Here is a 60948-nt window from a genome sequence, read left to right on the forward strand (position 1 = left end):
TCATTTTTCAAAGTTCCACATGAAAAAAAAAAACACATTTCTCAAAATACATAAAATCAGACATCAATACTTGTAGCCTCAGTGCACACAGATGACTAAGTGACCACCTCTCAGGTAATTTGATGTGTTTTGGAGGAGGGTATAATCGCTAATGACTTACTCCTTAGTGTTAACTGTAGAGTACAGCTGAGGAAACACACAGTCTTAGACTGGGGGCTTAGCGACATGCTCAGTTTGCCCACAGCTATCTCGGGACACAAGGAAGACGCACATCCAACTGTCTGCCTCGGTTCAGGCGATCTTTTCTAGGGAGTTGGAAGATGCGATGGCTCAGAAGAAAAACGTTGTAATGTAGGGGAAAAGGAGTGTTCTGAGACTAAGTCATTGCTTTTCACAGTGGATTTGGGGAGATTAGGGCAAGAAATAAGCACGCCTGCAATGTTGTCAAGAGTCCCACTTTTATAAGAACTTAGTTTTCCATTAAAACACCACATTAAAAACACTGCTTGTCTCCGAGTAGACACCAACAGGTGTTGCAAGTTAAGTGGGCTTTGGGGTTGTGCTCTGAAAATCTGACACATTCTTAATTACTAGTTAAATCTTCTAAGTCATTTTTTTTCTTTGCTGACTCTGAAAATGCAAGGTCTGAGAGGAGGAACAGGCGGCACCCCCCGCGTGGCTGGGAGACAGGAAAAAAAAGGGAGGACACATGGCAAGACAGCCAGCCTGCCTGCTAGGCACCGCCCGCCTCTCCTCCCGCACCGCTGCAAGGCCTGCCAAGCACATCCGTCCGCCCCACGCACACACGTGGCGGGGGCCGAAAGCTTTAGATTACACCACTGCCTCACACCCTGGGAACCGTCTCGGGAGCTGCAAAACACGCTCCGAAGCAACTTTCGAAAAGGCACATCTATATTTACCAATGTGTTCCACATGATTAAACTGTGAAATTCATCTCCAGTTTGGCAATACCTTAGAGAGATGTTGTGAGGTTTAGAAAGAAAATGCCTGTGAAGTGCCGGAAAGTCCCACGGAAGGAACACACTCCACCCACCCAAGGTGCTGGGACCATCCTTGATGCGGTATTGGCTCAACAGCAAGGAAAAGAGCGCGAGGCGTGATGTCACAATGTTGTCACGCAACATCATTCCCAGTGAGAGGAAGAAAAGTCTGTTTCAAATGCCTCTTTCCCCCTCCTCCCCAGCCTGTGAAAGCATATGGTAATCCAAAACTAGTTCACAGTGAACTTCAGCTCTGCCACTGCTGTAAACGAAGTTTCTTCTCAGGCACATGTCAGTGCTAAAAGTTTGAGGCTCATAAATACCAAATTTACATAAAATCCATATAACTTTTTTTTTTCAAAACCCTTTCTTGGTTGATGTAGGCTGATTGGCTGGGATACAGAGTTCAATTCCTTACTCCTGTGAGCACAGCACATCTCCAGCCTCACTAATTGGAGAAACCATGATTTGGAATGAGCCGCAAATGACAGTCCTGGAGCCCTCTCGGGCTGGAAATGCCACTTGTCAGAAGGAAAGAAAGAAAATAAATTAGAAAGCTGGCCAAGAGATCTTTGAACTATTAAGCTTCATACAATGGCTCATCGTTGATGAGAAATGCATAACCATAGGAGATAGGCAAGGAATCTTTGTGGGTGCATGAGTACCTGAAAACACCCCCAAAACAACCTGCTGATAAAGCAAGCCTGAGTGTTTAGCTGCCTGCTAGAATGAGGAATCCTAGGGATGTCTCAGAAGGTAGGCTAAACATCTGCTTTTAGTCAAATCTGCTATGTGAACGACTGATTTTCTTATGTTCAAGAAAATTTGAGATGTGCAAAGTGTCGGTAAATATACAGAAGAAACAATTTTTTAAAAGTAGAAAGTATTAACCTGATTAACCTGGAAGTAATAAAATTCACAATAGAGGACAGAAACAAAGTGGAAAGGCTAGAGAAATAGGAACAGAGATGTGGAAGGGAGAAGAGATAGCAATCTCTAAATATTCTTTATTGTATAATTCCTATTCTCAGAATAATGACATTGAAACCAACCAAGACTTGGATGAAACCGAAAGTGGAACAGAAACAAAAGCAAAGGAACCCACTGTGTAAGAAAGAATAACATAGCTCTATTGAATGGGGACAGGCAAGTTAAGAACCAACTTAAACTACTTTGCAAAACAGAAAAATTTTACCTATATATTAACTCTAAATACAAAAATTATACTAACTAGTATACTATTCTGAAAACATTGCATTATAGAAGTAAAAATGGGTGTATTCTGGATAGTGAAAAGCAGGCATCTCTCTCTTCACTGGAGAAATGACTGACAGATAACAAAATGAAGCAGACTGAAATGAATCCCATTGTGTTGAATTGGGATTGGGAGTTTGGGTACGAAATCGTGGTTCTTACTATTCCAAGAGACAAAGTTTAGACAGAGACCACAAGTATACATTCAAATATCAGCTTGCTCTGCCCACTGCAAACGCCTAGAAGCAATACAACTCAGGGGTCACAAATTCACCTTATGTCTAGATTTGCTTTCCAAAGATATCTATAAAAGAATAAGGACTCTTTAGAGAAACAGCTGGACACAGGAATGAGGTTAAAAAAAAAAAACAACACAAAAAAAAACTTCAAAATGTTCAAAATCACACAGGGTCCAGCTTGAAGAAGTAAGCTAAATCTGGGATGTACACATCAAAACCATGATAGCAACAGATGATCATCTACAGAGTGAAGTATCTGTTACCCCATTACAAAACACTTACATAGCTGAGTAAATAAATAAGGGAGACGAGGTAACTCATAAGGAATAATAAACACAGAGAATGCAGAAGCAACATAGAAGGAGTGTGCAATAATAAATAATTAATTAGCATGGAAACAATGATGGAAACAGAAACACCATTAAGCAATCACCTCAGTAATAATTGTTGCAAGCAAGAAGCAGTCAATGGATGCTAAATTGGTGAACAGAAGGTATGCGTAAAACAAACCAAATGTTGATAGTCTTGAAGCATCTTCCTGCAAGACACTTGCTAACTGTGGAAGGGTAAATAGCAACTTAACAATAGAAAAATCTGCTGGACATCAGCAGACCAAAGTGACCAAAGCAAATACTGCATTTCATGAACCTCTTCATATCATTTCAACGGAATCCCTGCCAAAACTTGATAGCGTTTACCCTAAGATATTTTCTGCGGTTGTGGCAACAAAGTACCCTCTGCTCTTACTCTCTGTAGGTGCTTAAGTAGGTAACTGCTTGTCTTCTCAATATGACTCTCACATCTTTCATTTTAATCAACAGTCTTAAGAAGTTGCACATCTGTTACTTTATCCTTTATAGGGATTAGAAGAGTCATATGGATACTAACAGGCACTCAGATTTAAGTGCACATCTTCTGATGTGGACCGCTGCTTTCCTCACAACTCCTGTCATCGCAGCAAGCCCCTGTGCCCACATGGAAACCTGAATGAAGCTCCTGGTTCCCAGCTTTGCCCTGGCTCAGCTACAGCAGTTGCAGACATCTCGGGAGTGAAACAAGAAAAGGAAGATCTCTTCCTATTGTTCCCTCCCTCTCTGTAACTATTAAAAAAAAACCCAAAAAAACAAAAAACAAAACAAAACAAAAAGGAGACCTGAGTTTTAAACCATACTGTTCATCTCATCCCTCTCCTGACATAATGGCTAAGTCAGATAAAAAAAAAAAATAGTAATTAGCCTTGCTCACTAAACAGCACACATACAATCCTTCAAACCATTCAACCAACCACTCCTAACACCATGAAGATTAATTCTATCAGAACAACCAAGAAAGTGTTCCTTTGGATGTAATCCTTGCCCTTCTGGAAACACGCCAAGTGAGACTCAGTGCTGACAAGAATAATTTGGAGAAGCAGATTCTTTGGGCTCAAGTTCAAGAGGCCACTCTGGAATACAGTGTGTGTCTGGCCTGGAGGTCTGCAGGGGTTCTGAATCACAGGCCCCCCAGACAAGACATGGAGCAGCCTTCCACGAAGGAGTCAGTGCTTGGCTCTCCCACTGCTCTCTGTGGCACACACATCCTCACTCCATCCCTTCCAGACACGGGGCATGGGACGCAGGGCAGACAGCACTGGCTAAGATCAAATGACCCAATATGTGGCAGGCAGCAGCAGTCATCACAACCACATCTGCGTAAAGAAGACAGGCCTTGATCAACAAAGACCAAGCAGTCAGACATCAACCAATTCCTTGTACTGGGCAGGCAAACAAAAATTGATTTTAACCTAGCAAGCCATCTTTGTTTGGCTTCATTGGAACAGTAAAAGGAGGAGGAGGTACAAGAAGCTAATGAAACATACAAGGTGTGTCAGAGCTGTTGTCTCAGCTACTTCTGTGTAGACAAAGATGTACGCCTCACAGTCAGACTCATCCATCAGGGCTGGCATGGTAACGCAGCAGCTTAAACCATCACCTGCAGTGCGGGCATTCCATGTGGACATCAGCGTGAGTCCCAGCTGCTCCACTTCTGATGCAGCTCCTTGCTAAGGCACCTGGGAAACCAGGAAGAGATGGCCCAGGTGCTTGGAGACCTTGCACCCATATGGGAGACTCAGAGGAGGATCCTGGATCCTGGCAGCCATTTAGGGATTGAACAGGTAGATGGAAACTCTCCCTATATCCTTCCTTGGCTCTCTGTAATTCTGCCATTCAGATGAATAAAATGATCTAAAAAGGGGGGATACAAAAAACAAAAAAAGACTCACTCACTGACAAAGAGTGCTGCTGTGGAAAAACCAGAAAATAAGAATCTACACCAGCCTTTGGCATCCAGCTCATTTCTTTTATCTATCTGCATTTTTTAAATGCTAGAGAAAGAGATTTTCCATCCACTGGGATTCACTCCCTAGACAGCTACAGTGGCTGGAAATGGGCAAGGCTAAAGCCGGGAGCTTCTTCTGGGTCTGCCAGGGTACCACTTCCTACACCGACCAAAGGGATGACCGAATGAGGGAGCCCAAGGTCCTCCTTTCGAGACTGGCTGCATTCTTGGCCAAGTGCATGCCCTCTCTTGAATTTCTCTAAACCTTGCTTCCGTTCTTACACTCTATCTATGTCTCTAAATTCATGGACTACAAAAGAAGAAATCTAAGAAAAGGATCTATTGCCAAAAAAACACCATGTCTTATCCAGTGACCTGATGCTGTAGGACAGAGCTCATGTGGCTTAGCACACAGTTTTTCCAACTGATTCTCCTTACAGGAAGATGTATTTAGGATTAAACAACTCCAGGTGGTCTCTGATGATGGTTAAAAAAAAAAATGAGGCCCTAGACACAAATGTTAGCCAATGTGACTGCAGGATTCTCTGCCAGTTTTCTAAAGTGGAAAAGTCATTGAGAAGAAGGATGGAAAGCACCAGGTGAGAGGCAAAAGCACAAGGGAATCCACCCTGCAGTCACCCTCCTCACTGACTCGGGATGCAGTCAGCAAGAGCACCTGGGCACGTTAAGTCCTACTCGGCTTTGTGGTCGCAATCAGTAAAATGAGATGTCTTCCATTACAGAAGCTGTTTTTTGTATCAGTCTAACAAGACTGGACTCTATGGGATAATATCCTCCAAAATACAGCAGCTTAAAGCAACTCACATCATTCTCTTCTAATGTGGCTGAGAAAGCAGCAGCAGATGACACAGGCACTTCGACTCCTGCTGTCCTTGTAAGAAACCTAGATGGAGTTCCGGACTCCATGGTTTGGGCCCAGCCCTGCCAGGGCTGTTGTTGCCATGTGGGGGGTGGGGCACCTGATGGAAAAGCTCTCTTTCTGTCTCCCTTCCTCTGTGTCACCTTACCCTAAAATAAACAACCAGCAAAATCTCAAAAGCCAACAAAGTGGCTCCTATTCCTCAACTGCATCCACAGCCCTAACGACTCCGTCCCCCATTTCTACACAGTCACTGATGCAGCCTTTGATTTTCTTGGCTCACTTTTCCCCACGATACGCGCAAATGAGCAGACGTGCAGTAGTGTGATTTAGAGCTTCCATAGCTTAGCTCCTAAATTAAGGAACTTTCACTGTGTTTTTAATAATCCAGTCTCACACTCCTGGAATTACCGGCAAAGTTAAAAATCATCCCTCCCTTGCGTCCCCACAAATCTCAGTTCTCTCCCCTAAACTGTGCGCATGTAAATTCTACTGATGCTCATGGAGGTAGTGCGCGTGCCTAGTGGAAACCATCTCTAAATCACACTTTCATCTTTAGCTCCACAGCTCTGGCGCCTGTTCAAATGATACATGTGCCTCGAACACGCACTGTATGTTGGCTGCTTCCTATCTAGATATTAAAATTTATTCATATATTTTTAGCGGCTATTACAACATTTTCGCCAACAAATTTTCTCAGTACTGTTCCACGTGTGTTGAGTTTTTACTGAGTGCTAGATGTGCCCATAAACATGCCTGATTTATTATAATGCAATTAGAATGTAAATGTTATTCCTGACCAGGTTATATTTGTTTTTAAAAATGGAAAATTTCTGTTGTTTTCCACCTGGCTAAACATATGTAGTCAAGAGAAAATATTATGCAAACAAAATAGCAATAAGTAACCTGGTAGTTTGTTTCACTGTTAAATTATGGTCATCTTTACATAATTAAAAAATTAATGTTTGCATATGTAAAAATCCAGTTACATGCAATCATTGTCTATTTATACACTAACTTTTAGGGAAAAAAGTCATTGGCTAAACAACTGAACATTATTTTAACATTGAATGATGTGCTCTGAAAACACAATAAATGTAGCATTAGCCATCTCTGAAGGGGACCCCAACACTTTAATCTTCACATTCCTTTACTTTTCTATTTTCCCACCATGTTCTCCCCAAAAAGTGAAAGCAAAAATAATACTGAATTACGTAAATTATAGCAAAGCGAAATCCACATGCTCGTAGGTGGCAGGATGAATAGTTACTTTCCTCTGCACCCGATCTTACTCTGCAGCCACATGACTGCAGATGAGGGCAACTGCACATTGAGTATTATTCAAAATGGGTAGCAGGCTGAGATGCCCCCTCCCACATCAGAGTACCAGGGTCCCAGTCCTGATGCTAGCTCCCGACTCCAGATTCCTGTTATTGCATGCACCCTAGGAGGCATCAGCTGACAGCTCCATGGTTGGGTCATTGTCACTCACATGGGAGACCTGGGCTGAGTTCCCAGATTCAATAACTGCTTGAGTTTGGCCCAACTGTGTCCATTCCTTGCCTTAGACAGTGGAGCAATGGATGAGAATTTTCTCTCTTTCTCTATCTCAGCCTCTTAAATTATACTTTTTCAAAATGTAATTCAAGATTGAAATTTGAAACTGTAAGTATTGTCAAGTCCGACATCCTTGCTCAGAACCTCTCTCACTCCTCCACCTTTTTTGTACCTGAAAGAGGGGCAGCCTGACACTTTCTGTCCTCAAGTAGGTTTTGTCAGTTCTTTTGAATACAGCCTACAGTGTGCTTGGCCTTGGCCACAGCCTCCAGGCATCCAACTGACCTAATCCAGAAGCTTCAGATTGTATGGAACATGCCCACCATACCAGGCCACTCACCTAGCCCCCATCTTCCCTCTTACGCAGCGATAATGTGCATGTAACTTCCCTCCAGCTCCAAGACTTCTCCAAAATGGCTGCATGTTGAGAAGCCAGGACTAATGTTTTCTTCACCAGGAATCTGGCTGTTTCTATCACCCTCAACTCCTGCCTGTAATGTTTAGCCCATGCTTAAAATCTGAAGTAAGGGAGGGCCAGTGTGGGCAGGTTAAGCCATGGTTGGCTCCCATCTTGGAGTGTCCAGCTGCTCTGCTATCAATCCAGCTCCTTGTTGATGCACCTGGGAAAGCACCAACAGATGACCCAAGTGACTAGGTGCCTGCCATCCATGTGGGAAAAATCAGATGAAGATCCACGCAAGGGCCAAATGGATGCAGCCCTGATGTGGCCATTTGGGGAGTGGCCCAATGGACAGAAGCTCGTGCCCTCTCTCTCTCCTTATCTATCTATATCTATCTTTTTTGTTTTCATTTCCCCAGAGTTAACTGCAGTGTCACTTTTTAATTTTGCCTAGTGTTCTAACTAGCAACCACTGATCGAATCCCAAAACTCTGAAAACTATTCAATCTCTCAATTTTTATTCACATTATAACACACCAGCACATTTTTAAAAGAAATTTATGCCAGAGCCATCAGAACTGCTCCAGGTTGTAATTGTTACTAACTGAACCTCAGCCAGACACCAGCATCATTAGCCTACAGGCTGGAGACGCAGCTTTGCTTTGTCTTAGATCCCTTCTTTCACGGACACTACACCTGCAAATTATTTGACTCTCTTGTCTTTGGGAAAGGCCTACTAGAGGCCTCCAGAGCAGACAAATTAAGTGGTAATTTTTTTTTTCTTAACTTTTCAGGTCTTAAAACATCTTTAATCTAGTGTGGCAGGGTTCAAATATTGACTTAGACTTTTTTTTTTTAATCAACTGAGCATAAGGATCTATTGTCTTCAGGCTTTCAGTGTGCTGCTAAGTCAGTAAGATTCCTCGACCCTCACAGGTAACCTATGGTTCCCTCTGGAAACACGCAGACTTTTCTTTTGCCCCCTGGTTTTCTGAAGCTTTGAGGTGTCCACAATTCATATTTGGATCAAGTATTTCCCCTCAATCCTTAAGCTCCAAGAAATGCTATTGAGTGGTTCTGTTTTTTATTGCTTTTTGTCTTTTCCCATGACACAATTTTTTAACTTGTGGAATTTTGCTTATTTTGATACCAGATATTAGACCAACCTTCTTAAATGCCATTTTTTATCTGTCTTATTGCTCTGATTTCTAAGATGGCCTGAACTTTTTGCCAACTCATTTGTGGGGAGGCTTGATTTCCAGTGTATTTTTGAATTTCCAGAAACTCCTTTATCTTCTTTCAATGTTTCCTGCTTGCTTTTGTATCATGGATATGTTCCTTTTATCTGAGATTACCAATATTTCCTTCCTCTTTTATTCCTGCTTACTTGTTTTGGATTCTGCCTGAGACAGGGCCTCCCTAGCCTGAACTGAGCAGCAGATAGCTGACTGGACGGTGCGTTTGAGAACAGCCTTTGTCAGCAGGTGAGGCAAGCAGGGTAGGGTCTGTTAGGAAGTTGAACTGTGATGGAATGCAATAACCAGTCCCACTGGGAGCTCTGTGACTAGGACAGGCCTTTCGTGTCGTTCCCAATGAAGTCAACAGCACCAAGTCTTTGTGTCACCCATTTTCACCCCACAACTCAACCATGCTTTGAATATGAGCCTTTCCAGCAAGGGTTTCCACCAGAGGCATGGAGTGTCTTTTAGCCTCTTGGCTGTGAGCCCTGAAGGGGCAACAATGTCCTTCAAGTGCAAGCCTCGGAAGGGCCAAACAGCATCCCAGTGCAGTCTTCACCACCCGAGTCAAAGCTGTCCTCTGTTAGCAGCCAATGGGCAGCTTTGAATATTGAAAGTAAGCTACTGAAAAGCCCTGGAGTACCAACTGCCTGAGCTCTGCTGCGATCTGGGCCACAAGGCAGATCGCTACCCCGAGATTCCCAGTCATGTTTTCTTCTAAGTGTGTAGATCTCATTAGAAAGCCATCTTCTGAGTACAGGAGACTGGCATCTTTCTGGGAGTCCCTTAGGGAAAGAGCCATGAAGGAGGGGGTCTTGGCAGAGGGCCCCCAATAAATGCTGGACCACTGTCGGCTAAATCCAGTGCAGTGAGGATTCGCTTTATTTTGTTTTCGTTCATCCACTAAGCAAACTAGATTCCCAACATTCTGTTGTAGGGGGAAGGAAGCTGCTGCGCAGTGCTGCTCAGGATTTACTGAACCGTCTTCTGGAGGATTTCAGCCAATTTTCCTATTTTTAGCCCCATTGTCAATCTCACACCCAGAGAGAGGTACATGGAAAAGTCCGTTCCTGAGCCTCCAGGATATTCTGCACTGCGAAAGCCTGTCGGTTTTTTCCAGGGTCAGCAAAGAATCTGGCTTTCTAGCTCTGCTGAGTCAGCACCATTCATTCATCTGCCTTCCAGCTTCCAAAATTTGCTATTTCTTCCTCTTCCTTTCTTACTGTTCTTGTGGGTGGCTGCCTTTTAAAAATACCCCTTCACTGTCATTCCAGGCAGCAAAAGCATCTGCATCTATTGAACTTTGACTTACGTATTCTTACTCTACCAAAAAAAAGTGTCTCTCCCACTCCTAGCTCTTGCTACATAGTGGTCTATTTCGCCTGCAATCATGAGCAGGTAGTCACTTTTATTAGTCTTTGCATATCCTTCAAGAGTTTCTTCATTTAAAGAAAATATGACTACATATATATATTCTTATTTTCCGTTGCTTTTAACACAAATATAGCTTACTATAAGCCTACTCTACACTTGGTACTTTTCATCTAATATTGCTTGCATCTTTTTCAACATTCGTACAGTATTTTGACAAGCACACAGCATTCCTTTAATCAGCTTCCTCCTGACAGACATTTCACTTTTTTCCCCCAATTATTGTCATAATACATTTGTAATGAGGCTTGTGGCACAGCACGTTAAGCTGCTGCTTGCATGGCCCATGCTTTATATCAGAGTGCTGGTCTGAGTTTCAGTATCTCTGATTCAGCAATCTGCTAGTGCACCATGAGAAAATAGCAGAGGATGGCCCAAGTACTTGCTCGCTGCCACACATATGGGAGACATGGATCCTAGCCAAGCCCAGGTTATGGTACCCATTTGGGGAGTGAACCAGAAGATGAAAGATATCTTTTGCAGTCTTTCTGCCCTTCAAATATATAAATCTTTAAAAGAAAAAACTCTGTAAAGAATGGTTAAACATGAAGAGTTTTGTGCATAGCAGTATACTCATAGTCTAAATTGCTAGTGGCATGCTAAATCAAGTAGTTATGCATTTATAATGTTGATCTGACCAATTATCCTCCGTGGGGAATGGACCAATTTGTAATCCCAATAGCATATGGGAGGTTTCCTCCCTACTTCCTAATGTTTAGCAGAGTGAACTGCAGAACTAATAGAAAATGTGAAAGTGCCACCTCGGTGTACTCTTTGAGTTTCCCTTCATGTGAATGAGACTTTCTGTGCATTAGCCGTACCTGAGCTGCATTCTATCACAAGGTAGACTTGGTCCATTTCTGCATGTACGGGTTTATATCCTGTGTGCGGAGGCAGAACTTCAGAGGTGTCAACACAGCATTGTCAAGGCTAATCGACAATTGCAATGTATCAAGAATACGTCTTGTTGCTTCCTACATACCAACTGTTGGTATTTGTTAAGGCCAATGACCCAAAGATGTTATCTAGAGCAAGGCATATTTCACACAGAACACATGTCTGAGACAGAAGGCCCGCTCACACCACATTCTAAGTTCATCAGTCTAGTCTAAGTTGAGGAAATATGCTTGGAACAATGGCTCTTCCGTCTCTGGGATATGTTAAAACCAACTGTGTATTTTGGGAAGAATACTGGACTTAGAATCACAAGGCAAAGAACATTACGTAAGCCAAGCAATGCAATCCACTTCCACGTCCTCGTCTGAAAACTGGAGGCAGTAATATGCGCCCCACAGTGTTTGCAAACCCTGTTCACCACGGAGACCCATTATGCAAATTACTCATAATCAATAAAATCAGGATGGGGGTAGTTATGAGTCAGTAAGAATATAGATAGAATACAGAAAACCACAGTACTCTGTTTAATAGAATATCTGAACCATAAAAATAATTAAGAAATATTAAGAGATAGATGAGTATAAACAAATCAGATAGTTTTGATGTAAGGAAAAAGAATTTATAATCTGGAAACACAAAATAAAACGTCTTCACAACTTGAAGCAAGGCAAAACTTTAGATCTACCCATGTTAGGATTACAGACTTTACTCACTTTGTGATTATAAATGTAAGTTTGCTTGCAAAAGTCCTTGAAAAAGGAGTTAAAAGTTTCTACTGAAGAAAAAAAAAAGACAACCACACATTCACAGGATCTTCAAAAATTTTGTAGAAAATGTATTTCAAAAAAAAAAAACCTATGTATATATTTTCAAATAAAACAATGTCAAAATAAACTTATCTGATAATACTATTTTGCATAAACTTTTTGAATCACCCTTGTATTATGGTATAAAAATATTTCATAAAACTGTAAGTCTTTAAATCCCAGATAAAAGCCAGTAGAGGAAGTAATAAAACATATTAAAGTAGCAAAATTTGGGAAGATTGTGCTTATGAAAACTTGTCGTTCCGGCTTTCTGAAAGTAATCCTACAGATATTTTAAATAAAAATTACTGTCAAGGACTAAATTTATATTTTCATTCTAATCATTCTACAAAAAAAAGACTTGTAAATACTGGCAAATCAAAAAATTCTCCTATTTTATTTTCTTATTTAGTGATTAGATAAAGTATAAAAATACACATGAGAAATACAATTATACGGAGAAGCATTTTTTTTTTCCAAATAGATGTGTACCCTTTAACAGATAAAAACTCTTAACAGCAAGTAACTGTAGAATGCCAATCTGAGCTCAGAGCTGTTTTAGTTGCAGCAATGGGTCCCCCTGGTGGAAATTGAAAATGTATTTTGTCCTATTTTGCTGTCTTCCCAAATCACTCCCCTAATTTGAGCTGTTGGTTTAAGTATCATTCCTCTTTGCAGAATTCCATAGTAAAACGTTTCTGAGAAACTGACCGACAAAACGAGGGCCTAAGAAGTCTATGGACTGACTACCATCTCCTGCACCTGTGGATTTGTACTCAGTAATATACAGGGTTGCAGACATCAGAAGCCCTCCTCCAACATGATCATCCTCCCAAAGCAACAAAAAAGGGTGGATGCTAGAGATCAATAAATCCATGCATCACTGCTAGGTCACGTGACATGAGACCTGAACAAATGATGTAAGAGATGTATGCTCACTTCAATCATGAATGACCCAGCAGAAACGGCATGAAACTGGGACCACGTGTTTTCAGTCAAACCTGTTTGTCCATCAGAAACATACTTAGCTCAAAAACTAATGTTTGAGCAGTGTCACCCTGGAGCACACGCTCAAATTGAATAACTGTCTTTCTAGCTGTTTCTCACCCCACAAAGTTCTTGGACAGTCCAGAGCACTAGATACCACACTCGCAAATTGTTTGGACCCACAGGATTCCTTGGCAATCATTTCTTTGCCCTCTGTATCCTACCATGCTCAACATTTCTTTGTGGCTCCTGACAGTTTGCCTAACATCAGTCCACATCCTCCCACTTCCTGGAGGTCCAGGAAGCCCTGAGCAATGAATATACTCGTCGTTAATGCCCTACTCAATGCCTAGGGTCCTGAGCCACGTTTTAAGTCGCTGAGACAAACATCACAGCAATCTTGATTTCCTTCAAGTTCCTATTCCTGAGTAGGTCATTGTATGTATTTTGGAAGTCAGTGTAATGGGTTATTATGTCATGGAACCAACAGAGTATGTGGATTAATATGCATTTGAGAAAACCTCGTGGGCAAGCCAGAGTCCAAGTCAAGATTTTTACCTCTAGGGCCCTCACTCATGGTTTACCTCAACCTAGATTCGTGATTATAGGAGGGGTCTTCAAAAAGCTCATGGAAAACATAGATTATGAAAAAAAAAACCCCAAGGCAGTTTCAAAACATCAAAATAAACTTTGGATTCCATTTCTCTGTGACTGCTTTGAAGCCCCCTGGATGTGGGCAGTGAGGTAGCAAGCAGGGAGGAGTCCCAGCACCTGTACTGCGGCTTCACATGGTGTGTGCAAACCCCACGTGTCTCGATGCACACCGCTGCTGCCAGTATGTCAACGCCAAGAACCGCAGTCTGCTGGAAATATCGGATAGGCTGGATGCCAGGGGCCCAACTAATCTGTAGGTCATTGTAACAACATTAGAATGAAATCATTACGGTCAACACACCTGTTCCTGTTGTGCACCTGGCTCCATTTCCAAGACTCCCCAAGGGGCATAGAGATGGGTAGTACTCAAGTCCTGCCCCAGCTAGTCAGTTAAGCTGTGGCCCAGACAGTATGCCCTGTGCCTCCTGATAGCAGGGAAGGGCAGCTCAGATCTTCCAAGGCTCTTAAGTCTTGAGACTGCCTGCACTCTGTCACGCACTTTTCCCTTGCCTGTACGTAAACCTTGCTTCTCCTCTTCCCTGCACTCATGCCTCCTGCTTGAATTCTTTCTTAACACAGGGACCCTCACATAAAAGCAGATTAACTAGTCTGTTGCTAATACTAACGCTGGTCAAAGGCTTAGAACCTTCCCTCCCCTGCACCATTAAGGTTCCTTTAAGTCCCCTCCTGTCCTTCCACCAGAATCTCCTTAGTGAACTCAGCACTTCCCTCATTTCCATGGGGGCGTTAATGCGAGAGCCAAACAGATCAAAGGCAACAACTAGGGGGGTGATGAGTTTTGTCTCAGGTCCCTGCTGCACCTGATCATAGCTAATCTGCAAACTCCTACATCTGATGCCAAATAACTGAATGGTTTATCTCTTCTTCCTTCTGAAAGTAAACAGCCCCCTGAAAAAACAAAACAAACAAACAAAAACCAGTCTGCAGAACACTCAACAGAAACACCTGCTGAGACCTGTCTGAGAAGTGTCTGGACGAGCTTTTAGTCAGGTCTACTCTCTTCCCACACCACTCACCCCAACCCAGGATATTCAACCTGGGTGATGTATACATGGGATCTGCTTGAACTTAGCCCTCCGGAGGAACCCCGAGCAATCCTGTGTTCTTTACCTATCCTGCACTTCTTACCTATTTCCAGGACTGTCCCTAACATCCGTCAGCAGTCTCTCTTGAGTAGCCTCTTTGCAGACATAACACAACATGTCCCTGAAGGTGCCTAGGACCAGTCATGTCCTAAAGGGCATGATAATCTTCAGCTTCTGACAGATTCACCCTGCACACCTATCTGATCACTCTGGAACACTCTCCAAGATTATTAAGAATTACTGGGTTTCTGCTTCCTGGGCCCAGGTCACTCACATTTGGCCCTAAATAAAACTTTACCTTGATCTTCTCGCAGGGCCTGTTTTATTTCTGTTGACAAATCCCTTTGGCTTGTTTCTAATTTAATGATGTAGCTGGCAAATTTTTACCACAAATTCTTGCAAAAAAAAATTAGAAATCATATAAAAATTACAAATAAAATAGAAACTAAGAATTCTGTTTTGCCTTCCTATTTTTTTTTCACATAAATTAACCCTTTGGAAGTGAAGATGCTGCTAGGAATCAGGATTCATTTTTTAAAACCAATTTTTTTAACAGCCTCATGACCTTTATAAACTAGATTAAAATGATGATAGTTAAGCATGTTTTGGTGAACTGTTGATTTTTAATGATTTATCCAGGACCCCTAAGGCTATGAAGCAGAACTCTTGCCTAACTCTGCTGCTCATGAATGTGCCAAAGATCCTAGGCAACACTCAGAAATCACCCCCAAACATGATGCTAGCTCCCTGGGTTGCACAAGTGTCAAAAATTCTCAGGATCCAATGGCAGGATTCAAGATGTGTGGATCTAAAGGCCAGTAATTCCAACTGCAGAAAAAAAAATTACAAAAAATAATTCTATTATTTTTAATACAATTTTGGAATGTATGGAACATTTTTACAAATAGGATCTCAAATTTTTTTTTCCCCAAACCAAATTAAGGAATTGAAAAACATGTTTAATCTTCTGGCTGTTTTTTTTTTTTTCTTTCAATTTTCGCCACAGTAGTAAAGCTAACTAGAATTGAATAAAGTTTACTTTCACAAAGAAAATTCTGGAATCCAAGGTTTTCCTTCTCCCTTCTCCCTCTTGGAAGCAACTGCCAATTTTGAAAAGTGGCCCACTGTCTCTTAGGGCTTAGATTAGTAACAATTATTTCCCAGCAAGACTTTTGGCTGAAAAAAATTACCCAGGAAGGTTCAGTTTTGGCCAGCTACACAACTGAATTGAACACTTTGTCTTCATCAAAAAACGGGGAAAAAAAAAAGAAAGAAAAATGTAGATATTGACTAATGTATGGTCACTTCCTGTTTGGCAGGGACTTTGTGAACTTTCAAGACAATCAAAATGCATATTTTCTAATAAAAGATCACCTCACAGTAGGTAAACCCCAAACCTTTAGCCTGCTGTTCCATTGAAAGAGGTCCTCAATGGCAGGAAGTATGATTTGGAAATATTCTCATCACTGCACATTCAGCTGATGTCTACCAAATGACTTCCCACTAAAGAGCCATCCGTCAGGAGCAGGCTTTCATCAATAAGTCACTAAAATGGATGTTCTGCGTCGGTACATGTTCCCTCGCTGTCAGGCTTACACGGACCTTTCGGGAGACCCTGGGGACAGGCCATCTGTGGCAATGCCACACGGAGAAAATGATCGTTCTTTTCAGAGAACACAGTGGTGTGTTGGGCAAATGCTACAAGCATATTAAAACCTAGAAATGTCGGACTCCGGGGATTCTATTAAGTATCCCTGATTTCTTTGATTACAGGAAAATAAAAAAACCTATTTTAAAAGATTTTTAATTATGTATAAAATAGAGGTAACCCTGCTGATCTTTGATTCTAAAATGTCAGTAACCTTCCCAAAATCATCAGATTTTTTTTTTAAGTTTACATAGTCTTACAATAGCACAAGCCATATACATTTTTAAAGTTATAATGAAAAAAACAATTTGGACTTGGGAAGATGATTTTTAGATATTACTGTTAATAATTACACCTAATATTTAGAGTACACCACACAGAAGTAACTTTACATTAAGTATCTCAGATAAATGAAAGACTTGGTTTTACTAGCTGTGTATTTGGTAATTTCTTGTAATATTTAGGATACACTTTCCAGTGACTGATCTATCTATTGAATGCACTAAAATCAGAAAGAAAACACACACACACACGCAAAAAAAAATCATCTGTTTTCAATCGAAAACCTATTCCACTTAAACGGAAACCCTTTAGTTATTTCGCTAAGATTTCCATGCTTCAACAAAGCTTCCAACCATATTTCATTCTGAAGTTGCCTGCTCACCACTCAGTCTGAACGGTTCGCACCTGTACTAGTCAAATGATCTAAGCTGGCCTCCTCTCTGACCAGTGTCCTCTACTGGGACCTACAGGAGCCTTAACAGGCCTGGCTCTGTCCTGACTGCTCCAGATGGACTGTATCTGTTCTTCTGTCTTTAAGCCATTCAAGCAGTAAGCTTAAAAGATTTATTTTTATTTCATATTTTGTAGTTCTGAAAATAGAATCCATCACACTCTAAGAAAAAACCATAAAACCATTGTATAGAGACTCACAGCCCCTAGGGTTAGGGGTTATGAGTGAATTCCAGAGTACGAAATCTTGACATCAAATTCAGTCTGTCCACTGCCTTGAACACACTATTTTCAAACCCTTTAAATATTGATCTTTTGGTGTGCAATTCAACAATATCCATACCAGAAGTTCCTGTTTTAAATTAAAATGAATTAACTTCTCTCTAAAATCGTAGTGGTTACTCTTCCTAGAGATGAGATGATGATCTAGTCTGGTTTCTGTAAGACAGATCTGATTTATATCTGCTAACTTAGTGTAAAAGGCAACTCCCCACCTCCACCATGGGGACCAGTCCAGTGGCACAGTGGGTTAAGCCTCCACCAGTGGTCCCAACATCCCATATGGAGGCCAGTTCGAGTCCCTGCTGTTCCACTTCCAATCCAGCTCTCTGGTTATGGCCTTGGAATTCAGAAGTCCTTGAACTATTGTCCCCAGGCTACTGGTCTAAACTAGGGAGCTACTAAGACAGACTAAGAAAAATATGTTTCTCTTTGGCCTGCTGAAAACAAGAGGAGGGTTGTAAGCCAGGCAGCAGCAGAGCATTCAGCTGGCTTGTTCCTGCAGCCACAAGACTGTGTCCTTCACTCCAGTGATGACACTTGCTTCCGGTCTCTCGGTTTTTATCAGCACTCCCCAAATCAGAATCTACTCCCCAACAACACCAGCAGCATCGCCTCCTCAAACATCTGAGGTCACTGCTGCACCCAATCTCCCTTCCAAGCTTTTAACTGTCAGGAACCACGGTCACTCCCAGAACCCCCTTTCTGCATCGTGGGTTCATCAGCGCCAGCTCATCCGACTCCTTTTCCTTACACTGCATATGTGCTCTGTCTGTTGTCCGGGTCTTGAATAATACTATCACTATTCAGAAAGGAATGGGATGCAGAGGGGCGAGTTCTGCTTCTACTCTTTAGAATGTCTTTATGTATCATGTAATCCACAATTACAGAATAATATTAAACTTTTTTTTTTCTTTTCACATCAAACAAGTTAAACACATACCAACCCCTGATACTAATATGCCCTCATCCCCTGCCTGGTTTCATGGCACACAGCTCCTCAAACCTGTGCAGCTGAGAACAACTGCTCCTGAACAACTAGATAGGTGGGGAAGGGCTCCTGGTTGCCCTGGGAACCACCACAGGATTAGAATGTAAGTTCTGTCCCCTTTTCCCATCTCCAAGGGGTGAGGAACTCAAGTTTAAGTGTATCGCCAGTTGCCAAAGATAAAATCAAGCCTGTTCAATGATATCTTCACAAAATGTAAAGGACTTTGTCCAGAAGCATAGTTATGCCTGAAGAGTAATGTGCCCGGTTAGCCCACGAAGTGCCACAATTCTTCTCGTGTGGCCTTTGGAATGTCCTTTATGACAAACCAGCAAAGGTGCCACCCTGAGTTCTGAGAGGCAGGCAGCAAATTCACAAACCAGTGAAAGAGTACTGGGAAGGTCTAAATTACTGCCACAGCTGAGCATCATGGGTCACAACCTGAGGCTTGCAGTTCATGCAGGAGTTGAGGTCAGATTCGTGGGAGGAACCTTTCATCTATGGAATCTGTCAGAATTAAACTGATTTACAGAACATTTTGTTGGTGTACACTGGACAGTCTGGCGTCAGTGTTGTGAAAAAGACAGGAAAAGCTGACATGGTGGTGCAGCAAGCTTATTCCTCCAGCCTGCGGTACCAGCACCCAATCCGGGTACTGGTTTGTTACCTGGCTGCTCCACTTCCAACCGATTTCTCTGCTTATGGCCTGGTAAGGCAGCAGAGGGTGGCCTGAGTCCTTGAGACCCTGCAACCATGTTGGAGACCCAGAGGAGGCTCCTGGCTCCCAGCTTTGGATCAGCTCAGCTCTGACCATTGCAGAAATTTAAGGAGTGAACCAGAGTATGGAAGACCTCTCTCTCCTTTTTATGTAACAATCTGCCTTTCAAATAAAAGGCATAATTTTTTTTAAAAGAAGGATCAAGTGATTTTCTCTTCTGCATTATCACACATTAATGGAAGTACTTTCAACTTTCTCCTTGTAGTATCTATCCACCCAGCAGACTGTAATGTGGGAGATTCTAATAGGTTCACGGCTTCCTTACAAAGCCACTTGAGGCAGGCATGAGGTGGGCGGCTGAGGCTCCAGTGAAGACACCTGCATCTCACACCAGCTTCATCCTGGGCTCCAGCTTCTAACTCCAGGAGAAACCAGGATGGTGCAGACATCTGAGTCCCTGACATGCATGCAGCGCATGAGGACCGAGGTCCCGGCTCCTGGATTTGGCTTTGACGCAGCTCTGGCTGCTGTGAGGGGATTAGGAGTGAACCAAGGAGATGGGAGCTGTACCTCTGCCTCACAAATACACATGCTTAAAAAGAGAAGAAAACAGCAAGCTCTACTGGTGTGTAACAAAGGTGAAACAAAAGAGCTTAGTCAACAATTCTCTAGTTATCAAAGCTTAGCTTGACACCCAAACAGCAATGCACTCGTGATAAATATGATGACATATACGGCTAACACCGACCTCCTTCTGGCAAAAATAACCAATCCTTCAGAGTACCCCCTCCTAGCCAGTTCCATCAGTTTGTCGACTCAACAATTCCTAACACTGGTATAGCTGGGAGTATTTTACATCATACTGTAAGGCAGAGCTTCCACAGACATGAAGAGCCAAGGCAGGTGTTCTCCGTAACCTACAGTAAAACTGTCATCCCAAGGAAACGGTACTCATGTTAGCAACTGATATCTCCCTTAAAAGCAACAAATTGTTGTTGGAAAAAGGACACAACTGGCCAAGATTCAGTTTACTTTTCAGCTGCTTTGTTCTTCATTTTCCTGGAGATCACCATATTTCATGATCAAGACACAGAAGGTAATTCACCAGGAAAAGTGATAAAAAAATTTTTTTGAATGTCAAAGCATATTTGTTGCCTTAAATACTGCTTAGACTACAAACACTTCATATTCAACATTACATTTTATTCCAGGGGAACAATTGCTCTCTGGGAACTCTGAAATGTCACTGTTGTTACTGTTACTTTATTCCTTACTAATTTTTTTTCTCAAACGTCTTGTGGATAACTCTTAATATTCTAAGTACCGGGCTGGCACTGTGGCATATTATGCCAAGTCTCCGCCTGTAGCACCGGCATGCCATAGGGTGCCAGTTGGTGTCCCAGATGTTTCAGTTCTGATCCAGTTCCCTACTTATGGCCTAAGAAAGCAGTGGAGGATAGCCCAAGCCCTTGGGACCCTGGAACCACATGGGAGACCTGGAGAAAGCTCCTGGCTCGTGACTTTGATTTGGCCCAGTTACAGACATAATGGTCATCTGGGGATTGAAGCAGCAGGTAAAAGATCCCCTCTTTCTGTCTCTCCTTCTCTCTCTGTAAATCTGCCTTTCAAATAAGAAGAACCTTTAAAATAAAATATTCTAGGAATCTACAACATTAAAATTGCCTCAAATTTTATTAAATTTAAAACAGGTCCAAATAAAGATCATTTGGTCAACTCAATTCTCTTCCTGACAAAGCCCACACCACTAGAAACTGGGTTGTTATTTAAGAATCAATGTGTTCCATTTTTCTCAGATTTCCCAAAAATCATTTGTGTCCCCCCAATCTACATTTCTATAAATCAGAGATGTCCACCACCACCTAGGAGGTGTGTCTGTTTCCTGATGAATCACAGAATGTTCCTTTATATAGGCAAAACACCGTCTTCAATTATTTCTGCAATTTAATGGTTTTCTATTTTCATCACCGTGATGTCTGAGTGATAACTGTCATAATCAAGATTCCAAAAGTTAAGTCTTTAATTCTATCAAGAAGTGAAATGATCTCAGTTGTATCCACTCAATTGGTTTAAGACGGAACTCTTCAGATTCACCTGTCCTACCAGGAAGAGCCAGCAGAGGAATGAAGGGGCATGATGTGTGAGAATACACAGGTCTACATTCACACCGCTTCTTCCAAACTGAAAGATGTGAATCATACAAAAATAAATTAGACCCATAGAGGCATCTTGTACAGAAACATAAATTATCCAAACTGATTAAATCTTAGTGAAAAAAGGAACCACTCTATTGACAGTTGTATTTCAATTTTTGTTTCATTATCCAGTAAAAGCGAGAGAAAAGATTTTTAAAATCGGGGCATTAGCAGACATTAGACATTAAAAATAGGACAGAAAATTAACCAAGTTTTAAAATACTAACAAAATAAACACTTTGTTAATAGAAGGCTGAAAACTGTGTTCACAAAATAAGTGACTGATACCAAATTTAAAAATCTCAAAGAATAGGTACCACATGATTTGATCTTCCAAAACTTTTTATGAAAGCTATATTGTAAACACAAAGCTAAACTATTTGCATATCAACAATGTTCATATAACAAAATTCAACAGCAATAAAACACACAGGTATATAAAACTGCTTATTCTTGGGACCTTTTGGGGAAAAAAGGTGGGGAAAGAAAAACAAGTTTTTAAAAAGTGGCTCCAGGCACAGATATAGTATTTAAGATGGTGACTGCAACATTTTCAAGTGTTTATCCTTATCATTCTTTAAATGTCACCCGTCATAATAGCAATGAACTCCTCTTGGTTTACTGTGGTAAGAAAGAAAACACAACAGTCAGAAAAACAATATTTTTTCAGAGATGACAATTACCACTGCACATTACTCAAAACTTTTTGCACTTTACAAAATTCATAATAATTCAAGACATGGTTATTTTATTTCACTCTAGGAAATTAAACATGCTTTTTAAATGGAACTTCTTCAATACAAATGCTGATAAAGCAGGACAGCCATTAAAATAACATATTAATATAATAAAATATTATGCTACCAAAAAGTCAATCATCACCATACTTTTCTATGCAATAGCTAAATCACTTTTTTGATATTTACTAGTTTACTTAGCACATTTTCCCTTAATAATTAAACCTGAACCACACATATAAATTAAATGAGTTCTAAAGAACAAAATCAGAAAAAAAAAGTCAAGATTCTGTTTTCTGAACTTTTATGTATCTATTTGAAGATTTATTGTATTCCTATGAAAAGCAGAGTTATAAAAAGAGAGAGAGAGAGAGACAAAGACAGAGAGAGCTCCTCCATCCATTGGTTCACTCCCTAAATGGCCACAACAGGCAGGTCAGATCAAAGCCACAATCCAGGAGCTTCATCTCTGTCTCCCAGGTGAGTGCAGGGGCCCAAGCTTTTGGCGCATGCTCTGCTGCTGTCCCACCCACATCAGCAAGGAGCTGGATCAGAAGTAGATCAGCCAGGACTCTGACTGGCACCCATTCAGGAAGTCAGTAGCTTAACTTGCTATACCACAACTCATAGGCCCCACTGAATTTTTATATATTTAAAAGCCCATTAAAAAAAAGAAAGAAAAAAGAAAAGCCCAAGTCACCATAGCTCAAAAATGTCAATAGAAATGACAAATTAAAAATATACAGAGTTGATTTTAATGATCAAAAAGCAACTATAAGACACAGACAGAAATGCAGGAAATAATTACTAGTAAAGACTATTTGTAACTTTATCAAAATCAAACACAAAATTAATCAAGAACCTCTCATTTATAAAGCATAATGTTTAAGATAAAAAAATTAAAATGAACAGAAAATTGAGTTTACTAAGTATAATTTCTAAAAATCAATGCACACATTTGTTAGAAGCCATTGGGAAAGAACGTTTCCACTTGTGAAACCTTGAGTTTATGGGACCCCAGAATGAACACTTCTTATCAAAGCACAAAATCTGCAAGAGAAAACTGAGAATGATACCCAGCTTTAATACACAGCACTGCCCAAAACAATTTTGTATCTCATTTCCTCCATCTGCGAACACTCCACTGTGAGAGAAGGTTTTGAGCTGTTTTTAACTCCTACAGACCGTAGATGGTGATATAAAAACATTCCATTGACACAAACATTTTTATGTACTTTAGTAAGTTAAATATGTGAAAAAGACACCAGGTTCCTATTCTGGAATATATTTAAACTGATGTGAGAAAGAGACTAGATGAGATCACAAAAGTATTTCTCTTTAGGTATAACAACATGATAGCTATGAAAGATAATGTTCTTAATAGACAAATATTAAAATATCAGGGTGTCAAGTTCTTTATATACGGAACTCATTTCCAGATAGTTTGGAAAAAAAAATACTGTATAGAAAAAGTAAATACAATAATACGTTCACCAAGCCTGGGCAGAGGTGATACAGCGTTTACTGTTAAGAGGCTTGAAGATATCAATACTGAAGATTTAAAATGAATTTTTAAATGTTGAAGAGACAAAAACATGTTTGTCAGGAATGAAAAGAATATTCTAGTCCCAGAAACTACATAGAAAATCAGTTACAGTGATTATCAGATTTTATAAGAAACAGAGAAGAAATACTATCTAAACAAAAACGTGATCCTATTATTTTTAAAATAAAAAACAATATACATGTGGAGAAATAAAATCCATCACAATGTGAAGATATATTACTGATGAGAAAACCTCAAGTTAGAAATAATCATGATGGGAGCGCTATAATAAAAACAACACAGGACTTGGAATGGAGACGGGGAAAGCTGAGGCAGATGAATACCATCAGAGGCACAGCTTAGAAAGCACACACGGCGTGCCTAGCGAAAAGAAGCTCTAAGTTAGGAAGAATGAGCTGTGCACAGCTGAGAGAGAACCATAAATCCATGCCATCAACATCAAACATGTACAAGACATTCCTACAGAAGTGGTAAGAACAGAATACATAAACCTTTAACACTCTCTAACTCCTTCTAAGGCTCTTACCGACTGGGAGCAGTGCCTCTGCAGTTAAGTAAATGCCACTGAATACTTCTTGAAAAGTAGGATCTTCAACTATATAAAACTTAACACCAGCCGGGAGCAATGGCTTGATGGCTAAATCCTCACCTTGCAAGCACCAGGATCCCATATAGGCACTAGTTCATATCCTGTCTGATCCATTTCCCTTCCAGCTCCCTGGCCCAAAGAATTGGGATTCTGTACCCTCACAGGAAACCTGGAAAAAGCTCCCAGTTCCTGGCTTTGGATTGGTTCAGCTCCGGCCATTGTGGCCATCTGGGGAGTGAACCAGTGGATGGAAGATCTTTCTCTGTCTCTCGTCTTCTCTGTAGATCTCATCTGCCTAGCAGAAGCGTCAAGACCAAAAGAAGACAAGAAGAAAAAGAACAGAATGTGGAGCCGTGGCTAGGTTGCCTCTTGGGAGCCCTGTGTCACACCACGGCACCTGGCTTTGGCTTCCTCTGCTTGTGATCCACTTTCCTGCTAACATACTCCCTGGGAAACAGCAGCTGCTTGGGTGCCAGACACCCAGGGGAGAGAGCCAGATGATTTCTAGGCCCAAGGCTTTGTCTTGGCCAAACCCTAGCTACTATGGACATTTGGAGAATAAACCTGTTAATGAAGGATCTTCTTTTTGTCCTTCAGATAAAATGAAAAATACGAGAAAAAACATTTTAATAATACAATGGATGATTATATCAATTAAAAAAATATAACAACCTTATAATAACTTAACAATTTGGTCATTTTGATAGTGAGAACATCATAATTAAGATATTTAAAATCTGAAAAGTACTTACATTTTGTTACATAAAAACCTAGAACTTTTTCTTAATCAGAAAAATCCTAGTACTTGAATTTCAAATTAAGCTACATATAGAAGTTCTAAAACCACAAAACACTTAATCTTTGGTTTTGGTTTTTACACAAAACCTTAAAGTTTTATAGTATTTCAAAAGTATTTGAAACTATTGCATGATTTCATATCTACAAGCATAAGTTAAATTCAAAAAAGTAGGGATTAAGGAAATTAAAACTACTTACCTAACTACTATCAGAGAGCCTTTCAGATAGTTAAAAGAGAATAGTTGATGCCTTTGAACATTTGGCTTCACATATTTAAAAGCCTAATAAATCTGGCATGATGCATAGTTTAAAACTAGGACTTGATAAGACCCTTAGGTGTCAAATCAATATGACATTTGCTTTTTTCTCCTTTACCTTCCTAAAAAAAATGTGTCATTATTCCATCATTTCACAGGGTAGGTCTTACTACAGGTAGCTGGCAAAAACTGTAGAGAATCAAGTCAATTAAGTACCCTAGAGACCTTCTGGTTTGGAAGGTGGAAAAACAAGGTTTAGCACTGCCAAGTATCAGTGGAATTTGCTACTATCGCCTTACTTCAACAGTGAAAAATTTTTAAAACACATAAACATAGATGCCCAGTTAACTACTGTACAGTCTAGTCCTCCATAGCTCTCTATTTAAGTCTGTTCTTGGGGGCAGGAGTTTGGCACAGGGGTTCAGATGCTTCTGGGGTCGCTCATGACCCTGCCAGAGTGCTCAGATGGTACTCCAGCTCCTTCCGTTGCACTGCAGCTGTCAGCCAGGGCGCAGCCTGCCAGGCAGCAAGTTATGGTTCTCATACTCGAACCCCAAAAGTCACTGTGAGAAAGCTGGATTGAGACCCTGGCTTTAGCCTCGTCTATGTACACATTTGGGGATTGAACCAAGAGGATAGATCTCTGTGCGTGTCTCCCTTTTTGTCTTTAAAATAAAACAGGAATAAAAAAAAATGTTCTCATCACTGTGGAGATCTAAGTCCAAGTTATGGCCCATTCGTGCATTACTCTGTGATAAACTCAGCAGATTACTAATTTCTCAAAGGTTTTGTTTCCTCAGGCATTATTCACCAATGTATTCTATGCTTGTAGAGGTATAATACTGTACCAACTTTATAAAAGCTATTATGAAAATTAAGATAATTCACAATTCTAAACACAGGTCTAAAAGATAATTACTATGAAATCATTTATTTACATTTAAAAATCACTCTTAAGATGGCTCATTTAGTCTCTTTTTGAAAAAAAAACTGGATTGTGCTGGTGGAGACACAATTATTTATTATCACTACAGCTTTACCTTTATGGTGCTAGTATTATTCAATACATGTAACAAAATACGTTCATTGCTGTTAGAAACTACACAGTGAAAAAATTCACAAAAATAGAATTACTCAAGTCCTTGGAAGAAGCAGGAGAGTATGACCTTTGGCAGTTTAACATACCAAAAAAATAGTTTGTATCTCTAAACCAAACATGATTTGCAGCCCAAAGAATCCACATAAAGTGTGAAAGTTTACAGTTTGCCCCTCTATATATTATGAATCTCCAAAGAAATTCTCATAATCATGCAATCACAGACCATTAGGGGAGGATTTGGGGGTAAAACATGGTATATAAAAAGCATCTGTGACAAAGAGCAACACTTTAGTAGACACAAGGAGGCAACTAGAACATTCCAGAAGAGAAGAAAGGTATGACCAAAGGCACAGCAGCAAAACATGTTTTCTAGATACTCAAGAGTACTCTGTCCAAGAGTGCGCCTACAGAGAGGGCGCGATAAAGCAGAAAAGTCGAAGACCACAGTGGGAAATAAAGGTGCTTAATGTGGAACGCAGGATCAAAGGCCCTGAACTTCATGCCAGAGGCCAAGAATCATTTTGTGTTAGAACATCGAGTCTGTACGGTAGGTCTGATCTGACCTCATCAACAGCCTGCAGAGGAAAGAGACTGGGGGCACACAGGCCTACAGCACAGCCAGGGAGGAAAGGAGAGATTGCAAGGTGAGGCAGGAAGCACCTCTGTCAATCTCCTCATAGAGCCGACTGAGCACACAGGACACCACACCCAACAGGCAGGGAGGGAAAAAATAAGGGCAGGTAACAGGGCCTGAGGCAGGAAGGCAGCAGCGAACAAAACAAAACAAATTGTCAACATCTGAGCAGTAAAAAAAACAGCTTAGAAATGCATGCAGGTTAAGGAGAAAGCTCCAAAGTCTGAAGCTTTATGGAGCAGCTGAAACCGCAGAGCTTTCTTGTTCCGAGAACAATGAAGTCCTGCCTGCATTGTGGATGCTCGTGCAGTTGGCGTTGTCATCCCGCCTCACTCTAAATCAAGTGTGTGGAGTATTCCTGCCAGCAGCCCATTATAGGACAGTCATCACACGAATAACCAGTGATAGCATGCAAAAGGTCCTGAACGTCATCAGGTCTTAGGAAAAACGTATTAGAGGCATAGCATCATGACACTGCAAAACTGTGTTTTACCCAAAACTTACTTTCTCCATCACCATCTTTATCAAATTCCTCTATCATGGCTCGAAGTTCTTCATCACTCATGTTTTCACCCAGTTCTCTGGCAACACGACGCAAATTTCTCAAGCTGATTTTTCCTGAATCATCATCATCAAATAGTTTAAATGCCTTCAGGATTTCTTCATGTGGATCTCTTTCCAATATCCAGTCTGTCACTACAGTTAAAAAATATATTTTAAGCCTGCATAATCACAAAGACATTCAACTGTGAAGTCAACTAAATATGAGATGACAGTTAAAGCAGTAAATGTATCAACATTTAATCTGACAATAAAATGTCAAGCTAGATCCTCAACTGCAAATAAATCTGATAATGAAAAAGCCAAACTGATATTATATTCTTTAACCTTTTTATTGTCAGCAATCTGTCTTACAAGAGCAGGCAAAATTATACCATATGGATCCAAAATGAAAGGAACCATACTCACACCTTACTCACTTGAGGCCCACTGACATCAAGAGTAGTACTAAGCTCCACTGACATCAAGCAAACCAACCTACTAGTTGTAAAGTAGTTGCAGAGAGATAATCAGAAGGAACTGAATACAATCGCTGGCTAAACTTGCTGCTAATACGAATTCTGCAATTTAGCCAAATTTAAAAACAGCAAAACTTGAAGAATTCACAAAACATGACCATCACTGACTGACACAGGCACAATCTCAGGGAAGACAGGAGCATACCCCATGATGAGGAGAACCTGCTTCACTGTTTCACGATTTGTCTATTTATTTAGAAGGTGGAGCGCAATAAAGAGGGAAGTCAAAAAGAGAACAAAATCTTCCATCCATTGGTTCTCTCTCCAAGACTACAACGGCCAGTTTGGTTCAGGTCAAAGCCAGGAGCCTAAAACTCCACCTGGCTCTCCCACAGGGCTGGCAGGTGCCTTGGAACTCGGGCTGCAATTTGCTGCCTCCCAGCAGCATTATCAGGAACCTGAATCCAGAAGCAGATCGGCTGAGACTCAAGCGGTCCTCCAAAACGGGACAGGGTGCCCCAAGTGGCAGCTTAACTCACCACACCACAACACTGGTCATAAGGGCCTCTTGATTTTCCCACATGTGAAAAGTAGTTAAAAGAACTGAATCAGATTATATTCCAACATACACACACACACACACACACACACACACACACACACACACACACACCCATGAGCAGAGGAAGCCTAACTCCCATCCCCCTTTTGGATAAGAGAAAACCATGCACAACTTAAACTTAACTTTGGAGCTCAATAGTATTAGTATATTTTGATAGTATATTTTAACATATATTAAAAAAAACCATTTGTAACAATTTAGTAAGCTTAAATATCTTTATATTACCACTCTTCAATCCATAACCACAATAATACATACTGAAATAAAAAATTCATAGTATAAAGTTTTGTATACTACTAAATAAAATTCTGAAAAAAAATCTAAACATCTCAAATAATTCTACAAGATATTCGACTCACTACAAGAAAGGGTGTTTCAAAATAACTTAATCCTGTTTAATCTACAGACTCATTAAAAAGCTGCAATGGCTAAAAAATGTCAAGCATGGGAAAGTTAAATCTAATGAATCCAAAATAAAAATTTTAAAAAATTGCAACCCAAGTCCCCAACAGGCTTTTTGTTGTTTTGCTGCTGTTTCATCTGTATTTGATTGAACAAGTACCTTCTTATTCAAGCTAATGTTATATCATTTACACATATGTTCCACGGGCTTCCCCCCACCCCTTATTCACCCATTAATTTTATACCAAAAGGTTTCCAAGTAATTAATTGAAGTTTATTACTATAAGTATGCAAATGCAGCTCATAAATATTCAGTTAAGAAGGAACTGGCATACATACAGCCATAACACCAAAATAAAATACCACACTTCTCCATGGCTCATACTCAACTTATTTTGAACTTAATCCCAACAAAATACAGGACAAGGAGAAAAAAGTGTTAAAAAAATTTCTCTACCAATTAAATAATTTGCATGACAGGTGAACCCAAAAAGCAGCTTGCTGAAAGTATTAATGCACTTACAGAAGCAACACGGAGATCTGGGGAACAGATGGGGCTCCAAGATGTATAAATTCTTATCCCATTATTGCCTTAACTGTGGTGGTTACTTCAGATTCACGGTTCTACATAATCATTAAACAACACTTTTCCTCAGAATGCCGCCTGCCTCAGCACTGACAAACAACCCTCACTTGCAGACTGTTAACACATTACCCAGTAAATAATAGTGACTCTGGATTTAAAGATAAGATTTTTTTCTATAAAATAAGATGATGGTCACACTGGCAATCAAGGCAGGTTCATCTGTTTCATAAAATTCCAAATATCTGCCCACGTAACACCATTTTCAAATGACTTAAATATACTCCCAGAAATGTACTTCAATCAAATATAAAATCACTTCAGGAAACAGCAAATTCAAAAATACCACATTAAAATGAAACAAATAATTAAAAGTGATGCTAAAAATGAGGACAGCTCTATTTCTCAGAGCTTTTGGAGTCTTTATGCAAACATGCTACAGTTCTTCAACTCAGCAGGCCAGACTCCCTCCTCCTTCCACTGTGACTGCCGTACCTGGTGCTCCCCCACCTGCAGGTCCACCCCAAAAGAGTTAACAGTGTTACTAACTACTGGTTACTATCCCAGAGCTGACCCCAATTCATGAAGCCCATAAACGTCCTCAGCCACCCTTCAGGACGGACAGTGGTGGCATTGACCCTCAAGTCCAACAGCTTTCTTTTCATTCTCAGCATGAAAAGTCTGGTATTTTCTATCTGCAGCATCTTTTCCCTCCAACCCAACGTTCAATACTCTGATCCATCAACCTTCTTAAAAACATCAAAAGTCATTCCTTCATGGCCATCAATGGACCTTTCTAGTGCACGTTTTTTGGCACCAAGATTTGGGGGGCCCAATCCCACCTCCCCAGTCATTTCTTTAGCCTTGTGCCCCAAAGGCGACCTGACTTCCCAAGCAGATTGTACATGTCTGGTACCCCTCTTTAATTCCTGCAATGCCATGTCTCCACTTCTCCTGCAATCTTCTCCTTGGAATGAGACCCTAGTCATATCCCAAAGGCCTAAATTAAATTCCTTTCATAAAGTTCTGACCCCCTCTACCAGGAAGTGATTAACTTTCCTTTCTCATACAAGTGCAGAACCCATCATCAAGTAAATGAACAGCAATACAACGATCTATTTTAAATAAATAGTTACACAGTAAGTAGTACACGGTTAAGAGCAGATGTAGAACAGACACCCCTCCTCTGGTCTTAGTGATTCCCAAGACATCTATGCTATTCACTGGCTGACTGGACTGGACGCTGCTATTACATCCATTTTACTGCTTTTTTCTGTTTTTGGCAAGAATCCAGTAAAGCGCCAGACTCCATCAGGAAAAGGCTGAGGGACAGTAACGGATGGTACTTAACGCCGAGTCAGACAGTATAAAATAGACCTTAGCATGTGGTCAGTTAAAAGCAATAAACAAATAAAGAGAACGCACAGTTCTTGATCATTTGATTCCCAAACAATAAACTTGCATTCTTAATGAAAGACCTTAAAACAGTGTGCTTTTTGCTGAGCCTGTCAAAAGTTCACCTTTGAGACTTTAGCTTTAGCTATTTATTCTAAGAGAAATGTAATATTACTGCTCTGTTAATAACATGGATGAGATGTCAAGAAAACACAGAGGTGGCATTGGACTCTCGTCTCCATTAATAAAAATCACATTTCAACAATTATGTTCACTCAAAGCCTGCACCATGGCACAGCACCTGAATGCCAGTCAAGTCCCACCTGACTTGCAGCTCATCTACCTTGGAAGGCAACTAGTGATCTGCCCCCCAAGTGTTGCATTCCAATCCACTACAATGAGTCAAATGTACGAAATGAATTGTCTTCTTATCTATTACAAAATGAGTTATAGTTCTTTCCCAACGGCAGGATCGTTTGGATAATGGTATACTTGCTACCACTCACGTATAGTTTAAACTCTGTTTCTAGAAAAAAAAATGAAGTTCAAATCCTACAAGACCCAAACTGCCAGAATAAAGGTGACTCTCCTCGTCTCCCCACTTCTATAAAATATGAGAAGAATCTGCTCCCGAAGAGGCAGGATGGCTCTCCACACACTCATGTGTCAATTCTGAAGCCAGAGATCTATGCTATCATTTCTGTCTCTTAGGTCTACCTTGCAGCTCACCTGCAAACGGTTTGAGCTTTCAGACCAAAACAAGCAAACAAAAATACAACAAACATAAAACCTAAGAATACGAATCTATTTCCTGTTCATTGCAATCTCATTTTCCTTCCCATACTACTCCATGCTTAATATTTAAACAGTATATCTGTCTATATAATGTAATTTGCTGCCACATTTGAGATAACCTGAAAATAACTAGCTATTCTTATATTATGACCAATCAAAAAAGATATCATTTGTTTAGAAAAATAACAAGGAAAGGAACCCAGAATCTGTATGCATTTTATGGATAATATTATAAACAGCATAGTTAAGATATAACAGCAAAGTCCTTCCAAAATCTCCTAGTCTGAAAAAGCATAATCTATACATACTATAAATACTTCACCGGAATCAACTGCACAAAAATTTGACCATATTAAACCAGTCTAAATGACGAAATATTGATGCCTCTGAAGCATTTTCTTCTGCTTCTAGCTGGCCAACTGCCTCCCTCACTTCCCCTCCTCACCCTCAGCATTACACAAATGCCTTTACTCATTGAGATCAAGGTCGCCCAGAGTACACAGCACCTCAGAAACCGTCAACCTGAAAGGAATGCACTGCGCACAAAACCAAGGACTCCAACTGCTACCAGCTTCCTTTTTTCCCACTTGGCAACAAAAATCACAGGCCTGAAAGGTCTTCCCAATTGTTTTCCAAACAACAGGATATCAATTTTTAGTTTTATTAAGAGCAAAAAAATGTTTTTTGACCACATAATATAAATCATGTTACTTGGAAAAAGCTTTCCACAAAAGGCTACCCAAGAGTTGCTTCGTTAGGCTACTCAGAACAACGGACAAAAAACTATGACTTTAAGGCAAAGCTGCTGGTGTTTTCTTTAAAAATCAGAAATGGGTTTTTATCAAAAAAAGAAAACAACCTGAAATAAGAGATATGTTATACACCAATCACCACTAAAAAAAATAAGAAAAGTAACCACTTTCCTAACTACTAATTATAGATTATTTTATTAACATACACACCAACTTCATTAAAATCTTCAAAGGTGATTTTCCCAGTGGCTTCTCGGTCATAATCTTTAAGAATCTTCAATACATCAGCTTTTTTCACATCAAACCCCAAGGCTCTCATTGCCACCTTTTGGATTAAAAGAGAAAAACAAATTATAAGGTACTCTTCACAAAGAAAGCAATTGCCAATGCTTATGGAATTTTTACATCTTAAGAGATGACAACACATTAATAAAATGCAATTCTTTTGCAAAAATCTTTAAAATAATAAATGATATAGTCCTTTATTCCTGGAACCAAATAGGAAACCTTTTGGTAACAAATATTACTCTATGTTCTTCATGAAGGTAGTGTTTTTTAAATAGAGAGCAATGTTACATCTTAGACTCAACAATTAGTAAATTTAAAAAAAAACACACACACCAAAACAACATGCAAAACAAGTTACTATTATTTAAAAACACTAAGGTTGTTTTCCATTGCAATATAAAGACTATACATTAAGATGTTTGCTTTTGGGGAAAAAAGTAAATGTTGGACTCCATTGCATGAATATTGTGTAAGTCTCTGTACATGTTAGGACTGCACGATCTAAACACCAACTAGTTCATAATCAGGAAATACTGCTGACAGTTGTCTTCTAGGGTTTTCACTGTTCTTGGGTCTTCTGGTTTCCCTCCTTTGCAGATACAAGTGCTCACTCAGAATTTGTTCACTGCTGCGCTCTGTGGTTTACCAATCAGCCCTTTACTCAGTTACTGCCATGCCAGCAGCGGGATTTTGGAAAGCAGATGCTGTCCCACCAATGCCACATTCTTCACATGGGACAGCATTAGTGTTTGAGTCACAGTAGAAATGCAGGAGTCTGCTCACTGCTGAGGAAGCCCCAAAGAAAAGCCCCTGGGCTTTCATCAACTCCTGAGCTAAGAGGAGAGGAGAGCAAAGGAGGACAGGAGAGTCGTGGGGGGGTATCTCCCCAGCTCCTGGGAAGCTCATCAGCAGAGGCACCAAATGCCTTAACAAGTTATTGCTTATCAATGGATTAACAACCAAGAATGAGGAAAAGGCATGACATAAATATTAAAATAAGCTACACAACAGAAGACATATTGCCATCAGATTGTACATGACTAGTGAGCAAATGAACAATCTAGGACAATGAGCTCAAAGAAAACAAGACCCGGACACTAGTACAAAGGAAAGACCTTGTACCAATTAAAGAAGTTTTCTGTGGAGACAGTCAAGTTGTTCCCTGCTGGTCACAGGGGGAGTGGACTTGCAGAAAGGACGGCTGGTATGAAAACAGACACTGAATCGAAGAACAGGGTTGAGGCACAGTGAACAAAGCAGGTCATCATGAGCAGCCAGCAGATGAGAAAAGAAGACGACACAGAAAGCCAAGAAATCTGAACTTCATGGAGTGTTCAGTGAGGAAACAGTAGAGGTTCATGAACACTGAAAAAAAAAATGGTGAATCTGAGAACAATCTAAACCTAAGGATGGTGTACAACGTGAGCTAGAAGCGAAGAAACAACTTAGTGAATTCCAGGAAATGAAAAAGCTTCAACTAACGAAGTTTGAAACCGAGAAGTCAATGGGAACAAATGGCACAGACAATATAAAGGCGGAACTGCTCAAATGTAACTAAATCAGAGCCAGAGAGAACTTAGAGAGAACTGAGCCACGCTTACACACTCACATCCTAAGCCCATAACTGAGGATGCCTTACGCCTATGTGAAATCTTTTAAAATCTCTTACAAAGTTAGCAGAAGTAACTTTATTGATACTGTTATTCACTTACCCAATAAGGCTACTCAAAACCTCAACATTTCTGACTTCTACAAATTGTGCTGAATTTAAGAACCACACAACTCTAAACAAAAATTCTCGTAAAAACAAAATCTGCTTATTTGAAAGGCAGTGTTGCAGCCAGAGAGGGAGAGGCATAGAGAGAGAAAGAGATCTTCCACTTACTGCTTCACTCCCCAACTGGCCACAAAGGCCAGCGCTGCTCTCTGACAAAAGCAAGAACCTTAAAAAAATAAATTAAATAAAAATATCATTCACTTTACCATGCAAAAAGTGTTTTCATAAATCTGCAACAGCATTTCTCCATATCTTTATTATAGCATCTATGAATACTTAAAAAGGCTTCATAGTTCCAAAAGCATTGTAGTTAGAATTATTCAGAAGTGTTTTTTAAGACTATCAAAAATGTAAATCACTGTGACAGATCAATACAGACGTAATGCATTACCTTCAGCTCATGGTAATCGATCGCATCATCTTTGTCCGTGTCAAATAATTCAAAAGCATCTTTAATCTCCTGTCTCTGTTCCTCAGAAAGTTCTCTTCTTTTCTTCCTCTTTGTTTTGTCTACTACAAACTCACTTCTACGAATTGGAAACCAAAAAAAAAAAAGTTATCAGTCCAATTTCATCTTATTTTCTTACACAAATTAGTCAATAAACAATTTTCTAAATTTTAAGAAATACTCCGAGTCCACACTGCTGTGAATGTACACTTCCCAACATTGACAACTGTGACTGTGAAATGGGGACCTCAGGCCAGCGTGGTGGGACAGTGCTTTAAGCCACCGGCCCAAACGCTGACGTCTCATTTGAGTGGCCGCCCAGGTCCCAGAGGCTCTTTGTGAAGCAGTTCCCTGCTACAGCGCAACTGCTTGGGTAGCAGTCACCCCTGGGGGAGACCTGGGTGGGCATCTTGGTGCCTGGCTTTGGACTGTCCAAGCACGGCCACTGTGGCCATTTGGGGAGCGAACCGGCACTTTGTTTCCATCACTCTCTTTCAAAAACACAAGTAAATCTAAAAACATGGGGACCAAATTTTCCCTCATCCCAGCTTGGTATCTATTCTTATACTATTACTGCGAAAGAAAGAAGAATTGGTAAGAAGTATTACTTCGACATCAAAATCCTCAACTGAAACGAAAAATACCAATGGTCACCACTCATGGCATTCCACAAGAGTGTGAAAAAAATCCTGTCCAAGTCAAAGGCAACTTATAGTTGACAATCCCCACGTGTGTTTGGTTTAGGACAGCTTATGTCATTTGCATTTCAAAGTCCTTGGGGGGTAAGAGGGGAACAGCATGGTGGGTCTGTGGGTTAAGCTGCCTCACCTATCCAAGAAGATTCTAGAGTCCAGGGACTCACCTCAGACCCAGCTTCTCGGGGAAGGCAGCTCCAGCCCTTGCCACCCATGCGCGAGACCCAGCTGGAGTTCAAGGCTCCGGGCCCAGGCTGGTGAGGCCACGAGAAGAGTGAACCAGCCAGCTCTTCCACAAGAGCCCTGGGTGGACGCAAACTTGGGCATCTCCGGAGTCAGGGGGCGCGTCCGGAACCCACACACACCTGACCCCCTCCGAGGGTCCCACGAGCGGCCTGCCTACAAGGATGTGATTTAAGACACACTGTCTAAACGGAAGGAGCCACACACAGGGGGGCTAAGGACCGGAACACGAGTCACTGCAAGGGGTCTCCGATTCGGCAAGGGTCCAGGTGAGCAACCCGCCAAGGACAGGTTATTTCCAAAACATCACTCCTCTTACCCGCCCCCTCCCCTAAAAGAGCCGCAGGACGGACGTCCCCCGGCCAGGCGACCACCACGCCTCGCTGACCTGCCCCCCAGCTTCCTGGCAGCGCCAGGCCCGGCCACCACCTCAGCAGATGCACCTGAGTCGCCGCCTGCAGGATGCCAGGGCCCCCATGGGCGCCGAGGCTGGGCATGCTAACGACACCCCTCTTCACCTGGGCCCCAAACGGCCGCCCTGCCACACCCGCACACACCGGCCCTGGGGGCCCACTCCGGGGTGTGGAGAGCACCGCTGCCTGGTTACCGACCTCAGAGCTAAACTCATTTTCTCTCCGCACAGAGACGTTTCTCTCAACGAATCTCTCCCCTAAAGCCCAGGCACCGCGAATCCCACCAGCCGTTTCCACAGAAGCGAACGGCCTCAGCGCCCCGAGGCACCGCCCACAGGATCCACAGCTCTGAACAGGATTGGTGAAAGCCGCACGCATCCTCTGTTTTCATTGGACGGTCTAGCGTCAGTCAACAAAACGGGCTGTGCTCGCCTCTCCTGCCGGCCCGGCGGCCCCTTAGATTGGCCAGTGGCTTTTTCCCCGAGTCCTTTGCGCCCGACTTTTCGTGGACAGTTCCCGGGTTGAGAAGGGAACGAGACCCCCGCAGGCGCCCGTCGTGCGGGAGCCGGGTCCTAGAGCCTGGCCTGCGCTCGCTGAGAGGCACGGATGTACGGGGGAAATGGGTGAGGTGTCCGCTTTTTGGTTCCGTTCCAGTGGATGTGAGCGTGCCTGTCCTGTGTGAAACATCCCAGTGACAGGCCAGCTTGTCCGTGGTGGCGTTATTCCGCCCTCAGACTGCCCTGCTCTGCCCTTTTCTTCCCTGGGAGTACTTAGGACGGGTTCCTGCCCCTTGTCTTCCGGGCACATTCGCCTGTGGCTCACAAGGGGTATTTCACCTGCAGGCAAGCCTTCGGAGCTTCTCTACAACGCTTTTGCTTGTAGGTAATAAAATTTCTATTGGGTAATGCTCGAAACAGTTAGCATGTCGCTGTCCTGCAGCGAACAATTTGACGCATGGAGGCAGTAATAACACGTGTGGACTACTGACTGGTGGTCAATAGCCCAAATTTATTAACAGCACCGGACTTTTTTAAAGGAAGGTTGGCACTTGGGCATCTAGGGAGGAGGGGCTTGAGCCATTTACATCTCAACTGCAAGGTACAGTTCCTCAAACCACAGCTAGTTCTTCTAGCAGGTTCTTTAAACCTGTGAATCAGGATGTATCCTGCTCAGCTATCTCCTTATCAATCGCTCCTGGCGCCTTCATGGGAGATTCAACTGGCTAGTGTCTCCCACAATAGCAAAGATTCTTAATGTCCTTCTACATTATCACACAATTTTTATTTCATATTGAAGATTTTGTTTTTGTTTTTGCTTAGGAGAGTGAACCAGATAGCCGCTGGGGCTGGGGCTGGGGCAGACTGAAGCCAGGAACCAGGAGCCTCTTCTGGATCTCCCACGTGGTGGCAGCGACTCAAGGACTTGGGCCATCTTGCCTTGGTTTCTTCCCAGGCCATTAGCAGGGAGCTGGATCAAAAGCGAACAGGTACCCATTTTGGAAGCCAGCATCGCAGGCAGTGAATTTACTGTTTACACCCCAACATGAGCCCCCAGAACGAAAATGTTAAGTTGATATTCTCATTTCACACAAAACTGTTTAGTGGCAATGCCAAAGCAATTCACAGACTTGGTAATAATGTCTTAGTAAGGTTGAGAGTTTACATGGGAACTTATTTAATATGTGTAACTTCATACTGCCAGTATATATTACTATCAAGATTAAATAGTCATTTTTCAAGGAAAACAAACTCAAGAAAGGTAGAAAACTGAACTAGGTCAGGGACTATACATTGTCAAAAGGGCAATGAAGTTCTGTCCCCTAGATTCAAAGCATCAAAGTCCACTCAGACTTACAGGTGAGATTCATAATTTACTCTAAGCTCAAAGCATAAGAGTGAATTTTAAAGCTAACCCAACCTTCAGCATCTTAACAGTCATTGGAAATCTCAATGCAGGCTCAGTCACGACCAACTCAGAGCCTGCCATTCATCACTGTATCCCCAGTGGCTGGCTGTGTGTGATACTCATTTGGGTTTGTACATGCAGACATTCTAGATGTTAGCAGAATTGGTATTGCCTGGAAGAAGCAGTCCATTGTAATTAGATATAGCTTATTTATCATTATTTCAACATATAAATCTATTAAGTAAGCCCAGTGTTAGATTAGGCAGATCATCTCAACATCGGAAGTATTTCTCACCCTTTCCTTCTAAGGTATGTCAATAACACAGACGTGGAAAGTACTTGCCTTAACCTGAGGAATCACATACTTCAACACTAGTGTGTCCCAACTTTGATCCGTGGAACCCCAGAATTTTGTGAGATGCTCATGGTCATTTCATGAGGAATGATAGTGTGCGCAAATAATTTGGGAAAATAAGAGTTTAAATGTTAAGCTCAAATGTTTTCAGTACCATACTTGGTTAAGGGAAGAGAAGGGAATTCCCATTGAGTTGGCTGCCTCTGCACTTTGTTGGTCATTTCCTTTGCTGAACAGAAGCTTCTTAGTGTGTTGTAGTCCCACTTGTTTGTTTTGGCTTTGACTGCCTGTACTTTTGGTGACTTTTCTATGAAATCTATCGAAGCCTATATCTTCGAGTGCTTTGCTTTATTTTTCTCTAATAGTTCTAGGTGCAGATTTAGGTCCTTAATTTATTTAGAGCTGACTTTTATTTAAGGTGAAAGATAGGGATCTTGTTTCTTCTGCAAGTGGATATCCAATTGTCCCAACAGCAATTGTCGAAGACAATAAACTTTTCCAAACTCTTTCTGTGAAGCCAACATCACCTTAATACCAAAGTCAGATAGAAACACAACAGAGAAAGAGAACCACAGACAGAGATCTCTGATGAACACAGGTGCAAAAATCCTCAACAAAATATCAGCCAACAGGATCCAACAATATTTCAGACATTTCATTCACCCAAGCAGCTGGAATCTATCCCTGGCATGCAGGGATAGTTTGATACACACAATCAATAAACGTGAAACACCACATCAACAAAATGACGAACAAAAACCTTATAATCATCTCAATGTATGCAGAGAAGGCATTTGATGAACTCCAACACCACTTCATGCTAAAAACCCTAAACAAGAAAGGCATAAAAGGAACATTCTACAACACAATCAAAGCAATCTATGAAGAACCAAATGTCAGCATCAGTGGGAAAGGCTAGACACTTTCCCGCTAAGACCTAGTTAGACAAGGCTGTCCACTTTCACAACTAATAATATAGTATTGGAAATCCTCACTAGAGATGTTAGGCAAGAAAAAAAAAAAAGAATTCAAATTGGAAATAAGGAAGTAATTATTTCCATTCTCTCTAGACTTTAGGGTTTCCAATGAGAAATCAGCTGTAAGTCTGATTAGAGATCTTCCAAAGATAATCTATCATTTCTCCAATGTAGATTTTAGAATTTTTATCTTTTAGCATGGAAAGTTTTTAGCATGAAAAGTTCTTGCAGTAAAATTTTCTGGTCATGCTTATTATAATTTCTATGTGTTTCTAATACTTGAATCCCCCTATCTTTTCTCATGTTAGAGATATTTTTTTTTCAGTCATAATTTCACTGAATAGGCCTGATCCATTCTCTCCACACCTTGAGGAACTTCTAAGATACATCATTTTATGGGATACATCATTTTAGCTCAGAGATTTGTTCCTCTCTCTCACCAAGTCTGTTGTTAAGGCTTTCCAGTGTATTTTTCAGTTTGGCATATTGAATTCTTCATTTCTAATATTTTAGTGTCATTTCTTCTCAAAATCTCAGTCGCGCCTGGATATTTTCCATCCGTGTCGTACATTTGCCTCTCACTCATCATCTTTTGAGCTTCTGAATTCATTTTTAGCATTTCTTCAGTATCTTCATCGTCACATCCTCATATTGAAACATCCTGTTCCTTTGGGAATCATATTGTCTCCCTTGTTCCTGCTTCTCTTTTACTTTTAGGCATTTCTGAAAGCACTTGTTGGTTCTCTCCTGTGATGGTTTGTTAGCTTTATGCTATGGCTGTGCGGCTCGGTGGAGTGATTGCTCCTTCAGTGGGTAGATGGAGGTATGTTCTCAGTGCGGGCAGCACGCTCTGCTCTGTGCTCAAGGGTCGGGTGAGAGTGCAGGTGACCCCCGAGTTGGGCATGGTGCATTTCGTCTTGACAGCATGGGGAAGGTGATGATCATGATGTTAGTGGAATCAATGCCTGTGGTTGCTATAAAGATTTAATGAGCTAATGAGTGAAAGTATGCATATAAGGCAATCAGTCAATACTAATTTCCCTATGGCAACAAGAGTTACTATAGATCATGCCCTTCAGATAGTTTCATAAAAATAGTAATTAACCTGGAATCAGCCTAGGATAAGGAACAGCAGAAGATAAGAAACCTCACTTCCAAGCACTGGGCTAACTTTGGCAGGGGACAGTACAAAGGCTGGGGCAAGACATCGTGTCTTGAAATCTTTTTAAATTACAGAGGCAGCTAGAAAACTCATCAGTGAAATCTGACTGGCCTCCTTCATTGCCAGTATAGCTCACAGTGTCCAACTTGGAAGCGAAGAACTCTCAGGTTCCCATGAGTCCCCAAGTGAAAGAAACCTGATGACGTGTGAGGGGCGGGGCCCCCTGCCTTCTCTTTGTCTTCTGTCTCTGCCCCAACACGGTGCAGGGCCTCTAGTGCGCACGTGTGGGGCTCCCGCCTGCCAATCCAAGCTCTGTGGGCACCCTTGGCTGCCTTTGGCTGAGGACTGTACTCTTCTTTGGCACGGTCTTTGCAATAGAAACGTCCTAGAGCAGCAGGCGCAGAGCCATGGGAACAAGGAATCCTGTGATTCCAAGTCCTTGCCATTCCGGCCAGAAGGGGAGGATGTGGGCTGTGGCTGGGCACAGCTCCTTAGGCCCCCGACCCTACTGATGTGAAGGGTGGACTTAAGAGCAGGAAGTCCAAATGATGGATCACTTGTACCACAAACTAGAGAAGAAAGATCTACTCACATTTAGTTATAAGAAAAATCCATATTCTGGCTTCCAAAGGTGATCAAATGAAACTCAACAGTCCACTGGAAATTACAACAGAAAAGAAAAAGAGCCTAAACAGTCTTACTTTTTCAAGACTTGTTTTCAAAGACAGAATTAGAGAGACAGACAAAGAGAAGACATTCTATCTGCTGATTCACTCCCCAAATGGCTGCAATAGCCAATGCTAGGCCAGGTCCAAGCCGGAAGCCTGGAACTCCAGCCAGATCTCCCCCATTGGTGGCAGGGGCCCAAGGACTTAGACCATCTGTAGCTGCTTTCCCAGGTGACTGAGCAGGCAACTGAATCAGAACTGGTGCAGCCGGGGCTCAAAACAGTGTTCCTATGGGATGCCGGTATTGCACAAGGGAGCTTAACCCACTATACTACAACACCACCCATTATAAATTCTTATTGAAAGGTCGGTTTCCACTTAAATAATAAATCTCTTGGGTTATTTTTTAGATTCACTATGAGCATTGTATAAAACAAAATTATTCAACCACAGATGCATTCTCTAAATCATAATATTTTAGTAGCTAGTAGTGGTCTGCCTCTGTGATTCTTGGCTAAGCAAAAAGAAATTTCATAATCTCACTTCTCTGGTTTTACAGTTCCTGGATTTCAAGAAAGTTTTTATTTAGATTTTGCTATTTGTAGATTCATAGGTTGTCTGGAATTCAAATGGTTTTCTTATTACAGCAATGTGAAGCAAAGAATCTTGCATTATTTTTTGATGAATTCTCATTAGTAATGAGGCACTAAACATGCTAGTGAATACAATATAGAGGGGAATATTAATAGGATTATTTTTAGCTACCGCCTACATACAATATCAAGGCAACATCAAGAACAGGAGGGAAATGATGGCTCTTTTAGTTTAATAAACCATAATGCTCTGAAAAATTCTTCTCTTTACTCCCCAAATTGGGACATCTAATTATATAGAATGATTACTGTGGCAACAGCTTAAATATGAAGAGATGTGAGGGAAGATAGGAGGGAGGGGAAAGGGGAGGTAGGGAGAGGGGAAGCTGTAGGGAGAATTAGGCTATTAAACAAACAAAAGGTAATCATTAAAAGGAGAAAATTATATTTGCTGAAAAGGGGAACCTGTGAAGTGGCAACTAGAAGAGAAAGGGCTGAGAAAATATGCATTTCAGCTAAAAACCAGTCAATGTCTGAGTATTTAAAATAAATATTGTGAACGCAGATAAAGAAAACCAAAAGTCATAGTAGTGGTTCGCAGAAGATAGAGTGAGAAAATGCATCCATGTGTTGCCAACCGTGTAAGAAACCCTACACATAAGCTTATCAATCGGCCACAAGATACTGTGTAAAGGGAGAAGACACAGGTGACATATTGTTTAATATATCATGCATTATATACTGTCAGCCTATGTTTCTCTATTATAACTGTCTGAGAAGACAGCTCTCATAGAAAGATCCACAAATAACGTCTCACACATGACCGGTTCACATTTCCTAAAAATAAGATAAATGTTCAAACTACAATGAGATATAGATTTGCAAAGATCTAAGGTTTGTAATACAAATTCCCTTTGGAAAAGATAGCACAACAGTATTTCCTTAAGCATTGTTGCAGGCTAAGTAGTTGGGGATAACTTTTTGGGAAAATGGTTTAAATGCATCAAAATTTAGACCCTTTGAGCCAGTGTTTGTTCTTCTCAGAAATTATTCTCCAGAAATACTTTCACTTGTACAAAATTCTCTTTTGCAGCTTATAAGAGAAAAATATTGAAAAAATACTAAAACACCCATGAACAGAAAGCAGGTTAAATATATTCATTTACATTCATACCATGAAATTATTATGCACCTGTTAAAAGTAGGCAGACAAGTGAGTGTGTACTAATATGGCATATGTTTAGAATGTTTCACCAAATGAGATTAAAAAGGAAGCATATGCCAGAATACATAATATGCCATCATTTGATTTCAAACTAACAATAGTGAAAAAGGGTTGTAGTTATTTCTTTTAGACAAAAACCACTAGCACATTAGCAGTTGAAAAAGTTGAGTTTATTATTTTGGGCAGCCGGATTCACAGCTTGGAGAACTTAATATGCATGATGCCTCAGGAAGAGGCCTAAGAGGATTTGCTAAGGATTTGGCTTTAGTTGGCTAGTCTGTGGGAGCATTTAAAAACATAGGGAAACTACAGTCCACTGGGGCCTGCAGAGGACATCTAGGACCACAGCAGGAAATAGAGGGCAGAACAAATTGGACAATTCTCCCAAGCAAGCGATGACAGCAAGTATCTGGGCGAATGGAGATTCTAAGGTGGACTATGTCAGCCAGAGGACATTGGAAGGGTTTCGTCATCCTTGGAGCAAAAAATCAACAGCATTTCAGAACTCTTGAAATCACTTGAGCAGAACCCTTAGAAAATCCTCCACATCAGGGACCCTGGGATGACATCAAGTGGCCGTTCCCCATCCCTGGATACTGATGCAGTTAGGATGCTGGGTGCGGCTTCGCCCCTTCTGTCCCTCCTTCCCCCAGAGACAGGAAGAAGAAAAAGAAAACTGGAAACTGGAAATAAGGGTCTCATCCACTTTTCCATGATCTTTGACCCTTCCCACCCTAATCAGTGGTCCACATGGGCGTGCATCCTTCTGAACTATGTAAACATCATAAAAAATAAACCCTTAAAAAAAGTGAAGGACAAATGAGTTATGCAATTTTTAAAATCTGCATTTGATCGTTACCTTGAAAAAATTGTTATCATTTATATTAGGCAAAAATTAATTTGTTTTCTCAATGCTACAAAAGATATACATATTATTGTAGCAGCCTGTGCTGATGTGTTTTATGGTGTTTTGGCAGCCACAGGTTACACACAGCTAATACCTTAGGTTGGTAATGATGAGTATAAAAACACTACGATCATAAGGTAAACCCTGAAGCCTCAAAGGCAGACACCTGCGGCCTCAAAGCTTGGACAGCATCCCTTTTAGGGAGGTGATTGCAGGGGAAAACCATGGCTGAGAAAGCAACAGGCTGAGGAAGAGATAGCCAGAGCCAAGCGTTTGTCTCCCAGTACAGACAACCCACGGAGAGTGTTCGGAGTGTTGGTTCTGCTGCTAACATTTATAAACCAGAGCTAACAACGCCTTTCTATTTTTGAATTTTCTCAAAGAACCAAAAAGCTGGCAACCCCAGTGCTGTGCCCTTCACAGCCGAAGCACCACTGCCCCCTCAAGGTGGGAGGTATGCGCTTCTCCGGCTGGAGGTTTCCTTGCAAATGCATGGCTTTATTTTGTGCATGATGTCCTACGCAAGCACTTGAAGTCATTTACACACTAATTACACTCAGCCCGGAGCGCCGTGACATGCTGCCACGGGACTGATCCATGAGAGGGAAGGCAGTTGAGTCCCGGGCACTCCTTGTGATTCGTCCACCACACTTTGAGAACTCTGTTCCCAACCACTTGTGCAGCAATTAATCCCGTACTCTACGCCTGCTGAAACGTCTCTTGCAGAGTTTTCTTGTGCCGTAAATGCGAAGCGCCATATGAACGAGCGGTGTGATAATAAATGCTTCGGGATGGGGAGGAGGACATGATTATTTCTGCAGTCATTAAGACAAGAAATTTTTAAAGCTGGATGGAAATTTTATAAAAGGAGAAAAAACATTTCAAGTAGAAAGAAAACCAAAGGGGGAGAAAAAAACATGAGCTTAGGAAAGAACAGAAAGTGGCCTAGCACATTTGAAACTCAGGCCCCTTCGTGCATGAACCTCGAACTCAGGCCTTGGTAGGACCCCGGAAACGTGAAGAAGAGGAGAGACTGACAGATCTCCTCCTTTAGAAACGGCTCTTTTAAAGGCGGACAACCTGGACCTTGGGAAGTAAAGTGATTAGAATCAATCCAATAAGAACCAAGGTCTTAATGTTGCAAAGATTTCATTGTGTATTTCAAAATCATCACAAGTGGTATGTGTATTACTCAGTTTTTCTTTAGCGTGTCCTTCGTTCGGGATGATGGGACGTAACGGGTCTGGGTGCAGCACAGCTAGGTGGTGGAGCACTGGGGTAGGCTTTCCGACGGTCACGGCGCCCTGGATGGGGGCCGCTTACCCAAGGGCAAACGACAGAATATTCTGAGCTGCTTCTGAACACTGGAAGTTCCTTTGCCTTGTCTCAAAGAGCAGTTTTCTTCTTTCTTACTCATTTTCACTCCAAATTATTCTTTTCTTGTAGATTTATTTACTTATTTATTTGATATATAGAGAGATCTTCCATCTATTGGTTCACTCTCCGAATAGCCACAGCAGCTGAGGCTGCACCGGGCTAAGGCTGGGAGCCTGGAATCCCATCCTGTGTGACTGAGTTCCAGGAATGCCATCTTCCTTTGCCTTCCCAGGTGCATCAGCAGGGAGCTGGTTGGGATTGGATCAGTCAAGAAACAAATCAGAACCCATCTGGAACATTGGTGTACTGCAGATGGCGGCTTAGCCTATCGAACCACAACGCCTCACTTCAAATTCTTAACCATGAAACCAGGAAAGCTGTTGAGGGTACATTCCAGTATCATGTCATTTTCTACAACTAAAGAGTGATATTTGACCTTCAAATATGGGACTCGCTAAGTTCTGTTATGACCATACTTAATGAAAGGTGAAATATCGACACAATGAGCTTTCGACTTCTGAAAACACTTTGGAAAGGGTCCAATGCGGTAGCCTAGTGGCTGAAGTCCTCACTTTGCACACCCCAGGATCTGATATGGGTGCAGCATCATGGTCCAGCTGCTCTACTTCCTTCCAGCTCCCTGTTTGTGGCCTGGGAAAATAGTCAAAAATGGCCCAAAGCCTTGGGACCCTGCACCTGCACAGGAGACCTGAGGGAAACTTCTGATCGGTTGAGTTCTGGCCGTTGCAGTCACCGAGGAGTGAACCAGCAGAGCTTTTGTGGCCTTAACGAGCACCCAAGGTGATTTTTTTTTTTTTTTTACCCACACCAGAGTCTCTGAAGTCATTTTATTATGCTAAGAGCTTCCTAAATGGAAGAACTTTGTTCCAGCTCCACCATCCAGCCTAGCTCCTCGCCCTCAATGAGCAGCGTTTGAACTAATAGCTGAGCGTGTTTATATTTTGAATATCACCACTCTTCCACAGAGATTTGATCAGGTTGTCATTGTGGTAATAAGGCTCATGAAAAAATTATTCTCCATCCAGATGGTATTATAAATTGGGAATCTTATTGGTGATCTGCCAGTCCTCTAGCTAAATGGCTATTAAGCCTGACCTGTTGCCCCACTTTTTCACCCTTGATTGCCTTAAAACCTTTTCCGCAAAAAAAAAAAATACTTATTCACACAGCTTTTCTTAATTAAATTTAGAGGAGCGGCTCTCAGATTCACACGTACAAGGTGACCAGGGAAGCTTGTCAGAAACAGCAGGTGTCTGAGGCTGCTGTGTGGCACTGTGGGGTAAAGCTGCCACCGGGGCGTTGGCGTTACATACTGGAGTGCTGGTTCAGGTCCCCACTGGGTGTCCCATCCCTGCCGTCCAGGGAGGAGACCCGGATGGAGCTCCATTTGGAGGAGTGAACTGAGGAAAGGTCCCGTTATCTCTCCCTCTCTCTGGTCAAATAAATAGAAGTCAGTGTTTTTAAAACAGACACATGAAATATATAACTGTAAAAAAAATCCCAGTGTCTGAACTTCAATCCTTAATTTACTATTTGAGAGGGCAGGGTCAAGGCACTGCACAGGATCTTAAAGGAGAATTTAACCCCTCTAATTAACAAATGATTTTTATCCACCTTGCAATCATGGCATGGCATGTCAAAGATAGAGACAGAAATGTGACACTAAATGGTAAAAATGCACTTTCAGATGTTGTTTGCTTGACATAAATAATTGTGCTGTGACTTCAAAGAAAGTTGTCAGCACGCCGAGCGAATAGAGGCTGATGCTTAACAGCATCATAAGGACACTTTACAAAATTCAAGGTAAGGTGAAACGTAAGCTTAGCTTTGGTGCAGAAACATCTTGGAAGCCTTGTAGCTTTTTTCCTCAGAATCTTCATTTTCCACGAGCTTTTAGAAAACCCCTTTTATTTTGCCTCGAATCACGGGTCTCGTGACTTCCTGGACCTACGCAGAAGCCATCGTCTGTGTTTCTCTTCCTCCTTGGGAGATAACACGTACACGGTGTGCTTGGCATTGGCAGCGAAGGCACTGGCGGTGTGACGTCCAGCTCTGGCTGTGCGTGCCCACCCAGAGTCCTTCCTGCTCATCCAGCGTCATCGCTTCCTAGCAGATGACACCCCAAACCTTATCCTCGACCTTGAGCTTGCTCAGTTTCTCCACAACCCTGGGGAGGACTTGTGGCGTCGCCTGAACTTTGGCAACAGCAGAGGGGCTACAAGATGGAGACAGACTACACCCACATCCCCTTCCCTTGTCTGGTTCTTCCCTTGCCCACAGAATTCTCTCTCTGTCCTACAAGAGGCCACGCACTCCCCAGGCAGTGTTAGCGTGTGTTTGTCCTGCGTGGACGGAGTCCGTCATGACTGCTCAGAACAAGGGGGTTAAGGGTTGTTGTCTTCTGCTAAGTTCCATTTCAACTCTCCCCTTCTCAAAAGCATAGCACAGCATCTGTTTTAAAAACGGAGTCAACTGCAAGCAAACATTTCATTTCTTCTTGATAGCACCTGGGTCATCTGAAATATTCCAGGTGGGGTGTAGAACAGAGCGACGCTGTTTTACACAGTCCCACACAATGTTACAGCCGTGAAGAACATCTGCTGTAATAGCCATGCCTTTCCTGAGCTGCCCCTGTGATGCTGGCATTTCATGTGGGAGCACCTGTTTGAATCCCAGGTGCTCGACTTGTGGTCCAGCTCCCTGCGAACGCACAGGAAGTTGGTTCAACGTAAGTTATGAATGGTCTAAGTTCCTGGCTTCCACCTGGCTGCCGTGGCCATCCTGAGGACTGAACCAGCAGATGAAGATAAAGATAATTCTCTCTTTCTCTCTGTATCTCTCTCTATAATTCTGCCTCTCCAACAACTAAATATTTTTCAAGAAGAGCAGGCTTCAAAACTTCCCGAATTGAAGAGTTCTATAGAACTATCTTTCTTATTTTACATTAAAAGTTAATGATGTAATAATATTTGCTTAATGAAATATTTGCAGCTAGTTTTCTATGATGGAGCTATTTAATAAAAATAAAGAATTATAGCTTTAGACTGCTTCAGAAAACACTGCTTTCTAACTATACGTAATATAAAATTTTATTTTATATCATTCCTTTTGAAAATTTGTTATAAACTTAATTTGATCATTAATTTAATTTTATTATTGAGTTTAGACTATTTTATATGTGAAAATTTCTTCAGTGAAACATCTTTTATTAATATTTTTTTCAATTACGAAGAGGTTTTGGTGTATTCTAATTCATATCCTACTGAGTTTAATAAATAGGGATTATAGCCCAAAAAGAAAAAGATGAGTGACCAAGTTTGAAGTGTTAATTTTAAAACATATATTAATAATCGTTTCCTTAAAACAAATATTTTTATATTCAGGGCCACATGAAAATATGAATGTAAAATTTCCTGAGAAAAAAAAATGGTTTAGTGCTTTACTGAATTTCTTAAACTAAGCCACTAGGTGGCAGTGTCTTGGTTTCTTTGTGCATCAACTAGACAACTAATTCAGTTTATATTTTTGAAAGATTTCCTATCAGCTGCAAAAATCATTATTCCTCAATTCTAAGGGGTAAAAACCACAGCAGAAAAAAATCTGGTCCAATTGTATTTGGGTTCTGGGAAGTGCATGTCCTCAGGCAGCCGGAGTAGTTCTGGGGTGTCTCTGGAGCCCAGGGATTTCTCAGATCCCAGACTTGAGGGGACTTCCTGGAACCACGGCTCGGGAGTCTGTCTGCGATTGTTCCCTCAGTGTTGGTTTTCCTTTCACACCCAATTTCACCATCTCCACGACGCCTTTTTCCTCATTCTAAATTCAAAACCTCAGGGCCCAGCGGCAAAAGTCCTCACCTTGAACATGTCGAGATCCCATATGGGCACCAGTTCTAATCCCGGCAGCTCCACTTCCCATCCAGCTCCCTGCTTGTGGTCTGGAAAAGCAGTTGAGGACAGCCCAGAGCCTTGGGACCCTGCACCCGTGTGGGAGACCTGGAGGAAGCTCCTGGCTCTGGCATCAGATCAGTGCAGCACCGGCAATTGCAGTCACTAGGGGATTGAATCATCAGATAGATCTTCCTCTCTATCCCTCCTCCTCTCTGTACATCTGACTTTGCAATAAAAAAACAAAGCAAAACAAAAACAAAGCCTCAAGCCAGAGGTGGGAGGAGAATTTTGAGAGCAGATAACCGTTAGGCCGGGGATGACCCCACAGGGGACAGTCCACACACCACATGGAGACGCTACAGCCCCTCTGCCCACACTGCCATCTCCATGTCCCGTGTCCTAGCACCGCTCTCTGTCCCATTCAGGTTTACACATTCAGTGATATGTCTGTGGGGAGATAAAGGAGCCCCATCCAGCCTCCCACCCATCCCAGGGTCCCTGACATGGAGCACGCTCCGAGGGCGCTGCTCAAGGGGTTTCAATAGTTCAACAGTTCTCAACTGCTGTCAGTCTCGCCATTCCAAGCACAATGAAATCTCTTCTGTTATGGTTTTTAAAAAAGGTTGAAGTCCTGGGCCCAGTGTAATGGCTCAATTGTCTAATTTTCCCCTTCAAGCACCAGGATCCCATATGGGTGCTTTTTGTGTCCTGGCTGCTCCACTTCCCATCCAGCTCCCTGCTTGTGGCCTGGGAAAGCAGTCGAGGACAACCCAAAGCCTTGGGACCCTGCACCCGTGTGGGAGACCTGGAGAAGGCTGCCTGTTTCTGGATCAGCTCAGCTCTGGCTATTGAGGCCACTTGGGGAGTGAATCAGCAGACAGAAGATCTGTCTCTCCTTCTCTCTGTAAATCTGCCTTTCCAATAAAAATATTTTTCTAAAAAGATGATGTCCATATGACTATGACTTTACTGAGAAATAGGGGCTTTCAGCTAAAAATTCATTTATTTATTTGAAGGACAGAGTTCATAGAAATGGGAAAGAGAGGGCCCAGTGACCTACCAGCTAAAGTCCTCGCCTTGAACGCGCCGGGATCCCATATGGACACCGGTTCTAATCCCAGCAGCTCCACTTCCCATCCAGCTCCCTGCTTGTGGCCTGAGAAAGCAGTCAAGAACAGCCCAGAGCCTTGGGACCCTGCACCCGTGTGGGAGACCTGGAGGAAGTTCCTGGCTCTTAGCGTTGGATTGGCATAGCACTGGCTGTTGTGCTATGATTCAGGAGTGAATCATCGGATGGAAGATCTTTCTATCTCTCCTCCTGTCTGTATATCTTACTTTCCAATAAAAATAAAATAAATGTTAAAAAAAAAAAAGGGAAAAAGAGAGTGAGTGAGCTTATATCTGGTGGTTCACTTCCCAGACGGCCCTAACAGCCAGGGCAAGGCCACACTGAAGCCAGGAGCCAGGAGCTTCATCTGGGTCTGCCACATGGTAGGAGGCCCAAGCGCTTGGTTCTTCTGCTACTTTTCCAAGCACACTGGCAAGGAGTTGGACTACAAGGGCAGGAGCTGGGCCTGGAACGGAGACTGTTACAGGACACCGGCAGTGCACAATGCCTTTCTAACCCAAACGCTGGATGCAAAATTTCTCATGAAAAAGGCACTAATCAACCAATACCAGAAAGAGGACATTTTTATCACTGAAATTGGGAATCAAGACTGACAGGAATGTGCACAAAGCCTACAAACCACAGTAACCCTTCTGTAGGTCTCTCTTATCTAGTTCCTTGTCCCTGTCCCACAATTACACACCCATGGCTAAAACCTCTTTCTCCTCGTTCAAAAATCTCCACAATGTATCATTCTTTGTCGAAATGGTGTAAAGGCTCTTTAGGCTGTTTATATGGCTCTACAATTCTTTTATTAGCATCAAATAAGATTCATATGCTTTTTTTTTAAGCTTGTCAATGCCTTCCATCAGTTGAATCTGAGAGGAGGAAAAGCTGGTCCTGCCTTAGTTTCATCTCTCTCTTACTAAGAGGCATCCTTTATATTTAATGTCTCCTGCTAGACGAGTTCTGCACATTTCCTCAGCTTTATCTCTGTAACTTTCTTCATGGCATCTAAATCTGAAGACACTGAACATTTTGCAGTAATGCGCCCATCCTAAGTGATACATGAATTAAATTTCCTTCCACCACACATTTAGCTCTGATGTCACATTCTCGTTTGGAAACTTTTTGGCCAGCAGGAGCTTTTCCCTTTCACATCAGCAATTCTAATGCTCACTGATTAATCCAACCTTTATTCACTGATTTAAAATGCCAAGTTTATCACAGACTGAAGATCTAGATGAGTTTTCTATCTCTGGATTCTCTAGTCTCTGGAACACTTTATTTCTCATAAGATTTTTCAAAACGGCACAGAAAATATCCTTGCAAGAAATTGAACGCTTGCAATATTATAAAAGATACCAATTACACATGGAAAGCAAATGTCCACTTCAATATATTTATTACACAAACGTTTGCTTACACTTATCTGGAAATGGCACAAGCATGACGTGTGTCATGTTACTAATCACCTCGGGCCAGATACACAGAACCGGTTATTGGGCTATGATGGGCTACCACACAAGGTTTTTCTTTGAGCTTCCCGGTTAAAAGGAGACACTGTGTAAGGAAAACACGTTTTCAAAGGCTGATCATTAACAATAGGAATAAAGGATTTATCTGAAGATGTCTTACACTGTGACAATGTTGGATTATACTTACATTCTAGTAATCAAAAGTCATAAATTATAAGGGTCACTGTCAGGATGAAAGTATGTATTTCAAAAGGTCTTGAAAAATATGTTATCATGCTTTAACACCGTTTGATTTATTCTTGGCACATATGGCATCTTAGAAAGTAAAAACAAGCTTTGCCAATTCTATGTTATTGTGCAGGTACAATAGAAAGAACAGAGTTTGAGGGCTGACAGGCTGTGTCCATCTACCAGCTAGGTCAAAAATTGTGCTGTATGAGGCTGGTCAATTACCTCTTGGCAGTAGGACCAGGATTCAATATCGCACATTTAAAATGCACAGTATGGACACAAAATGAATGACTTCTGTTCCCCAATGTGTGTGTACTGAAGCAATAGCAAAATATCATACTCTTATGCTGTACTGTGACTTGAAAAACTGAGATCAAATTGGGAAATCAAAAAATAATTCTCAATCTGTTATGAAAAAGGTACACTTTGGATAAATAAGAAAACTCCTCAGGATTTCATATTTTTGCAATAAAACTCAATGCCTAGTCTACACTGATTTAAGAAAAAGCTGAAAAATGTGATAAAATGGTATATGGTTAAGGACTTTTGGTTTTCTTTTGTGCTATTGATATAAAAATAATGGCTATATTTAAGGCTCAATATGTGATTGTAGTTGCCCTGAACCAAACCCATATTCTTGATGTGCTGTCCTTGCAAACAGCCTGCTGCCTTGAATGACCGTAACTATCGTGACGCTCCACATCGGAACCCATCACGGGCTCTGCTCTAGGCCAAGGTTCTTTGGGCAGCACGTGGCAGGTCAGCTCACCTGTGAGCATGCTGACTCAGTCACAAACTCTTCTCACTCACTCTAAACGGGTGGTAGATTCCTGAAAGCTAGGAACACATACAGTCAGAAGGAACAAACTACTTTAGGCAGGTCTGTGCGTCTATTTTTGGATCTTTTTGTTTCCTACCCTGACCCGCCAACAAATCCTCCTCCTAAAACCTGATGGAAAAGAGCCTTCCTGTCTGGAAACTTCCCCTAACTAAACCTCCCTTGCCTCCGTTCGTGTGCCTTGTGCTCAGGTAAAACTGTATGTCAACTCCAGCCCGCTCTGGGGGCCTTCATCTTCCAGCTACCACGCCATCTCTGGCTTCCTGGGCTTGCACAGCGTTTAGCACAGTGCTGTTCATGTGGGGACGGGGCCATGTGGATGGGGCATGGAGGCGGCAGTGAGAGCTACTGAGTGGACAAAATAACTCAAGAACCTGGATATCTGCGGGGAACCCTTCAAAGAAGATTGCATAATTTTTCAGAAACCAAAATTGCAAAATCTGATTTGCAAACTCATGTCTGATTCTAAACATGTTAATAGTTCTGGAAAAAAAAAAAGTGGGAAAAAAAAACTGCTTTGAAAATCTTCATAAAATATTCTAATAAAATATTATTGAGAGCACCATCCCTTTGCCAGGACTTCATGAAAGTGGATTCCTTTTCATTCACGACGAAGAATAGCAAACAGGAGTAAGTGCTGTGACTCAGGGTAGAAAGCAGTACTCTGCATCAGTGTCTGATGCAAACCCTCTATGTGCTGATCCTGAGGTAAAAGGATGGTTTACATTAAGATGCTGGAGTTCTCCAGGCTGGTTAGATACTGTAAAACATGACACCATGCTCAACGTGCTCTATAACAAGAAAAAAGTTGTTCATATTAAAATAGGATAGAATACAAATTACTTTGTGTCTATATTTTCAAATTTGCCTGACAGTGTCCTTTTGAGAAATCTGAAAATTTTTAGTTAGATTACAGACATTTAAGTTTCATTTGTATGACCGAAAATATTACTTACATAATAACAACAATATATATGAACTTTTTACTGTAAGCACTCTATATTTAAAGCTTTGCAATAAAACAAGATTCATTGACTTTTCATAAGTTAATTACACATGTAACAAATGCTATAATTATGTAAAGAATAAATAAATAAATGAATAAATAAATAAATAGAAAGTAGCATAAAAAGTTCAGGATCAAAAAAATGTAATTTGCTAGCTGACATTGTCTAAATGTGAGTTTATGTGTTTGTGCTGAGTTCTGACTCCTTTGAACCTAAGAACCTTTGTGTTTGAATCGCACACTGACCGCATTAAATTTGGAGTGTCGACGTAAGAATTTACATGCCTCCCCCCGTGCCCCGACCCCCAGGATGACCCAGGACAGAAGGACCCGAGGGCAGTTCTTTCTCTGGCTGAAAACTGCCTCCTTGATTCCGCATACGCTTCTGTGTCAGTTCTGAAGTAAATACTTAAGGTGACAGACTTGGCAAATGGTAAGTTTACTTAAGTGACTTCTTACCTTGAAAAAAGAAAAAAATAATTAAAATTTCCATTTTTGGCTTATTCATTCTTAATCTTATTTTTTTTTTCTCTCCTGTAACATACTATGGTGGTTTAAAAGCACTTGTTGGAATGCTCACTATTAACCATCTCAAAGGGCACAAAATGAGTTGGATTCATTTATGAAGTTAATCAAAACAGATGATCGGGATGGATACTAGGACGAGGTCCTGGAATTCGTGACACGCAGGGCTAAACTTGCAAGAGATCGCATGGCAAAAGTAGACACTTTGTGACACAACCCAGCTTTCGAAATGTAGTTGGAGGCCAACCGAAAAAGCCTTTCTGCACCGAAGGTATTGAAGTGCCCGGGCAGCACTTTCTCTACCAGACCTCTGTCCACTAATTCTACCAGGCGCTCGCAGGTCCCAACGTAGTCGCTGATCCTGCTGTACGGAAGCCAGTCGATCAGCGAGCCGTCGTACACCACATCTCCGCTGAAGAGGATCTTCCGGTCTCTGTCATGGAGGCAGATACTTCCCCTGGAGTGGCCGGGCATGTGCATGACAGTGAGCTGTCGGTCGCCAAGGTTGATCACGTCTCCTGTGAACGCAAGCAGGGTTTGCAGGTAAACATGGTGTACACCTGACCCCAACCAGATAGGAGCTGGACTGTGGTGCCCCACCGGCGGCCCGTGCGAGCGCTGGTGCAAGACTGGGATGGAGTCCCCGGCTCATCGCCTTGGCCACTGGGTCCGTTTGGAGAGTGCACAGGCAGGCGGAAGATGTCTCTCCCTACTCTGCAACTCTGCCTTTTAAATATATAAATACGACATAAAAGAATAAAGAATGAAGTAATAGTAAATGGTTTCAAATAAATTGGGAAAGATGATACTTATTTTGGCTTCGTTTTGTAAATACTGTACTCCTTAACAAGTTAACAGTAAGCCAAGTGTGCTCCACTCCTGCTGTTTACTAGAGCAGTGCTTGTCCGAGTAGGAATGTGGACAGACGTTAGTATGACTAAATCAATGACCATCCCGGGCTCAAACGATTTTGGAAATTCTTGTGTCCAAAAAAAATAAAGCAACTTTACTATCTGTGAGACATCTGAGAACCTTCAATGGACTAACACGTAGTGGATATGAATGATACGGCATATTTATGTTTTAGGACATCCCCCGTAGCAGTATTCTGAATTCTGCTCTAGTGAGCTTTATTAAACCGTTCCCCTTGTCAAGTTCCCCTGTAGGACTGAGGCCTTGAGGAACCAGCACCAGCACCACTGCTCTGCCTAATACTATGTGCAAAGCAATGAACCAGCCCTTGTCTAACCCAGGAGCCTCGTGTCTTCTGCTAGAATCCACAGTGACAGGCTAACTTGCTGCTTTGCTGATGCCTGTGTGGTGGACAGCACGCTGCAAATACACATGGGGGACATAACAGCTCATCTGGACCAGCAGGGCACATCAACTGCCTCATTAAAGGATGGACAGCAGAACAGGCTGGGCAATTTTCCTGGCCAAGCTTTGCAACATGTTCCTGGGTCTGCGGATACACCAAGATGGACTTGGTCAGGCAACAGACTTTGCAAAGATCTTCCCAACCCTGGTGCAATGAAGCTGGTAATATCTCAGCACTATCCAAATCACCCAAATGACGCCCTCGGGACGTTCTTCCCACACTGCGGAGTCATCAACCCCCATCTCTCCGTGCTGATGTAGCTGCACAGCAAGGAGTGGGCTTCTCCCCTCCAGCAAGCCAGGAGAATTAAAATGAAAGAACTGAATCATATGTCCCATCCACCCTCCTCCATACCTGGCCTAATCAGAGGCCCAAATGGGCATGCATCCCTCTCAAGTATGTGAACAATATAAAAAAAAAAAAAAACAACAAAAAACAAAAAGTTAGCAGAGGAATAAAAATGATATGTTACTTAGGAATTACTAAACATAAGGCCAAATCAATAAAGGAGTAATAGAGGGACTTTCAAAAAATTAACAAAACCTCAGACATAAATCCAACTATATCAATAACTGAACGCTGTGATTAACAGCAGAGATCATCAGGCTGGACAAAATATCCAGATATAAGCAATCTATAAGACAGAAACTGTAAGTTCAAAGATAAAATTTTTTAAATGTTTATACTATATTAACATTAAAGGAACTACGTGGTTGTACTAATATAATAAAACAGATTTCTACATAAGGAATATTATCAGAGAAAAAGTATGAGGCTCTAAATTTATGAGCCATTAAAAAAAAAACCCAAAAATAATAAATGCCTATGCACCTTAACATAGAGGCCAAAAATTCCATGAAACAAAAATTCACAGAAGTAAAAATAAGCAATTCAGTAGTTACATCTGAAGACTTCCATATCCTTCTCTGAGTAATTCACAAAACAGGTGTTCAGAAAATCAGTGAGAATACAGAAAAACTCGTCAGCCAACCTGACTAAACCATTTTCCGGTTGCTTTTTTTTTAAAAGATTGACTTTTTATTAGAAAGACAGATTTCACAGTGAGGAGGGAGTGAGAGGGTCGGCTGGCCGCAATGGCTGGAGCTGAGCTCCGCTGAAGCTGAAAGCCGGGGGTTCCTTCCCTATCTCTCACGTGGGTACAGGGTCCCCAGGACTCGGGTCATCCTCTGACTACTACTGATGACTGCTGAGGCCTTTACGTCCAGGATGTGAAGTGGCTCCTGACTTCCCACCACGGGCGTAGCATCAAGCTCCTCATTCAGCTGCCACACCTCCTTTGTAACATCCCACAGCGTCCCACATTCAGTCCACCAGGCAGCATGGACTCTCATTTAAAGCAAACCAAGAACAGTTGCTTGCAGCAGAGGTGGGGTTCAGGGAAGGGGGGCCAAGCTGCAGGCCTGCTCAATGGGCTGCCCTTGCTCCCTAACCCGCTGAGGTCCACCCAAACCCACTCGTTCGAGGTCTCTTGGTGGCTCTGGACAAAACGTATATGATAGGGACGAGACTGCCAGAATCTGTGCGACGTGGATATTATGAATAACCGTAACGCATGTGTCTGCTCTGTATAACTCATGGCCTGCTACTGTCTTCTGGTGTGAAGATACTATCACCATTGAACTAATGACCCGGCTGTCCTCTCCTCTCCCGTCCCTTCTTCTTACAAGCCAGCTTCTGGGTTAGAGACGTCAAGTGCACTGGCCTAGACTTCTACATGAAGGGATCGCTGGCCCGCCCCATGACGTGCACCGGGTTGCAGCTCCCCTGTGTTGAAAGCAAAGTCAGGAAGACCACAGTGTTGGCGTGCGACTTTAATATAACTACTTTATATCTCCTTCTAGGCACCTGGACTGCCTTAATAGCAAGTGAGCAGACCTCAGCAATGGGAAGAGACAGGAAATTAACATTCCTGAGAAGCCAGGAAATTAGATGCCACCTGGGAGAGTGAGGCAGCTCATTCCCAGTGGAAAAAAAAGAAAAACTGATTGTGACAGCGCAGCTCTCAGGCTCCAGGTCTTTGGTAAGCGTCCAGCTCCCTGGTCACACCATCCAAGGTTCATGACGGCTCCAGGCAGCCTGCAGGCCCTCTACAGCTAAAAACTGCTGCGTTTCTGCTATTAAGGTGGACTCTCCACCTTCGGAGAATCCAATGGTGACCCCTCCCGTGGCTCTCACAGAATTAAGAGTAAATTATTCTCTTAGAATAACTTAAATGCTTCATCACATTAATGTCTAGAGTTGTTTTTAATTTGGTCTAACTATTCACTGACTGCACGGGAATCTTAATTTTAAAAGTACCAACTGTATCCAGAAAGACAAAATAGATCCAGTGTCAGTCTGCTTTTGTCTCATTTCAAACTGTCAGGAAATGGCAGAATCCCCTCTAAAGTGAGCAGTTCTTATCAACCTTCAGGTTACAGCCCAGTGCTGTTGACAGTAGGTTGGGTCTCCACCCGCAGTGCCAGCATTCCATTTGGTCTGGGTCCTGGCTGTTCTGCTTCTGATCCCATTCCCTGCTAATGGAAAGCAGCAGAAGCTGGCCCAGTCCATGGGCCCCCGCCCCGCGTGGAAGACCTGGAAGCAGTTCCTGCCTTTGGACTAGCTCAGCTTGGGCTGTGGTGGCTATTAGGTGAGTGAACCAAGAGATAAAGATCTCTCTCCCCCTGGCGTTCTTCTCCTCAACTCTGTCTTTCAAATAAAATTAAATTGATCTTAAAAAAAAAAAAAAAAAACAACTTAGGTCTTAAGTTTATCTAAGAGATGCACTGAGTGATAACATACCAAATCTTGTAACATCTTAACCTCACGTGTAGGATAACTGATGTCTACAAGTTGCTCCACTCTCAGCCATTCTGCGTGGCCACGCAGCCAGCCCCGCGCTGTTGGGCAGCCACTCGATCTTTGCACCTGGTGATGGCATTTACCTAACCAGACTGATAGAAAAAAGCTCTGACATGTTGCATCATGTGATCATGGGGGCTGATTTACATGGGAGTTGCACGCTTTGATTAACTGGGTCCAAAACCCAGTTCTTTAAATCATGACCTCGCTCAGCCGACCCTGAGCAAAGCGTTTCATTGGAGGTCAGTGAGCCCACTGCAAACGCATGGAGGACAAAATGTAATCAGACCAAGCAGGACATTAATAACACCAGATATCTCTGCTACGGCTAATCAGCCTGATTATTTAAATACCAGCCTGGGGAGGGAATATCTGTCAGGGCTTAGTTTGATTTCTTTCTTGCCTCTTGGAGCACACGAGCGGGGGGCCCGGGGCGGTCTCTGCATCAGCCACAACACAGTTCACCTGCACCGAAAGTCACCTTCCCTGTCCCCCTGTGTCCCCTTTCCAAGCTGACCAGCTTTTTCCTTCATCATCGGAGAGCTTCAAGCATTTCGCTCGCCTCCCTTCACTATCAAGCTTTTTCTCTCCCTAGGCAACAGCAGGAACGTAAACCCCACTTAGCCCGTACGGGAGCAGCCTGGACTCTCGGTTTGGACTGCATGCTAAGCCTACAGGTGGAAAGGGCTTCGGCCCTGCGGCGGCCATAGTGCCTCTCCAAAGCACCTCGACGTGCCCTTCCCGGGAGGCGACCTTCCTAAGAGTCTGGTCCACTCCGCTATCCAAGTGCCTGGGAACCACAGGCCGGGTTGAGCATCCCCGAAGCCCCCGCAGCAACAGGCGCGGGGCACTGCCCAGGGAGTGGGACCGGCTGCGCTCGCGGGGGGCTGGGGGTGCTGGGGAGGGCTTTGGCCCAGTCTGGTCCAACCGCCTTCTCGCCGTGGCACCACGGGTGGTCTACCACCGCATCCCCACCCTCGCGGGAATACACCCTCGCGTGCGCGCCCGCGTTGCGGAGGACCCATTACCATCCTGCAGGATGAGGGTGGGCTGCACCGCCGGCACGCGGAACTGCCTGGCCCTCCAGCCGGGGCTGGGCGCCCGCACCACCTCGCTGTCGGAGAGCCAGGTCACGGTCTCAAAGTTGTCCCCGCGGGCCAGCGCCTCGGCCTCGGCGTGGTGCACGGCCACTCGGTCGAACTGGTAGAGGCCGCCCGAGTGATCGAAGTGCACGTGGGTGGCCACGGCCAGCAGGGGCCGGCCGGCCGCGTCCTCCTCCTCCTTCTTGGCGCCGCGGTCCTGGAGGAGGCCGGAGGAGTACAGGTACTCCGGCAGGCTGCGCAGCCCCAGGCCCGTGTCGATCACCACGTCCTGCTCGGAGCCGCGCACGAGCCAGATGTTGGCGCGGTTGCCGGACTCGTAGAAGCGTTCTTGGATCCAGAAAATGCCATCGCCCAGAGCCTTGTGCGCGTACCACTCGAGCGCCGACATGCTTGGGAAAGCGAGCGGCTGCTGTGCGGGCGCCCGGGGCCTCGGCAGGTTCAGCGGACGCGGGGCGCTGCGGCGGGGCGGAGCCGGGGGTGGAGGGGGACGGCGTGCGGGCGGAGGCTGCGGAGGCCGGCGGGAGCGCGGGAGCAGGTGGAGCGCGCCCAGACGCCGCCCGCAGCAAGGGCTCTGGAGCCGGGTGCAGCTCCGCCAGCCGCCAGCACCCAGGAGGCCTTCGGCTGGGGGCCACTGCGGCACACTGGACACCCAGCCGCGACGCCGTGCCCACCCCGGGGGCTCTGACTGCAGAGGCCAGAGGCGAGGCTTGGGCAGAGCCAGGCCCGCCCACCCGCGGGCCCGCTGCGCCGCGATGCGCGCTCCCGGCCGGCCGCCCAGCGCGAGGCTGGCCCGGCCGGTTGGATGGCGGCTACGGCGCCTGCCGAGGGCTAAAAAGCTCCGGGCCCCGGAGGTGGGGCTTGGGCGAGGAGAGGGCGGGCCCG

The 60948-nt window shown here is 42.5% G+C and overlaps 2 protein-coding genes across 2 annotated transcripts; both read right to left on the reverse strand.

Moving 5' to 3' along the window:
- Positions 1–21150: 21150 nt before the first annotated feature.
- CETN3 (centrin 3) lies at positions 21151–36806 on the reverse strand. Its single transcript, XM_040986031.1, has 5 exons — positions 36659–36806; positions 35053–35188; positions 32807–32921; positions 27533–27724; positions 21151–21968 (listed from the first exon to the last, which is right to left on the reverse strand). Exons 1-5 carry the CDS (start codon positions 36673–36675, stop codon positions 21925–21927), a joined length of 504 nt encoding a protein of 167 aa, XP_040841965.1. The 5' UTR covers positions 36676–36806; the 3' UTR covers positions 21151–21924.
- A 15575-nt stretch (positions 36807–52381) lies between these two features.
- MBLAC2 (metallo-beta-lactamase domain containing 2) lies at positions 52382–60568 on the reverse strand. The gene is made up of 2 exons (XM_040986032.1): positions 59992–60568; positions 52382–55241 (listed from the first exon to the last, which is right to left on the reverse strand). Exons 1-2 carry the CDS (start codon positions 60452–60454, stop codon positions 54856–54858), a joined length of 849 nt encoding a protein of 282 aa, XP_040841966.1. The 5' UTR covers positions 60455–60568; the 3' UTR covers positions 52382–54855.
- Positions 60569–60948: the final 380 nt, after the last annotated feature.

Source organism: Ochotona curzoniae, unplaced genomic scaffold, assembly GCF_017591425.1.
Source record: "Ochotona curzoniae isolate NIBS_2020 unplaced genomic scaffold, NIBS_Ocur_1.0 contig_4501, whole genome shotgun sequence".
In the NCBI taxonomy this organism is placed as follows: Eukaryota; Metazoa; Chordata; class Mammalia; order Lagomorpha; family Ochotonidae; genus Ochotona; species Ochotona curzoniae.

Bases quoted from the DNA above. Each gene is read 5' to 3' on its own strand.
- CETN3 (XM_040986031.1), bottom strand. The intron at 32,922-35,052 runs GTAATGCATTAC...TTAATCCAAAAG, and splicing joins TCGATTACCATGAGCTGAAG to GTGGCAATGAGAGCCTTGGG. The intron at 27,725-32,806 runs GTGTGTATGTTA...TTTTAACTGTAG, and splicing joins TGAAGATTTTAATGAAGTTG to TGACAGACTGGATATTGGAA.
- MBLAC2 (XM_040986032.1), bottom strand. From the start codon at position 60,454: ATGTCGGCGCTCGAGTGGTACGCGCACAAGGCTCTGGGCGATGGCATT. The intron at 55,242-59,991 runs GTAATGGGTCCT...TTGCGTTCACAG, and splicing joins CACCCTCATCCTGCAGGATG to GAGACGTGATCAACCTTGGC.